This window comes from Mobula birostris, chromosome 11, assembly GCF_030028105.1.
Source record: "Mobula birostris isolate sMobBir1 chromosome 11, sMobBir1.hap1, whole genome shotgun sequence".
Taxonomy (NCBI): domain Eukaryota; kingdom Metazoa; phylum Chordata; class Chondrichthyes; order Myliobatiformes; family Myliobatidae; genus Mobula; species Mobula birostris.
In genome coordinates, this window is record NC_092380.1 from 31,664,458 (window position 1) to 31,730,429 (window position 65,972).

General features: G+C 45.2%; 1 protein-coding gene across 1 annotated transcript; it reads left to right on the top strand.

The window, feature by feature from the left end:
- The first annotated feature begins 14,967 nt into the window (after window positions 1-14,967).
- LOC140204988 (cytochrome P450 2J2-like) lies at window positions 14,968-56,144 on the top strand. The gene is made up of 9 exons (XM_072272032.1): window positions 14,968-15,358; window positions 27,365-27,527; window positions 29,275-29,430; window positions 36,443-36,603; window positions 37,328-37,501; window positions 37,680-37,818; window positions 41,540-41,727; window positions 47,752-47,893; window positions 53,648-56,144. Exons 1-9 carry the CDS (start codon window positions 15,155-15,157, stop codon window positions 53,830-53,832), a joined length of 1,512 nt encoding a protein of 503 aa, XP_072128133.1. The 5' UTR covers window positions 14,968-15,154; the 3' UTR covers window positions 53,833-56,144.
- Window positions 56,145-65,972: the final 9,828 nt, after the last annotated feature.

The following is a 65,972-nucleotide window of genomic DNA, read 5'->3' on the forward strand; positions in this document are numbered from 1 at the left end:
ATGGACCAAATGAGACCAAATGGGACTAGTTTAGAAGGGGATCTTGTTCAGCATGGACCAGATGGGCTGAAGGGCCTGTTTTCTTGCTGTGTGCCATTATGACTCTATGATTCTGTGTCTCAGCATCTCGTGAGCCAAATGTTAAACTGATAGTAATGAGTAGAATTTTACTCTGACAGAGTTTCAGTGAGCACTAAGCCGGGGAAAGGGAAAGGGGAGAACAAGGGTCAGTAAGGGAAATACTCTGACGGAATAATTACAAAAACAAGGATGTCATGCCCAGGTGCTGGTCAGACCATGCTTGGAGGATTGGCAGCTGCCCTAGGTCCGTTATCTAACAAATTATGTGCTGGCAATTATGAGGATCCAGAGAAAGTTCACTAGAATCATCCCAGGAAAGAAAGGGTTAACGTATGAGGAGCATTTAATAGTCCTAAGCCTGTACCCACTGGACTCTGGACTTTAGAAGCATGAGAAAGGATCTCATTGAAACCTATTGATTATTCATTATTGAAAGGCCTAGATAGAGTGGACATGGAGAGGACATTTACCATATTGGGGAGTCCAGGACCAGAGGGCACAGCCTCTGAGTACCAAGACATCCCTTTACATTAGAGTTGAGGAAGAACTTCTTTAGCCAGAGGGTGGTGAATCTGTGGAATTCACTGCCACAGATGGTTGTGGAGGCTAAACTGTTGGGTATGTTTAAACGGAGATTGATACGATCTTGATTAGTTAGGGTGTCAAAGGCTACAGGGAGAAGGCAGAGGAATGGGGTTGAGAGAGATAATAAGCCACCCATAATGGTGGAGCAGATTTGATGGCCTAATTCTGCTCCTATCATATGTCTTATAGTCTTATGGTCTAAATAGGCTATGTGGTCCATCTATTCTGTTCCGCCCTTTAATGATGGATGATTTTTCTTTCACCATTCTTCCACCTTCTCCACGTAACGCTTAACTCCCCCCTTACCAGTCAAGAATCTATCAATCTATGCCTTAAATGCATCCAATGACTTGGCCTTCACAGCCCTCTGCGGAAACAAATTCCACCGATTCACCACCCTCTGACTGAAGAAATTCCTGCTCATCTCAGATTGGTAGGGACGTCCCTTTATTCTGAGGCTGTGCTCTCAGATCCCTGACTCTCAGATCCTCCTAAAGGAAACATCCTCTCCATGTCCACTCCATCCAAGTCTTTCAGTATCTGGTTGATTTCAATGAGATCCCCCCTCCCAGAGGTTCAGGCCTAGAGAAATTAACACTAGATACTTGGCTCTTTAGCCAGAGGGTGGTGAATTTGTGGAATTTTTGGGTGGTGGGGTGGAGGTATGTCTCTACCAAAGGAGGTGTAAGACATTTCTTCCCTCCGCTAGCCTGCAGGCCACCGTGCTTCCCCTCCACCAACCCCCACCCCGCCATCCCTGATCATGGTCATGTGAAGCCATGGGAGCAGGTGGTGGTTGGTCACGTGTGCTGGAGTATATCACCAGTCCTGGTTATGCAACCACTGACACCAGGCAGACAGTCTCTGAAGAGTATTGATAATGGCTGGGGAAAAGACATTGCTTAGAAGAAGGCAATGGCAAACCACTTCCATTGAAAAATTTGCCAAGAACAATCATGGTCCTGGAAAGGCCACAATCACCCATGCCATACAACACAGCACGTAATGATGGTGATGACATTACTCTAGAACAGCAGATAAATAGAGCACGAGACTTGAACCCACTGCTGCCTAATGTCAAGGCTGGAATATGCCCCACAGACCCGCAGCTAGAGGGCATTATAGTTAATGCCAGCCGCAATCACCCTGGCTTCATCTTCCCTTCCATGGAATGAAAGGCACATTGTGTTCTAATGCATGAGACAACAAGCTGAAGGGAAATTTGAAAATGTCATTAAGATGGACTGAATACAAAGAAAACTTTCAAAACTAAGGCTTTGACCGGTGGTCAATTGGGACATTGGAAGTTTGGAGAGGAGGAGACTTCAGTCATGTCCACTGCCTGAGGATAAGGGGCAGGAGCAGGTCACCGCAACGTAATAGACCTTTGACCAGTGACCAATCGGCATTTGGGATTGATTAGTAAGAGCAAATTAAAGAAAGGCAGGGGCAAGCACAACGGCCATCATCTGAGTGGGCATAGAGTGATGATCTTAAGGCTTTAGCTCTTTGAGGCTTTACACAGAGAAAGCAAAGGAAAGAAAAGCTCAAGTTTTCTCCTTCCCTTCTTTATACCTGCTCAGCTTGGACAGTAGAGATGCCAGGCAGGATAGTACAAAGCTCCTCTTGTGGGTTGTGGGGATGCAGGGAGACCTCCAGTGTCCCTGATGACTACAACTGCGAGAAGTTAGTCCAGCTGCTGATTCTAACAAACCGTGTAAAAGAGTTTGCGTGCATAACACTAAGGGGCAGAAAACGCTGGTGGGAGTTGTGTACAGGCCACCTAACAGTAGTAGTGAGGTCCGGGATGGTATTAAACAGGAAATTAGAAATGTGTGCAATAAAGGAACAGCAGTTATAATAGGTGACTTCAATCTACATGTAGATTGGGTAAACCAAATTGGTAAAGGTGCTGAGGAAGAGGATTTCTTGGAATGTATGCGGGATGGTTTTTTGAACCAACATGTCGAGGAACCAACTAGAGAGCAGGCTATTCTGGACTGGGTTTTGAGCAATGAGGAAGGGTTAATTAGCAATCTTGTTGTGAGAGGCCCCTTGGGTAAGAGTGACCATAATATGGTGGAATTCTTCATTAAGATGGAGAGTGACATAGTTAATTCAGAAACAAAGGTTCTGAACTTAAAGAGGGGTAACTTTGAAGGTATGAGACATGAATTAGCTAAGATAGACTGGCAAATGACACTTAAAGGATTGACAGTGGATATGCAATGGCAAGCATTTAAAGGTTGCATGGATGAACTACAACAATTGTTCATCCCAGTTTGGCAAAAGAATAAATCAAGGAAGGTAGTGCACCCGTGGCTGACAAGAGAAATTAGGGATAGTATCAATTCCAAAGAAGAAGCATACAAATTAGCCAGAAAAAGTGGCTCACCTGAGGACTGGGAGAAATTCAGAGTTCAGCAGAGGAGGACAAAGGGCTTAATTAGGAAGGGGAAAAAAGATTATGAGAGAAAACTGGCAGGGAACATAAAAACTGACTGTAAAAGCTTTTATAGATATGTAAAAAGGAAAAGACTGGTAAAGACAAATGTAGGTCCCCTACAGACAGAAACAGGTGAATTGATTATGGGGAGCAAGGACATGGCAGACTAATTGAATAATTACTTTGGTTCTGTCTTCACTAAGGAGGACATAAATAATCTTCCGGAAATAGTAGGGGACAGAGGGTCCAGTGAGATGGAGGAACTGAGCGAAATACATGTTAGTAGGGAAGTGGTGTTAGGTAAATTGAAGGGATTAAAGGCAGATAAATCCCCAGGGCCAGATGGTCTGCATCCCAGAGTGCTTAAGGAAGTAGCCCAAGAAATAGTGGATGCATTAGTGATAATTTTTCAAAACTTGTTAGATCCTGGACTAGTTCCTGAGGATTGGAGGGTGGCTAATGTAACCCCACTTTTTAAAAAAGGAGGGAGAGAGAAACCAGGGAATTATAGACCAGTTAGCCTAACGTCGGTGGTGGGGAAACTGCTGGAGTCAATTATCAAAGATGTGATAACAGCACATTGGGAAAGCGGTGAAATCATCGGACAAAGTCAGCATGGATTTGTGAAAGGAAGATCATGTCTGACGAATCTCATAGAATTTTTTGAGGATGTAACTAGTAGAGTGGATAGGGGAGAACCAGTGGATGTGGTATATTTGGATTTTCAAAAGGCTTTTGACAAGGTCCCACACAGGAAATTAGTGTGCAAACTTAAAGCACACGGTATTGGGGGTATGGTATTGGTGTGGGTGGAGAGTTGGTTGGCAGACAGGAAGCAAAGAGTGGGAATAAACGGGACCTTTTCAGAATGGCAGGCAGTGACTAGTGGGGTACCGCAAGGCTCAGTGCTGGGACCCCAGTTGTTTACAATATATATTAATGACTTGGATGAGGAAATTAAATGCAGCATCTCCAAGTTTGCGGATGACACGAAGCTGGGTGGCAGTGTTAGCTGTGAGGAGGATGCTAAGAGGATGCAGGGTGACTTGGATAGGTTGGGTGAGTGGGCAAATTCATGGCAGATGCAATTTAATGTGGATAAATGTGAAGTTATCCACTTTGGTGGCAAAAACAGGAAAACAGATTATTATCTGAATGGTGGCCGATTGGGAAAAGGGGAGGTGCAATGGGACCTGGGTGTCATTATACACCAGTCATTGAAAGTGGGCATGCAGGTACAGCAGGCGGTGAAAAAGGCGAATGGTATGCTGGCATTTATAGCAAGAGGATTCGAGTACAGGAGCAGGGAGGTACTACTGCAGTTGTACAAGGCCTTGGTGAGACCACACCTGGAGTATTGTGTGCAGTTTTGGTCCCCTAGTCTGAGGAAAGACATTCTTGCCATAGAGGGAGTACAAAGAATGTTCACCAGATTGATTCCTGGGATGGCAGGACTTTCATATGAAGAAAGACTGGATGAACTGGGCTTGTACTAGTTGGAATTTAGAAGATTGAGGGGGGATCTGATTGAAACGTATAAAATCCTAAAGGGATTGGACAGGCTAGATGCAGGAAGATTGTTCCCGATGTTGGGGAAGTCCAGAACAAGGGGTCACAGTTTGAGGATAAAGGCGAAGCCTTTTAGGACTGAGATTAGGAAAAACTTCTTCACACAATGAGTGGTGAATCTGTGGAATTCTCTGCCACAGGAAACAGTTGAGGCCAGTTCATTGGCTATATTTAAGAGGGAGTTAGATATGGCCCTTGTGGCTAGGGGGATCAGAGGGTATGGAGGGAAGGCTGGTGCAGAGTTCTGAGTTGGATGATCAGCCATGATCATAATAAATGGGGGTGCAGGATCAAAGGGCCGAATGGCCTACTCCTGCACCTATTTTCCTATTTTCTATTAACTGGATGAACTCCAAATCACTTGAGAGGCTGAAGGAGTGATAGTTACACCCAAGCTGCAGGACACAGGAAACTAGGTGACAGTCAGGAAGGGGAAAGGGGTTAAGGAGCCAGTGCAGAGTACTCCTGTGGCCATCCCCCTCAACAACAGGTATATCACTTTGGATACTATCAGGAAGGATGACCTAACAGAGGAACATCTCAGTGGTTGGGTCTCTGGCACTGTCAGCCTTTGTGGCTCTGAAGGTAAGTGGGGAGAAGGGGCACACTGTGGTGACAGGGGATTTGTTAGCTAGGGGAACAGACAGGGGATTCTGTGGGTGAGAACAAGATTCCCGATAGTAGGTTGCCTCCCAGGTGCCAGGGTCTGGAATATCTTGGATCGAGTCCTCAGCATTCTTAAGTGGGGGGGGGGGGGTGAACAGCCAGAACTTGTGGTCGATGTAGGTATGGGTAGGACGAGTGACAAGGCTCTGCATAGGGAGTTAGGTGCTAAGTTAAAGGGCAGGACCTCCAGGGTTGTGATCTCAGGATTGCTACCTTTGCCACGTGCTAGTAAGGCCAGACTAGGAGGATTATACAGTTTAATACGTGGCTAAGGAGCTGGTGTAGGAGGAAGGGCATTAGTTTTTTGGATCACTGGGTTCTCTTCCAGGGAAGGTGGGACCTGTACAGACGGGATGGTTTGCACCTGAACTGGAGGGGGACTAATATCCTAGCGGGAAGGTTTGTTAATGATGCACAGTGGAGTTTAAACTAGAGTTGCAGGGGGTTGGGAACAGAGTGCTAGAACTGCTAGTGGAGAGATTGTGGAGATAGATGTTGGTAAGACCTCAGACGAAGTTAGGAATCAAAAGGTTGAGCATGGTGCCACTAGTGTCCTGAGTTGTGTTTATTTCAAAGCAAGAAGTATTGTAGGAAAGGCGGATAATAGTGCTGAAGATGAGGTAGCTGGTTAACAAACAGAGGCAATGTGCAGTGAGGAGAGGTGGCTGATAAGGCAAGATTGCAGTTAACAGGATCAGTTGCAATGTAAAAGATGGAGAAAGCTGAAAAGGGTGAATGCAGGACTGAAGGTGTTATATTCAAATGTGTGCAGTGTACAGAATAAGGCTGATGAACCTGCAGATTGGCAGGTATGACATTGTACGCATCACTGAATCATGGCTGAAAGATTACAGCTGGGAGCTTAATGTCCAAGGATACACATTGTATTGAAAGGATAGACAGGAAGGCAGGCAGGGTGGTGTTGCTCTGTTGGTAAAAAATGAAATCAAATCATTAGAATGAAGTGACAAAGGGTCAGAAGGTGTTGAATCATTGTGGATGAAGCTAAGGAACTGCAAAGGTAAAAAGAGTTATATGCAGACCCCCGGCAGTAAGGATGTGGTCTACAAATTACAACAGGATATAGAAAATGCATGCCAAAAGGGCATGTTACAATAGTCATAGAGGATTTCAATATGTAGGCAGATTGGGAAAATCAGCTTGGTGCCAGATTACAGGACAGGGAGTTTCTAGAGTGCCTACGAGACTTTTTAGAGCAGCTCTTGGTTGGGCCCACTAGGGGATCAGCTGTTCTGGATGGGATGTTACACTATGAACCGGAATTGATTAGGGAGCTTAAGGTAAAAGAGCCCTTAGGGGCAAGTGATTATAATATGACTGAATTCACCCAGCAGTTTCAGAAGAAGAAGCTAAAGTCATATGTATCAGTATTACAGTGGAATAAGGGGAATTACAGAGGCATGAGAGAGGAGCTGGCCAGAATTGATTGGAAAAGCACTCTGGCAGGCATGGTGGCAGAGCAGCAATGGCTGAAACTTCTGGAAGCAATTCGGAAGGCACAGGATATACACATCCTAAACAGGAAGAAAGTATTCTAAAGGAAAGATGACACAGCCATGGCTGACAAGAGAAATCAAAGCAAACATAAAAGCCAAAGAAAGGGCATATAATAGAGCAAAAATTAATGGGAAGTTAAAGGATTTGGAAACTTTTAAAAACCAACAGGAGGAAACTAAAAAGTCATTAAGAAAGTAAAGGTGGAATATGAAAGTATGCTAGCCAATAACATTAAAGAGGAAACCAAAAGGTTTCTTCAGATACATAAAATGTAAAGGAAAGGCGAGAGTGGATATTGGACCACTGGAAAATGATGCTGGAGAGGTAGTAATGGGGGGCAACAAAATAGTGGACGAACTGATTAAGTACTTTGCATCAGTCTTCACTGTGGAAGACACTAACAGTATTGTAGAAGTTCTAGGTGTCGGGGGCATGAAGTATGTGAAGTTACTATATCTAGAGAGAAGGGTCTTGGGAAATTGAAATGTCTGAAGGTAGATAAGTCACTTGGACCAGATGGTGTAGACCCCAGAGTTCTGTAAAAGGTGACTGAAGAGAATGTGGAGGCATTAGTAATGATCCTTCAAAAATCACTAGATTCTGGAATGGTTCCGGAAGTCTCGAAAATTGCAAATGTCACTCCACTCTTCAAGAGGAGAGAGAGGCAGAAGAAAGGAAATCATAGGCCAGTTAGTCTGACCTCAGTGGTTGGGAAAATGTTGGAATTTATTATTAAGGATGAAGTTTCAGGGTACTTGGAGGGACATGATAAAATAGGCCACAGTCAGCATGGTTTCCTCAGGGGAAAACCTTGCCTGACAAATCTGGTGGAATTCTTTGAAGAAATAACAAGTAGGATAGACAAAGGAGAATTGGTTGATGTTATGCACTTGGATTTTCAGAAGGCCTCTGACAAGATGCCACACATGAGGTTGCTTAACAAGTCAAGAGCCTATGGTATTACAGGAAAGATTCTAGCATGGAGAAAGCAGTGGCTGATTGGCAGGAGGCAAAGAGTGGAAATAAAGGGAGCCTTTTCTGATTGGCTGCCAGTGACTAGTGATGTTCCACAAGAGTCTGTGTTGGGAACAATTCTTTTTACATTATTTGTCAATAATTTGGATAATGGAAGGTTTGCAGATGATATGAGGATAGGTGGAGGGGTAGGTAGTTTTGAGGAAGTAGAGAGGCTACAGGAGGACTTAGACAGATTAGAAGAATGGGCAAAGAAATGGCAGATGGAATACTGTCCTGGGAAACATATGGTCATGCACTTTGATAGAAGAAATAAAAGGGTTGACTATTTTCTAAATGGAGAGAAAATACAAAAAAAAAGAGGTCCAAAGAGACTTGGGAGTCCTTGTGCAGGATTCCTGAAGGTTAATTTGCAGGTTGAGTCTGTGGTGAGGAAGGCAAATGCAATGTTAGCATTCAGTTCAAGAGGACCAGAATATAAAAGCACAGATGTAATGCTGAAATTTTATAAAGTACTGGTGTAGTTGGTGCACTTGGAGTATTGTGAGCAGGTTTGAGCCCCTGATCTCAGAAAGGATGTACTGAAACTGGAGAGGGTTCAGAGGACGTTGACGAAAATGATTCCAGGATTGAATGGTTTGATGGCTCTGGGCCTGTATTCACTAGAAGTCAGAAGAAGGAGGGGTGATCTCATTGAAACCTGTCAAATGGTGAAAGGCCATGATAGAGTGGATATAGAGACGATGCTTCCTATGGTGGGAGAGTCTAAGACCAGAGGACACAGCCTCAGAAAGAAGGTACTTTTAGAATGGAGATGAAGAGCAATTTCTTTAGCCAGATAATGGTAAATCTGTGGAATTCGTTGCCACAGGCAGCTGTGGAGGCCAAGTCTTTATGTATATTTAAGGCAGAGGTTGATAGATTCTTGATGGTCAGACCATGAAGGGATACAGGGAGACGGCAAGAGACTGAGGCTGAGAGGAAAATTGGATCAGCCATGATGAATTGGCAGAGCAGACTCGATGGGCCAAATGGCCTAATTCTGCTCTTATATCTTTTGGACTATGGTACCCAAACCACCCTCTCTGGCACCAACAATCATTCCATGGTCAAAGTCACTTCGATCACATTTCTTCCCCATTCTGCTGTCTGACCTGAACAACAAGTGAACCTCTTGACCATGTCTACATGCTTTTATGCATTGAGTTGCTGCCACATGATTGGCTGATTAGAGTTTGCATTAACGAGCAGGTGTACAGGTGTACCTAATGAAGTAGCCACGGAGTGCAAATGATTTGAATGCACAGAGTCCTTTGTCCTGGATAAAGGCAGTTAAAACTGAGGATCATAGGTTTAGGGTGAGGAAGGAAAGATTTAAAAAGGACCGGAGGAGCAATGTCTTCACACAGGGGTGGTGTGTGTGTATGGAATAAGCTGCTAGAGAAAATGGTTGAGGTGGGGATAATAACAAAATTTAAAAGATATTTGCACAAGTATGTGGAGAAGAAAGGAAAGGTAATATGCATAAATGGGACTGGCTTAGGTGGGGGCCTCGGTCAGCATAGACAAGTTGGGCTGAAGGGCCTGTATTAGTCCCCAACATCTCTCAGCTGTGTTCAAGAAGTGACACAGCTTGCACTGAAAGAAAGATGAATGAGCGAAGACTCCATCTGCTAATCATCCAATGTGCTTTCATTTTTAATATAAATCATTTGAGTAATTAGTCCATAATTAAAACATTAGAATATTAATGGTCTTAAACCCTGTGTAAAATGTCATCTGAAACTTTGACGAACTCCTATAGATGCACAGTAGAGAGTATCCTGACTGGTTGCATCTCGGTGTGGAATGGGAACGCCAGTGGACAAGAATGGAAAAAGCCGACAGAAGGAGGTGAATACAGCCCAGTCCGTTACAGGAAAAGTCCTCCCCACCATTGAGCACATCTACAATCACAGCAGCATCCATCATCAAGGACTCTCTCCATCCAGAACATGCTCTCTTTTCGCATGTTCAGGAGAAATTCTTGATTACCTTAGTTGCTTCACCAAGGAAGTAGGATGAGACTAAGCCAAGTCCACCTTCATCACGTGAGAGTTCAATGCAAGAGTCTGGTAGCAGTGTGATAGAAGCTGTCCTTGAACCTTGATGTGTGTTAGAGACAGAGAGTTATCGAGTTTTAACAGTGCGATAGGAGTTGTCGTTGAGCCTGGTGGTGCGTGTTCAAGTCATAGAGTTGTTGAGTTTTACAACATGGAAAAAGGCCTTACTGGCCTATCCAATCCATGTCATCCAGGATTCCCATCTCAACTCGTCCCATTTGGCCCACATCCCTTTTCTATCCAGGCACCTGTCCAAGTACGTTTTTTAATATTTCAAGCTTATTATTGTGATTACAAGACCCTGTCAGACATTGGTAATATCCAGTTCACTGGTTTACTAGCAAGACCGATGGGGAGGGAGCTGCATTGCCTGGATTGTGGAGTGGACTAGCCCAAAGCCACAGGCTTGCCTGTTACAGCCACCCAGGAGAGGAGACACTGAGGCAGTGTGGGAGAGTCTCTGTGGGATGCACTGGAATCCATAGTAGGTTGGGGGCTAGCCCCCTCCCCCCCCCCGCGTCAGTGCTGCACTCCATTTTCAGCTCAGTGCTGCCCTCCAGTGCTCATTCTGTGCTACTCTCCAGAGTTCACTAGGTGCTACCCTCCGATATTCACACGATGCTGCTCTCCAATGTTCACTCGGTGCTGCCCTCTGGTGTTCGCTCAGTGCAGCTTTCCAGTGTTTGCTCAGTGCTGCCCTCCGGTGTTCTCTTGCTGCTGCCTCCAGTATTTGCTCTGCGAAAGAACAAGCTGGAACAGGACTACACGATGTCACTCAGGACTTAGGACAATATTATTTTTATAACTTTTTTTCTTTGTGACTATGTTTTTCTGAAATTGTAACCATATTATGCTATTTGCGCTATGTGCTATGCCCTATTGGTAATGTGTGTTGCTGATGGGAAATGACTGATAGTCTGCACTCAGCCAGGCAGAGGTGCCTTCCTCAGTAAGTCAGGAGAGCAAAGCCTCCAACATAAGGAGCCCTGCACCTGTGAAATAGACAAAGCCAGGCCTGTGCTTTTATAACGCTCATTTTCGAACGAATGCTAAGAAGTGTTGACTGCCTTGCAACTTTACAGTACCAGTGCATCGGGACATCAGAGGTCTGTGAACACCATTGGTTCCAGCTGCCAGGGTCATCTGCTGTTCATTACGGACACCCTTTCAAGGCAAGGCTTCCTGAGTGACGTGAGTGTGCTGCCAGCATCGCCTATTGATGAGAACGCAAAGAGCGATGAAACCTCGCTGGAGGCCACCAGCAGCAACAAGATTCAGACCCACTGTACATGTACAGGTGTACACTGTACATGACACTCTGCTTCAGTGGGTGATATTACACATGAGACTTCATCCTGGCTAAAATCACCAGATCTGCTCAGTGCAGATGTCCTGTGTGCCCAAGGGCTGTTAGTCGATCTTAAGAACTGCCGGCTTGTGGACGTCAAGGACTTTGGGTCATTACCCTGATCCCCCAGTAAGTTCCCCACAACGACTCTGTCAGGCACATGTACCACCGCATGGGAGTTTACTCGCCTGTCGGGCAAATTCCCAAACCTCACCCAGCCCACATTCTCCACTACAGTCACAAAACATGGGGTCATTTCTACAACTGACCTGTCAGTCCATGCTCGCACGCATAGACTGGACCTAGAAAAGCTGGTAACTGCAAAGGCTGAGCTTGCCAAATTGCAAAGACTTGGCATTGTACACCAGTCAAATAGCCCCTGGGCTTCACCCCTCCATATCGTCCTTTCGGCTGATGGTGGTTGCCACCCACGTGGTGATTGCTAATGCCTTACCAAGGCCACCATCCCCAGTAGTTACCTGATCCCACACATCCAAGACTTTTCAACATGCTTAGCTGGAAAGTTGTATTTTTTCAAAGGTCAGTCTGGTTAGAGGCTACCATCAGGCACCTGTGTGCTCGGAAGAGATTCCCAAAATGGCTGTGATAACCCAGTTTGGCCTCTTTGAGTCTTTGTACATGCCATTTGGGCTGAAAAATGCAGCGCAGACTTTCCAACAGTTGATGGACTCTGTATTAAAAGACAGATTTTCTTTTTGTTTACCTGAATGGTAATTCTTGTCGCCAGTGTGTCCAAATCTGAACATGTATCACATCTCCACACACTTTGAGCGCATAAGCCAACACAGGTGATTATTAACCCTGCTAAATGCCAGTTTGGGTAGTTAACCATTGACTTTCTCGGCCATCGCATCTCCACGGAAGGTGGGAAACCCGTCCCATCAAAAGCAGCCACTATTATGGATTTCCCACTGTCCCACACTACTAAAAAACTACAAGAGTTTTTAGTTTTGGTGAATTTCTATCAGCACTTCATTCCGCAAGCTTCTGAACTTATGCTCCCCCTGTATTGTGCGCTTAAAGGCAATACCCCGGTCACATGCTTGACCGGTCAGCGGACATGACCAGATGCCAAACAAGCTGTGCCCAACAGAACTCTTCTGATGTACCCGCTCCTCAATACTCCCGCAGCCACTTATCATTTTCTCCTCGAGGGTCGCCATTTCACAGCATTCGTTGACCACAAACCCCTGGTGCTTGCGATGGCCAAAGTTTCAGACCCTTCGTCTGCAGGGCAGCAATGCCAACTGGTCTACAACTGTTATAGAACACATCAAGGGGAGAAATAATGTGGTTGAGGGCATACACATAGGAGTTGACTTTGTTGGCACGGCAGCCGACCAACCTACTGACCCAGAGACCCAGGCTTACTGAACAGCAGTCACGGGCCTGTGGTTGGCTGACATTTGGTTTGGGGAAGCTGGGGTTTCTCTCCTGTGTGATGTCTCAACCGGTCACCCTCGGCCCAAAGTGCTCGCAAGCTGGAGGTGGACTCGATACATGGCCTTTCACATCCGGCCGGAAGGCTTCGCGGAAACTGGTTGCATTAAAGTTTATACACTCTTAGAAAGGATCTGTGTAATTAGACTGCAGCTCGTGTGGAGTGCCAGTGGGCAAAAATTAACCAGTCATTCTTGGAAATTTCTAGAGTGTTGCATCCCGTGTCCCCCCCCATATTAGATTTAGCCCGTGGGTCCTGCTGGGTCTTAGAACAGCTCCAAAAGAGGACCTGTAGTCGTCTGCTGCTGAGTCGGTATACAGGCAGTAATTACACAAAGGACTTATAGCGCATTTTGTTTTCAGGTTTTGGTGCTGAATGAATGAGTTACTACAGCTTTTCTGAAACATAAAGCGCCTCCGTCACTTTATTTGCGAAAACCTACACAATGACTCCAGAAAGCCCTTAAGGCACAGAGACACGCCAGCTGGACTAAATGTGTGGGATTGTCAAAAGGCCACTCTCATCCAAACTCCCTCGATAACCAGCCCAAATTCTCAACTTCGCTTCCCATTCCCCTGCCCCAATGGTCTCACGCTCTGTGCCTCCTTAATCTCCCTTATCCCTTTAAAACACGGATATAAAATCATAATACTATTTGACACAGGACCGGAATTAGGCCATTTGGGCCATCAAGTCTGCTCCAACATTCTGTCATGTCTGATTTATTATTCCTCTCAATACCCCCGTGACCTTTGACACCCTGGCTAATCAACAACCCATCAACCTCTACTTTAAATACACCCAATGACTAGGACTCTGCAGTCGTCATTGACAATGAATTCCACAGTCTCACCACCTCTTACTTTAGAAATTCCTCCTCATTTCTGTTCTGCGGGGATGTTGCTCTATTCTGAGGCTGTGCCCTCTGGTCGTAGACTCCCCCACTAAAGGAAACATCCTCTCCACATCCACTCTATCTAGGCCTTTCAATATTCAATATGCTTCAATGAGGTCACCGCTCATTCTTCTAAACTCCAGCGAGTACAGGCCCAGGCGCATCAAACACTCCTCAAATGTTAACCCTTTCATTCCTGGAATCATTCTCATGAACCTCCTCTGTACACTCTCCAACGCCAGCACATTTTTTCTTAGAAATGAGCCCTACAACTGCTCAAAATACTCCAAATATGCTCTGACCAGTGCCTTATAAAGCCTCAGTATTACATCCTTGCCTTTATATCCTAGTCCTCTCGAAATGAGCGCAAACATCACATTTGCCTCCCTCACCACTGACTCAACCTGCAAATTAACCTTTAGGGGATCCTGAATGAGGACTCCCAAGTCCCTCTGAACCTCTAATTTCTGAATTCGTTCTCAGTTTGAAAAGCAGTCTACACTTTTATTCTTTCTACCGAAGTGCATGACCAAGCATACCACAGCAGCATAGAAGCAGGAGCAACACTATTACAGCTCAGGGCATCGAGGTTTGGAGTCCACTCCTAGCATCCTCTGCACATCTTCCCCGTGGAATTTGTGGGTTTCCTCTGGGTGCTCTGGTTTCCTCCCACAGTCCAAAGTCATACTGGTTAGTAGGTTAATGGGTCATTGTAAATTGTGCTCTGATTCATCATCGTGGCTCCGTCTGTTTAAGTAGACAATGGATGCGCCTGTCCGGGGTGCAGATCTGGGAGATGAATATGGAGATCCTGGGCTGCCCAGACATCAAGATCCCCCTCTCGGCCTCGCGGATGCGAAGCAGTTCATTTGGCATCAGCTTGGCTGCAGGGGCTGCCGGGAAGTGACGTGATGCGTCATCCAACCGCCTTAGGGGCTCTACTCCGGATTTGTGTAGGGTTTACTCCTCAGCTCTCTCTTCTCCCGAAGATACCCACGAGGCAGTGGGGTCCGTAACTCTGGATAGGGGCCCATACTGGGTACTGTCAGCGGCAGCCAGTTGAGCCTGGGACTCGTGTAAGGCAGGGTCGTCACGCCCTGTAGTAGTGACACATGGAGCCATTACCCACTACCCACTGTGCTCTGATTAGGCTGGGGTTAAATATGTGGGTTGCTAAGTGCTGCAGTCGGGCTGGAAAAGGTCTGTTCCAGCTGTGTCTGTAAATAAAGACACAGAAGCTCACTTCCCTGTGCTGCTTTCAGTCGCACGATTTGCAGTGGGGTCAATGCCAGAGGCTGCCGACAATCCTTGCCAGAACACGGCACAAGTAAACACGGTCTCCCATCAGCCTCTCTGTGCAGGTTGTCAGTCAAACAGTGCTTCCTAAATCACTCTGATTACAGGAAGTGTATCAGAAACAACTGAAGAACAGGCCAGCCTCATAAACACTTCACCCTCCCCTGGCCACCGAGAAACAGAAGCTTTGACGAGATTTTAAAAGTTGAGAATGGAAACAACCGATCTTGTCTTGGGGGTGGCTGTATTCGAATGGCTCAATCTTAAAATGCTCCTGATATTGCTGTTAGGTTTCTTACTGGTGTACTATCTCATCCAAGCAAGGACACCAAGCCAGCTTCCCCCAGGACCTTCCTTCTGGTCTCCGTGTGGATATTTCTTTACTCGTGACAAGAATCTTCTCCACTTCAGGATGGTACGTGTAATCCAATAGGTGAATGGGGAACGCACTTTCTCTCAGGAAACTGCGTCAAGCAAACATCGCGATTTTCTATCGGTAAATTGTTGAACAGGTCTGTTATTGTCGTGTGTACTGAGATACAGAGAAACTGTTTTATGTGCTAACCATACAGGGCATTTCATCATATCAGTACAGTGAGGGAGACACAGGAACAGAAAATGATAAACTCAAGAGATGCTGGAAATCTGGAGCAGCACACACAAAATGCTGGAGGAGCTCAACGGGTCAGGCAGCTTCCATGGAAATGAATAAACAGTCGAGGTTTTGGGCCGAGACCCTTCAATTCTGTATCTTGAGGACCTGAGTTACGGGGAAAAGTTGAATAGGTTAAGAATCAAGATTTGTCTTGATTTATCCCCTGGAGCGCAGGAAAATGAGGGGAGATTTGATAGCAGTATACAATGTGAGGGGTATAGATATAGGGTCAATACAAGCAGGCTCTTTCCTCTGAGGTTGGGTGAGACTACAACTAGAGGTTTTGTGTTAAGGGTGAAAGGTAAAATGTTTACTGGGAACACAAAGGGAAAACCTTTTTGCTCAGAGAGTGGTGAGAGTGCGGAACGAGCTGTCAGCAGAAGTGGTGATTTCAACATCTAACGGAAGTTTGGATAAGGACATGGATGGGAGGCTGTGATCCAGGTGCAGGTTGATGGGACCAGACTGAAAAATATCTTGGCACAGACTAGATGGGAAGAAGGGCTGGTTTCTATGCTGTAGTTTTCTATGACTCTATAATATAGTGTTACAGTTGCAGAGAAAGTGCAGTGCAGACAGACAGTAAAGTGAAAGGCCATTATCGGGTAGATTTTGAGGTCAAGAATCCATCTTATCATACAAAGTTCAAAGTAAAATGTATTATCAGAGCACATACATGTCAGCACATACAACATTGAGAATCTTTTTCCTGTGGGCATACTCAACAGTAACTGTTAATCAAGATCACTGAACAACAAACTGTGCAAATGCAAACATAAATAAATAGCAATAAATAAGGAGAGCATGAAATAACAAGATAAAAGAATCCTTAAATGAGTGAAGGTATCCTCCTTTGTTCAAGAGCCCGATGGTTCCGGGGCGGTAATTGTTCTTGAACCTGTGATGTGAGTCCTGAGGGTCTGGAACCTTCCAACCAGATGCAGCAGTGAGAAGGGAGCATGGTCTGGGTGGTGAGGATGTTTGACGATGCTTTTCCACGGCAACATTTCAAGTGGATGTGCTCAATTGTGGGGAGGGTTTTACCCGTGATGTACGGGGCTGAATCCATTACCTTTTGTAGGATTTTCTGCTCAAAGGCATTGGTGTTCCCAAACGAGGCCATAATGCAGCCAGACAGCACACTTTCCACCACACACCTACAGAAGTTTACCAAGGTTTCAATGACACGCCAAACCTCCGCAGACTCCTGAGGAAGTAAAGGCGCTGTTGTGCTTTCTTCACAATTATATTTATATGTTGGGTCCAGAGCAGGTCCTCTAAGATAGTGACACCCAGGAATGTAGAGTTACTGACCCTCTCCCCTCTGGTGATTACTGGCTCATGGTCCTCTGGTTTCCCTCTCCTGAAGACTACAATCAGTTCCTTAGTCTTATTGACATCGAGTGAGAGGTTGTTGTTATTACACCACTCGGCCAAGTTTTCAATCTCCCGCCTGTCTGCGGATTCACACCACCTTTGATACAGTCCACAGCAGTGATATCATCAGCAAACTCGTATATGGTGTTGGAGCTGTGCTTAGCCACACAGTCATGGGTGTAAAGTGAGTAGAGCAGGGGGTTAAGCACACATCCATGTGGTGTTCCTGTGCTGATGGAGATTGTGGAGGAGATGTTTTTGCCAATCCGAACTGACTGGGGTCTGCAAGTGAGGAAATCCAGAAAACAAGGGGGTTTAGAGGCCCAGGTCTCGGAGTTTACTGATTAATTTTGAGGGGACAATGGTGTTAAATGCTGAGCTGTAATCGATAAAGAGCATCCTGATGAATGCACCTTTACTGTCCAAATGTTCCAGGGTTGTGTGAAGAGCCAATGGGATGGCATCTGCTACGGACATGTTGGTCTGGTAGGCAATTGGAACGGATCCAAGTTACCATTCAGACAGGAGCTGTTATGCTTCAACAGCAGCCTCTCAAAACACTTCATCACAGTGGATGTAAGTGCCACCGGCTGATAGTCACTGAGGCAGGTCACCACACTCTCTTGGGCACAAGTACGACTGAAGCCTGCATGAAGCAGGAGGGTAACCACACACTGCCTGAGTGAGAGGTTGAAGATATCTGTGAACACACCAGCCAGTTGGTCATCACAGATCTTCAGTTCTCAGCCAGGTACTCCATCCGAACCAGATGCTTTCCTTGGATTCAGTCTCTTGAAGGCAGCCCACACGTCATCGTCAGATACTGAGACCAAAGGACCATCAGAAGACGTGGTGGGGGGAGGGGTGCATCACGGTTCCTCCCTGTTCTGATGGTGTAAGCCAGCATAGAAGGTATTGAGCTCATCTGGAAGCAAAGCTTTGCTGTCCCCCAATGTCGTTCGATGTAGTAGGTTATGGCATTCAAACCCTGCCCCAAGGGGGTTATTCAATAATCTTATAACAGAGGGCTAGAAGCTGCTCTTGAGCACAGTTGTACATGTTTTCAGGCTTTTGTTATTTCTCCTCACTGGGGAGAGGCGAGGGGATGTCCGTGGTGGGACCGATCTCTGATTACGCTGAGGCAGCGAGAAGTGTAGCCAGAGCCCATGGATGGCTTTCACGATATCTACAGCTCTCTGCAGTTTCTTGCAGTCACAGTTGCCAGACCAAGATGTGATGCCTCCAGCTATCAGTCTTGACTTTCATTTCTGAAAGTTAACAAACTTCAAATGGAGAATATTTCAAATAAATGACGATGATGATGACAGCTGGTTCTTCACTGCGAAGATCAGGAAGGAACTCCATCTCTGTCGGACTTTTCTTCCCACCTGCACTGCGTAGGTTTACAGTGAGGATCGGTGCGCTTGGACCGATTCCGCTCTTTAGGCCGGGGGACGTTCCACGATGGCACAGTGAGCGACAACTGCAGTAACCGCAAGGCTGTAGGTTGAGTATCGGAGTTTTCCCTCTCATACAAACTGCCTGGCAAGACTGAGAGCCATCTACTCAGAGCTGTCCTCCTGGGCTTGCTGCCAGCTGAGGGTGATGAGCCCAGCCTGCCCACCTAGTTCAAATAAATTGCTAAACCTGTTTCTCTTTCCACAGGCAGGGCTTCTTTCTCCTCACATGCTACCTGACATACTAAACATTTCCTGCGTTTCCTAGTTTTTATAATTAGTATCAAATTAAAATCTCAATTCAAGCTCACCATTCTTCTGTTACGTAGTTTTTGTATATATTGTTTCTGAATGTTGAGTCTCTAACATTATGTGCCTATAATGGCTGCCAGAACATTTTTCATGGCACTTGTACATATAGTACATATTCTTGTGCATATAGCAATAATCTCAATTGTACCTTGACACCTTCATACCAATTTAATAGTTCCAAAGAACGTCACTTTCTTTTTCCAGTAACTGTACCTACCTCTTATTCAATTTGTCAGTCTCTTCACGTATTCTAAGATTATGTCAAAGGAAATAAATTGTCTGATGTTTTTTTGGAATCCCATCTCCTATCCTTTCCCCATAACCTTTAACAAATCAAGAACCTATCAACCTCTGCCTTAAGTACAGTCAATTTCAAGGCCTCCACAGTCCGCCATGGCAACAGATTACACAGATTTGTCACCTCTGGCTGAAGGAATTCCTTAATTCTAAACCGGAGTTCCTGCATTCTGAGACTGTTCCTTGTACCTTAGACATTCCCAGTATTGGAAGCATCCTCTCCACATTCACTCTATGCAGCCTGTCCCCTTATTTCCAGGCTGTGGCCCTCAGTTCTGGACCACCTGACCAAAGGAAAAATCCTCCCCACAACTCCCTGTAAGAATTTTGTGCAGTCCAATAACATAGAACATAGAATAGTACAACACAGTACAGGCCCCTCGGCGCACATTGTTGTGCCAATTTCAAACATTACCTCCCGTATAACCCCCCACCTTAAATTCCTCCATATACCTGTCTAGTAGTTTCTTAAATTTCAGTAGTGTATCTGCCTCCACCACTGACTCAGGCAGTGCATTCCACGCACCAACCACTCTCTGAGTAAAAAACCTTCCTCTAATATCCCCCTTGAACTTCCCACCCCTTACCTTAAAGCCATGTCCTCTTGTATTGAGCAGCAGTGTCCTGGGGAAGAGGCACTGGCTGTCCACTCTATCTATTCCTCTTAATATCTGTGTACCTCTATCATGTCTCCTCTCATCCTCCTTCTCTCCAAAGAGTAAAGCCCAAGCTCCCTTAATCTCTGATCGTAATCCATACTCTCAAAACCAGGCAGCATCCTGGTAAATCTCCTCTGTAACCTTTCCAATGCTCCCACATCGTTCCTATAGTGAGGTGACCAGAACTGGACACAGTACTTCCAAGTGTGGCCTAACCAGAGTTTTATAGAGCTGCATCATTACCTCATGACTCTTAAACTCTATCCCTCGGCTTATGCATGCTAACACCCCATAAGCTTTCTGAGCTACCCTATCTACCTGTGAGGCAACTTTCAGGTATCTGTGGACGTGTACCCCCAGATCCCTCTGCTCCTCCACACTACCAAGTATCCTACCATTTACTTTGTATTCTGCCTTGGAGTTTGTCCCTCCAAAGTGTACCACCTCACACTTCTCCGGGTTGAACTCCATCTGCCAATTCTCAGCCCACTTCTGCAACCTATCAATGTCTCTTTGCAATCTTCGACAATCCTCTACACTATCTACAACACCACCAACCTTTGTGTTGTCTGCAAACTTGCCAACCCACCCTTCTACCCCCACATCCAGGTCTTAAGTAAAAGTCACGAAAAGTAGCGGCCCCAGAACCGATCCTTGTGGGACACCACCAGTCACAACCCTCCAATCCGAATGTACTCCCTCCACCACAACCCTCTGCTTTCTGCAGGCAAGCCAATTCTGAATCCACCTGGCCAAACTTCCCTGGATCCCATGCCTTCTGACTTTCATGCCTACCATGTGGAACCTTGTCAAATACCTTACTATAATCCATATAGATCACATCCACTACACTACCCTCATCTATATGCCTGGTCACCTCCTCAAAGAATTCTATCAGTCTTGTTAGACACGATCTTCCCTTCACAAAGCCATGCTGACTGTCCCTGATCAGACCATGATTCTCTAAATGCCCATTGATCCTGTCTCTAAGAATCTTTTCCAACAGCTTTCCCACCACAGACGTAAGGTTCACTGCTCTATAATTACCCAGACTATCCCAACTACCTTTTTTGAACAAGGGGACAACATTCGCCTCCCTCCAATCCTCCGGTACCATTCCCGTAGACAAGAAGGACATAAAGATCATAGCTAGGGGCTCAGCAATCTCTTCCCTCGCCTCGTGGAGCAGCCTGGGGAATATTTCGTCAGGCCCCAGGAACTTATCCATCCTAATGTATTTTAATAACTCCAACACCTCCTCTCCCTTAATATCAACGTGCTCCAGAACATCAACCTCACTCATATTGTCCTCATCGTCATCAAGTTCTCTCTCATTGGTGAATACCGAAGAGAAGTATTCATTGAGGTCCTCGCTCACTTCCACAGCCTCCAGGCACATCTTCCCACCTTTATCTCTAATCGGTCCTACCTTCACTCCTGTCATCCTTTTGTTCTTCACATCATTGAAAAATGCCTTGGGGTTTTCCTTTACCCTACTCGCCAAGACCTTCTCATACCCGCTTCTTGCTCCTATCAGTTCCTTCTTAAGCTCCTTTCTTGCTTCCCTATATTCCTCAATAGACCCATCTGATCCTTGCTTCCTAAACCTCATGTATGCTGCCTTCTTCCACATGACTAGATTTTCCACCTCACTTGTCACCCTGGTTCCTTCACCCTACCATTCTTTATCTTCCTCACTGGGACAAATTTATCCCTAACATCCTGCAAGAGATCTCTAAACATCGACCACATGTCCATAGTACATTTCCCTGCAAAAACATCATCCCAATTCACACCCACAAGTTCTAGCCTTATAGCCTCATAATTTGCTCTTCCCCAAATAAAAATTTTCCTGTCCTCTCTGATTCTATCCTCTTCCATGATTATGCTAAAGGCCAGGGAGTGGTGGTCACTTTCCCCCAGATGCTCACTCACTGAGAGATCTGTGACCTGACCCGGTTCATTACCTAGTACTAGATCTAGTATGGCATTCCCCCTCGTCGGCCTGTCAACATACAGTGACAGGAATCCGTCCTGGGCACACTTAACAAACTCTGCCCCATCCAAACCCTTGGAACTAATCAGGTGCCAATCAATTTTAGGGAAGTTAAAGTCACACATGATAACAACCCTGTTATTTTTGCACCTTTCCAAAATCTGCCTCCCAATCTGCTCCTCAGTATCTCTGCTGCTACCAGGGGGCCTATAGAATACTCCCAATAGAGTAACTGCTCTCTTCCTGTTCCTGACTTCCACCCATACTGACTCAAAAGAAGATCCTGCTACCTTACCCACCCTTTCTGTAGCTGTAATAGTATCCCTGACCAGTAATGCCACGTGTGGGCACGTGGCCAAGTGGTTAAGGCATTCGACTAGCAATCTGATGGTCATGAGTTTGAGCCCCAACCGAGACAGTATGTTGTGTCCTTGAGCAAGGCACTTCACCACACATTGCTCTGCGGCGACACTGGTGCCAAGCTGTATGGGTCCTAATGCCCTTCCTTTGGACAACATCAGTGTCATGGAGAGGGGAGACTTGCAGCATGGGCAACTGCTGGTCTTCCATACAACCTTGCCCAGGCCTGCGCCCTGGAGAGTGAAGACTTTCCAGGCGCAGATCCATAGTCTCGCAAGACTAACGGATGCCTGAAGACCAGTAATGCCACCCCTCCTCCCCTTTTCCCCCCTCTCTATCCCTTTTAAAGCACTGAAATCCAGGAATATTGAGAATCCATTCCTGCCCTGGTGCCAGTCAAGTCTCTGTAATGGCCACTATATCATAATTCCATGTATGTATCCAAGCTTGCAGCTCATCACCTTTGTTCCTGATACTTCTTGCATTGAAGCACACGCACTTTAGCCTTTCTACTTTACTACCTTTACACTCTTTATTCTGCTTCTCTTTCCTCAAAGCCTCTCTATATGTTAGATCTGGCTTTACTCCATGCACTTCTTTCACTGCTCTGTCACTCCGGGTCCCATCCCCCTTGCAAATTAGTTTAAACCCTCCTGAACCATGCTAGCAAACCTACCTGCAAGGATATTGATCCCCCTCGAGTTCAGGTGCAACCCATCCAATCTGTACAGGTCCCACCTTCCCCAAAAGAGATCCCAATGATCCAAAAATCTAAAACCCTACCCCCTGCACTAACTCCTCAGCCATGCATTCAACTGCCATCTCCTCCAATTCTTACCATCACTGTCACGTAGCACTGGCAGCAATCCTGAGAACGCCACCCTTGAGGCCCTGTTCTTCAGCCTTCTGCCTAGTTCCCAAAATTCACACTCCAGGACCTCATCCCTCTTCCTGCCTGTGTCGTTGGTGCCAACATGTATCATGACTTCTGAGAATATTATAAGAATAATATCTTCTCATTTTTTTAAAAGCCAAGACGTTGTTTGCTTCAGCTGTCTTCATCACGCACAAGTACCCCAGAAATCATTCCTGGTTTGGGGGCTTGACACAAGATCCCCTGAAATAGCACCAGTTTCCTTAAAAATGGTGGCGCGGATAGATAGGATTGTAAAGAGAACTTCTGGCACATTGGCCTTCATAGGTCAATGTACTGAGTACAGAAGTTGGGATGGTATGTTCAAGTTCTATAAAACATTGGTAAAGTCTAATTTGGAGCATGGTGTCCAGTTCTGGTCAACCACCAACAGGAAAGATGCAAATAGATTGAAAGAGTGCAGAAAAAACTTTCAAGGGTGTTGCTGGGACTAGAGGACCATAGTTATAAGGAAAGTTTGGAATTTTATTCCCTGGAGCGCAGGATATGAGCAGAGATCTTATAGAGGTATACAAAATGATGAGAGGTTTAGATAGGGTGAATGCAAGCAGGCTTTTTCCACTGAGGTTGGGTGACTACAGCTAGAGGTCATAGATTGAGGGTGACGGGTGAAATATTTAAGGGAACTTGAGGTGGAGCTTTTTCATTCAGAGGGTGGGCAGCGCGAGCGTGGAACAGGTTGTCAGCACAAGAGCTGGCGTAAGTTCAATTGCATTATTTAAAAGGAGTTTAGATAGATATATGGATGCTATTATTCCATGGAGTGCAGGAAAATGAGAGATTTGATAGAGGTATACAAAATTATGAAGGGTATAGATAGGGTAAATGCAAACATGCTTTTCCCACTGAGGTCGGGTGGGAGTACAACTAGAGATTAAGAGAGCAAGGTGAAATGTTTAAGGGAACCTGAGCGGGTACTTTCTCCACTCAGAGGGTGCTGAGAGTGTGGAAAGAGCTGCCTGTGGAAGTGGTGAATGCAGGTAGATTCAATGTCAACATTTAAGAGAAGGTTGGATAAGTGCATGGATGGGAGGGGTATGGAGAGCTGTGATCCATGTAGATCGATTGGACTAGGCAGAATAATAGTTTGGCACAGAATATATGGGCTGAAGGGCCAGTTTCTGTGTTGTACCTCTCTGACTCTATGACTCTCTCCCAAGTGAAGGCTCATTGGGGCCTTGTATATTGAGGCAAGACATCTTTAAACTTGTACTAAAATCCCCTTGTAATAAAGGCCAACATACCAATTACCTTCCTCTGTGATTACCTCAGAATGGAGTCCTGGAATGGACTAGTCCTTGATATTCTGCCTTGGGCACCTCCTTGGATTAGAATTCTGGCAGGGTTCAGTAGGTGGGCAGGTATCTTTCACTACTTATCTCAATGTGTGTCACCAGGTGTGGCCCTAGGAAGCAAAGGCATCAGCTACCTGGTATGAAAACCAACGCATCTTTTCTAAATTTTGTTTCAGCTTTTGGAAGATGGAAGGTGTTGGATTCTGGTGTTTTTGCTCAATAGGTTGTTTCAGAAGTCAGGAAAAAGGCACAAAACCCTTTGCTTCACAATTATTTTATTAAGCATTGATAGAACAAGGGCAAGTTAAATAGACAGTGATAGAGGTCTCCTAAGCAAAGGGAAAGCTAAGATTAACATGGCACTGTTTTGTGTAGAGCTATTTTATACTCATAGAGATGAAGAAAATTCCATTTAAATTTATAGGTAAAAATTAACCAGTTAGAAAGCTAATACTCAAATACAGCAGTACCAAGTTAACCAATGAGAAAGCACTTAATCAAAAAATCCAGAACAAAGAAACTTCCAGAGTTTTCCTGAATTATAATTTGTATAGCCACTAGAGGCATACTATACTGTTATATACATATAAGAACCACATAAAGGGCAGACGGATTGTTAAACTGCAAAGAAAATTGCAGTTAATCAATCTAATCTAAGAGTTAAACAGTTGGATCCAACAATGGCTGTGGGGACCTGGCACAGAAGAGGTGAGGCCTGGATCAGATCTGCCACGATGATATTTCATGCTGTGACAGGTTTAAGGATCTTAAAGATCATATAGATTATGAAGATTCGCTTTATGTGTGTGTTTAAGCCAATGTTTAAACTAGCATTTGTGAAAAGTGAGGTGTGTTGTAATTAAGGTACTTTATTATGGATGCTGCAGGGTTTAAGGTTTGGTGTGATTCGAAGAGAATATCCACAGGTAATGTTTGTGTTCTGAGTGGGGTGGATATTCAAATTCCGGACGAACTGCTATTTAGAGTTCTGAATTCTGTAAAAGTATTGGGGAAAGTTATGCTGATTGAATGGCGTTTTGACCAATCAGCTGGTAAGGATGCCATGTTGAGCTGCCCAATAGGATAGGGGCACCTGCAGCAGAGGGACCATGGGCAGTCCATATTTTTAAAGAAGGGAGGAATGTAGCTGAGGGTGAAGACTTTAAAGACAAACTGTTCTCGTTTCTGTGAAGTGAGGGAAAAGAGTTATCTAATGTGAGAATTCTAAAAAGTCCTTCAGATTTAAGTTCTGAGCTAGTTTTGGCTATTACATCACTGGTTGATAAAAGTCAAAGTGTACCTGCAGAAAGCCAAAGTAATCATAGGCCAAGAATGTTCTCTGGGGTCAAGCCCACACCCGATGGGGAAGAAAAACATGAGGCTTGGGCTAAGCAGACATCTCGGTTAATGGATGAATGGCAGTGCTCTGATAATATGGAAAAACAGAGATTGATAAAGAGTTTAAAGGGCCTGGTGGTTGATATGGTGAGATTCCTTAAGGCAGAAAACCCATTAGCCGCATCAGCTAATTACCTGCAAGCTCTGGAAGATGCTTTTGGCTCTACTCAAAGTTCAGCTGATCTTAGGATGAAGTTAGGCGCACATTCCAGGAGGAAGGAGAGAAGTTATCTGCCGACCTTTTCATGTTGGAGATGCTGCTGCTCTGTTTGTGCCACAAAGGAGGCATTCAACGGTCTGAAAGAAATTGCTTGAGGGTGGAACAAGCTGTCACATGACATGATTGCTTTACGTATCCGAATGACCCACAAGATGCACCCTCCTCCATCTTTTACCGATTTACTCAGAGAAGTCAGAGAGGAGGAAAACATGATTGAAAACTGAAACGCTTCCAAAAGCTGAGTAATGTCTTCAGTGGTAGTCCCTGCTACTGAAGTGACTCCTGACGCCACAGATATAGAGCTTTTGAGGAATGAGATGAAAACCCTCCGAGCCGAGCTGACTCGATGGATGTTGCGGCAAAAGGTGAGATGTCCGTTGGGAATCCCAACCCACCTGTAGGACTTACTAAGCCGAGGAACGCTGCTGAAAAGGGTCCTTTGACGAGAGAGACGTCCGGAATTTTCTCCACAACTGTGGAGGAGATGAACATTTCAAGCGAGACTGTGAGGGGCAGGAAAATTTTCAAAAAGTAAGTCAGTGTTTAATCAAACAGATAAAGAAAGAAGCAAAATGTCAGAGGGACCCAGTAAGGGAACAGCCTGGCGTCTCAGAGAGAACACATTCCAATCAGCGTATCAAGGAAAATACTGAAGTGCAAAACCCTATTCCAGACAATTTAGTGGGACCAAGCTCGGATGTATCCATATGGATTGAAGGCATTTATGGTAGAGCCATACTTGACACAGGTTCTCAAGTTATTTTAAAATATTTAGTTTGTAGGCCATTGAGATAGATCATGCCTGACATAATCACACCAAGGGGGTAAAAAGAAACCAGAGTACCCAACGTAGTGCAGCAGCTGCAGAGAAAGCGCAGTGTAGGCAGACAAATAAAGAACTAGGGGCATGTCAAGATAGATTGGGAGATCAGGAATTAATCTTTAGCGTACGATTAGTCGATTCAAGAGATGATAACAGCAGGGTGGAGTCTGTTCTTCAGTCTCGTGTTGCATGCCTCAGGTTTTGGTATCTGGATGGGAGACTGGGAGAAAAGAGAATCTTCAGGATAGGGGAGGGGAAGGAGGGCAAGATGGAAGTTGATGTGTAAAGCCAAGTGAGTGGGAAAGATGAAAGGCTGGGGACCCCTCCCCTCACCTTTTTATTCTGGTGTCTTCCCCTTCCTTTCCAGTGCTGATGAAGGGTTTTGACACAAAACATCCACTGTTTATTCATTTCCTGACCTGCTGAGTTCCTCCAGCATTGTGTGTGTGTTCCCCTGGAGTTCCAGGATCTGTAGGACCTTCTGTGTTTCTGAACTTGATAAACATGATACTGCACAGGAGAGTTGGCCTGGAGCAGGGATTGAACCCATGGCCTCAGACAACAGGGATGTAAATACAAAACTACCTGGCTGGTGATGTGATGCATCTTTTTGTTTTTTTTTTCTCACCCTGAACCAGGTTGTCAAGACATACGGGAACATTTGCAGAGTGAATATGCTTTGGGTCAAAGTCATTATCCTGAGTGGGTTTCAGACAATTCAGGAAGCTCTGATTCAGCACAGTAAGGAGTTTGCCGGGAGGCCAAATATGCGTATTAATGATTTGCTGACAAAAGGCCAAGGTAATGGGAATTTAATTTATTTCTTTGTAATAACTACACTCAGTGGTCACTTTATTAGGTACCTCCTACCCCTCATAAAGTGGTCACCAAGTATATGTTTGTGGTCATTTGCTGCCGTAGCCCATCCTTTTCAAGGTTCAAATGTTGTGCAGTCAGAGGTGCTCTTCTGCACACCACTATTGTAGCGTGCGGTTGTGCAAGTTACTGCCACTTTCCTGTCAGCTGGAACTAGTCCTGCCATTCTCCTCTGACCTCTCTCATTAGCAAGATCTGCCTCTCATTGAATGATAGTCTTTTGTTTCTTATACCATTCTCGTAAACTCTAGAGACTGTCTTACATTAAAATCCCAGGAATTCAGCAATTTCTGAGATACTGAGACCTCCCCATCTGGCACCAACAATCACTCCACAGTCAATGTCACTGAGATCACATTTCTTCCCCATTCTGTTTTGCTCTGAGTAACAAATAAACCTCTTGACCATGTCTGCATGCATTGAGTTGCTGCCACATGATTGGCTGCTTAGATATTTGCATTAATGTGCAGGTGTACAGGTGTACCTAATAAAGTGGCCACTGAGTGTACGTTTGGATTTGTAAAAACTTGCAGATATGAAGTGCCTTCCCAATGCATTTATGGGCACTTTTCAACCTAGCGACTGGTTGTACCCAGCAAGATCCCCATGTGCCCAGGGATATTTGTAATAATTTTGGTTTGGCACAGTTGCATGGCACTCCTCCCAGTGCCACTCCACCCAAGCATGCAGGAGGGACCAGGATTTATCACTAGGACGATGCTGCTTCAAGATTCAAAAATTTTTAATGTGATTTCCTGTAAAGGAATGAAATAATTGTTTACTCCAGATCCACTGCAGAACAAAAAAAACACAAAAGGTAAAGAAGACAATAAAAACGCCCAGTAAATATAATTTCATAAGATATCTTATATACGTAGGTTGATTGTATGGTGATACAATCTGGGCTGTACATAAGGTGACTGACAGAAGAAAATAAAGAAATGGTGGAGTTAGTGGGTGGAGGTGCTTGGGGAAAGTATCTGTTTTAGAGTGGGGGTCCTGGTGCAAATGCTACATGGCCTCCACCATGATGGGATGATGGGAGTCGGACAAACAGTCCATGAGCAAGGTGTGTGGGAGCCTTCGAGATGTTATTGGCTCTTTTCCCGCATCCTTCTGTATACAGTATATATACCTGATGGCAATTTGGCTGGTGCCAGTGATGTGTTGGGCAGTCTTGATGCCTCATTGTAGAGCCTTCCGGTCTGCTGCAGTGTACTTTTCATGCCAAACAGTGACACAGCTTGTTAGGATGCTCTCCACTGCACATCAGCAGAATGGCATAAGCATGGATGTGCAAAGTTCAGCTCCACAGTTCTCAGTCCATGGGACTGGAGGGTCACAACTAGGGATTGTGCTCCAGTCCCTGAAGTTTGATCGAGCTTTCAACTCCTGACGGTGCCAACATCTGACCCAGGATCCACACATCACAGCCAGACAAGGAAGGACTCAAAATTCAAATCCAGTTAGTAAGTTAATTGGACATTGTAAATTGCCCTGTGATTAAACTAAGGTTAAATTGGAAGTTGCTTTGCAGCGCAGCTTGAAGGGCCAGAAGAGCCTATTCCGTACTGTTTCTCTGAATAAAATACAAATAAAAATAGATGATTTCTGTGTCGCTTTTGTCTGCATTGGTGCAAATCCGCTGTAATTATTTACCCCTTTCTGCTAGGCATCATTTCAGCCCCCTATGGCAAGTCCTGGAAACAGCAACGCCGATTCACTCTCACCAACTTCAGGAACTTTGGCTTGGGGAAAATTGCCTTTGAGGTGAAAATTCAGGAAGAGGCTCGGTATTTGACGGAAACCCTCAAATCAAAGTTTGAAGGTAAGAGTCCGCACAGTCTAATCTGCTGGTTTTTCATTCTCTTGTTTGTTTGACCTCACCTGTAGTGATCAACCTGGCATTGGTAAGGACTTGTTGAATATGATTATTTGTCAAGTATTGCAACAGGTCCAAGGAAATCTCCATATTGCACACAAGGTATTACGGTCAGGTGTATGGTCAGGGTTAATGTTAAGGTTAGAGGTTAGGATTAGTGATAAAAGTTGGGCGTTTCAGTTCTGATTACTATTAAGACGTCAGAGTTAAAGATTAATTTGACTTGTCATGTGCATATCAAAGAATGCAGTGAAATACGTCATTTGCGTGCAGTCAAATAGGTGATGAGTGTGCAAGTGTCGCCATGCTTCATAGCTTCATTACTAACCCTAATCTGTAGGTCTTTGGAACATGGGAGGAAACCAAAGCACCTGGAGGAAACCAATTTGGTCACAGTGAGAATGAAAAAACTCCTTACAGACAGAGGCAGGAATTGAAACCTAATCTTACAGCTGGCATGCTTTAGCATTATGCTGACCACTATGCTACCATGCCACCAGATAAGGGCTACATTAGGGGTTAATATTAAAGTGTTAGGGTTAGTGTTTTGCTTTGTAACTTCAAAACATTAAACTAATTCAAAGGAAGACATAGAAATCCAAAATGTGGGTAGAACTCAAGTTTACTTTAAGCAAGGTGTAAGCGTATCATGGGGTAGCGTCATGATGTATGCAATTCATGTATTTTTACCTATAAGCTGTAATGACTTACTTAAATGAAGAATGCTTAATCAACCAATATATATATATGAAACTAGGGCATTACACAAACACACACACACACATATATATAATTACTCAAATATTACTTAAATGTTAAATACCCTAAAGTACCCTATACTCTTCCCAGCTTAGCTATAAACTCCAACTCAATGCAGAATGCATCTCAACTAAATACACAGTATACTATATAACTCAGAGATCCATGGCATAGTAAATTTTAAGTTTTCTAATTTAGGCCTAAAGATTTAATTGTTCTGGGGGATTTTTTACCCCTGTGGGATAATGTCTTTGCTGACCCAGGGGCTCACTCTGCTTGCCAGGTGAGACTTGTGGCTGTGAAACAGTCTCAGGTTCTGGGGCCTCTTCCTTGGTGGAGCTGACTCTGAGACTGCAGGAAGTGGTTCTGACAGCGAAGGCCACCTTTCTTCTTCTTCTTCTTTCTTCTAGTTTGTGTATCTTGATCTTGAGAAGGCGCATTTAGTCCACTGGAGTATCCTCTACTAGTCCTTCTATTGCTCCCTGTACAATCCCATCTTTCCTCTTGGTTTCCTCAACTACAACATCGTCTGATGAATTGTCTGTTTTCGTATCTCTATTGACTCCTTCTTTTTGGCCTTTCGTTCATCCAGCTGGTCTTTGGTCTTTACATCTACTTTTACAAACAACTTTTTGACTCCCACTTGAAATTCATACAATAACCTTAATACACACAGAGTAGGTTCTGGTTCTTTATACTCACAAAGGCTGAATGCTTACAGCTCTCCTGAAAGTTCTTGAACTCTCTTCCAGCTTAAAACCAAGCCATGTTTGGCAACTAACTACTGGATTACAGTATCAACTGTAGTCAGATCATTGTTTTCATCACTTCCAAACTTCCTCTGAGCAGAATGGTCCTTCCTTGGTCCAATATACTTTCCAACCAGAGGCACAGAGGATGGCACCAACAACTATTTGTCCTCTGTTGGGCAACGGTTTATGGTGTTCGGCATGGAGACAGTTGTGGCATCATCCAGTACCTTTCTTAATTCACTTTCAGTTGACTTCATTGTAGGGATGTGACATGCAAATTGTCAAGTTGGTAGTTGTCTCAGCCAATCACACCCACAATGCTGGTTCTTCTGTTTTTGCCACATGCAAGCTCAATGTGGCATGTTGGTTATTGTATTTCACAGTTACAAAAGTCATTCCCACAGGAGATATCTTTTCTCCAGTATAAGTTCTTAGTTGGATCTCCACAGGCTTCAGTTTGGTATCTTTGAAATGCCATTCAAGCTCATTTTGTGGAACGACTGAAACAGCTGAGCCAGTGTTCAATTCCATTTTAATTAATTTGCCGTTCACTTCTGGCAAAAGCCATGTTGCTTGTCTATTGTTAATTTTCATACTGTAAATTTCAAGGCTACACAACCTGTGTCACTCTCATCATTGTGAGATTTTTCATCAACAGCATGTAGATTAGTGTTCTTTTTGAACCTGCAACTTGACTTTATGTCTTTTCCTCTTCTCTGCCTGACATGTTCTTTGTATGTGTCCTACTTTGTTGCATTTCCTGCAAGTTTTGCCTTTAAATTCACACCCATTTCATGTATGTGAGCCTCTGCCACAACTGTAACACAATTTGTTAGGCCAGTTTGGTTCAGATGCTGCAATTTTATTCATGCTCACTTTCATTCCTGACTGCAACTTAATTGCATCTCTGTCTGCTGTTTCCATTGAAACAGCAATTTCAACTGCTCTTTTGAATATAAGCTGTGGTTCAGTTAGGAGCCATTTTGAATGCTTTCTTTTAAGAATCCACAAACTGAACGATACCTTCATGTATCATTAAGCCCATTACCGAACCGACAATGCTCAGACAATCTCTTCAATTCAGCCAGATACGTTGAAATGTATTCCTCTTCTTTATGATTCCACTTATGAAACCTAAAGCATTCTACAATCAGCAATGGCTTTGGCACTAAATGTTCCTGCATTACTTTAACAATATCAGTAAGCTCATTTCTGGTTTGGCTGGAGCAGTTATACATCGAAGCAAACTGTATGCCTTTAAATCCAATGCAATCAGCAAAATTAGTACGTGGTTCTCACTGGATATTTCATTTGGTTCAAAATATTGCTGAATTAGCACAGTATACCTGAGCCACTTTCCAGTTGTATAATCAAATGGATCAATCTTTCCAATATAGCCAGACATTTTTGCTTTTTTATGATTAATACCACCCTATACTCCCTGTTTATGCACCCATGAATTCTTCTGTTTTCTGACTTTTTTAAAATCTCAATCATGTCTTTCTTTCTGAAGAACATGTGTTGCACTGCTTTTATGCTTAAACCTGACCAACTTTTTTATTCACCGTTCATCGCTGCATTTTTCTTAGCTCGAATATTTCACTGCACTTCAACAGGTTGATAGCTGTCTTGGGTTCCTTTTAAAAGTATCCTGTCAGCAATATTATATTTCTTTACAGGATATATGTAACTATACGTATATATATAGGTAATGCCATAGTTAAGATTTCTACTGCTCTGCTGTGAGGTATTTATTTTAGCAGTTTTCTGTAAAAGCAGTGTGTCCTTAGTTATGGAGCCACGTTGTCCAATATTGGAATGTTGTGTCTGTCAGTCAGTCAGGATTGTGGGATGTGAGAAAAGGTCTAGAGAGCTGGGTGGGAAGAGGCTTTTGAGGGACAATAGTTTGGTCCGGGGTCTTTTTGGTACGAGAACTGCGGAGCAGGGCACAAGGGAAGATGCAAGGGAATGCTGCTGAAGGGAGAGACCCCGTTGTAAGAAGTGCTTTGAACAGATGAATGGCCCCAAGGAGGAAGTGACTAGGGTCCTGAAAGAGCCAGCTCGTTCGAATTGGTCTTCGAGGGGAGGTCAGCCTGTAGCTGGTGTTCTTCACACAGAATGTGGGTGCAGTGCATAAGTGAAGCGATATCCCCAAATACTCCAGAAATGAGCTACGTTTATTGGCACAATGGACTGGTTTAACTTTTACTTTTTCCCCTGTAACTGTAAATTCAATAAATAAATGTCTTTATAATTTTATGCTGGTGTAATTTTCGGGTGAAAGATAACTTCACATGGAGCAGCAGTTACAGAGGATTCACTACAATCAATGTTCCTTAATCAGAATAGCCCAACTTTCCTGTTGGGTTGAACCCCAAATCACACCAACCCTAGACGTATATTAAAGGTTTAGTTTTAGTAGTTAGGAGTTAGGGCGAGGGGATCAGTTTGCAAGAAGTTGGTTTCTGGGCTTGCTCTCCCCAAAAAGGCCAGGCAAACCACATCCCTGCTGGGGCCACATGCCCCTCACACACTTCCACCGGGGTCACAGTCAGACCACCTCAGGCGGCACCCACTGCCATCCAGCAAACAACACTACACATTCATATCAAAGTTGCTGGTGAACGCAGCAGGCCAGGCAGCATCTCTAGGAAGAGGTACAGTCGACGTTTCAGGCCATTGAAATGTCGACTGTACCTCTTCCTAGAGATGCTGCCTGGCCTGCTGCGTTCACCAGCAACTTTGATGTGTGTTGCTTGAATTTCCAGCATCTGCAGAATTCCTCTTGTCTTACTATACACTCATGCTAGGCTTCTGGGCATCCCTTCCCCAAGCAATCAGACAACACATAAATCCCCTGACTGCTCATCAACACCCACACATCGCCAATCTGTCCCAGACAGATCTGCCAAGCAGGACCAACTCAGAGAGCACTGACACATAACTATACTGTAATATGGTCTTCCTAGACACCTACCCCTGTGCAGACCAGGAGACACATAAGCACCGCTTTGTAGGGTTGGAGTTAAGATTGGGATTAAGGTTAGGCTACCAAATTGCAGGCAGAATTTTCCCTCGTGTTTACTCCGAATGTCAGCCTCAGTGCTCCTTGCACATCCCCAAGTCATCTTTCATTTGCCCAATTCCACCTGCCTTCATCTTCCCCCTCTGGGGTTCTACTCATCTAGCTGAGCTATCGGTTGGATCAAAAGAAGATTCAAGATCGTTTAATGTCATTTCCTGTGCACAAGGAGAATGAAATAATTGTTACTCCGGATCTGATGCAGCACAAAAATCATAAAAGGTAAAGATCATAATAATAATAATACACAATAAATATGAACCCCCTCCCCCGCCACTCCTGAATCCCTTGGCTGCTTAAATCTAGGGAAGACACACTCTGGACCCGCCAACTCCATAAGATTGAGACAGCTCTCCCACCGCAAGTCCCGGTCTGTGTGGATGCTGTGTAATCTGCAACTCAGTGCCGAGAAACAACAGACAGTGCACTGCATACGATTAAAGGAATCTTAACTTAACTGAAGGGTTAGTAAAGAATAGAGAAAAACAAAACGGGCCCATTATAATTAACAATTATAATTAATAATTCAAATGTGCACAAGTTGGAGCTCAACACTTCCCAAAAGACAAAATTCACCGATCCTCAGTCGACTGCGGCACTTTGCTGCACCGAGTCACAGTCACCCACCAGGTCGAATCCTATGACCAGTTCTCTCCAGCGTCTTCCCTCTTCATCTCCCACTGAACAAAGGACCCAGGTCACACCAGTGTCAGGAACACAAAAACCCATTCCCCTGACTGGATGGCCCACATTCCAAATCACCCGTTATCTCTAACCATAACCCAAACACTGCTTCCACAGAAAGACTATTATGTTGGCAGTGAAACCTTTCCCAGGGTGTTGCAAACATAAATACATAAGATACCTTATATATATATATATATATATATATATATATAGATAGATAGATTGATTGATTTTATGTCCATAAAGTGACACTAGGCTTACACAGGTGACTGACCAGAAGTAACACAGTAGCAGTGAAGTTAGTGGGTGGAGGTGTTGATCAGTCTTACAATTTGGGGAAAGTAACTGATTTTGAGTCTGGATGCTACGTAGCCTCCTCCCTGATGCTAGTGGGACAAACAGTCCATGAGCAGGGCGGGTGGGGCCCTTCATGATGTTACTGGCACCTTTCTGTATGTACGTACTGTATGTTCTTGATGGTGGAGGACTGGTGCCAGCGACATGTTTGGCAGTCTTGACTAACTGTCCACGGCAGTGGAGTTTCTGTACATGCAGTGATGCAGCTTGCTCTTTACTGCACATCTCTGGAACGTAGAAGCTGTGGGATCCAATTAATCCATATTTATTGAGTTAGGCCTCGCCACTGGTGGGACCTGGCTTGGGAGGTTGGGAACAGTTACCATCAGTTCAGGGTCTGGGTCTAATACATTTCTCAATTTAACTTCCTCCCATTGACCCTCCAAATTAACAAAAGGATGAAGCAGTATTAACAAAAATTCCTAAAATATTGCTGGAAATTTAATCACCAAATGATTTCCCGTTGAATGCCTTGTGACAGGAAGATTACTTATTTGGAAGAAAAGTCAGTGACAAAAGTTTCTGGATCATTCCATGTATTTGGCCGGATACTCCCAAAGCCCATTCCCTGTGGCACGGAGTGGTGTCATCCTCTGCAGATCATCTGCTTGCATTGCTGAGAGAGCTCAGCAGGTCAGGCAGCATCAATGGAGAGGCAAAAACAGTTGACATTGCAGACCAAGACCCTTCATCAGGACGAGAAAGAAAGGAAGAAGCAGCCAGAAGAAGGTTATTTGAGTTAAAGTCGCCTTCTTATCAGATTGAAGTAGTCCTGGCCTTCATTTTCCAATTACCTCTCTTATACACCAGACTGTTTCACCGCAGAATGGCCACTCATAGGTTGTTTCTTTTTGTTACTCTCACCACTCTCTGTAAACTCCAGAGACTGTTGTGTGTGAAAATCCCAGGAGATCAGCAGTTTCTGAGATACTCAAACCACTCCGTCTGGCACCAAAAATCGTTCCATGGTCAAAGACACTTAGATCACCTTTCTTCCCCATTCCAATATTTGGTCTGCACAACAACATTTCCACATGCTTTTATGCATTGGGGTGCTGCCACATGATTGGCTGATTAGATATTTGCATTAACGAGCAGATGTACAGGTGTACCTAATAAAAATGGCCACTGAGTGTATATTCTCTGTTCTACCTGAAATGCTGCATCTCAGGCAACATCCTAGAAAATCTCCCCTGTACCGTCTCCAGCACGGTCACAGCTTTGTTACTGTTCAAAGAAAGTTGAAGGTATTGCTTTGTGTTTTTCATGGCAGAACCATCTTCTCTTGGGCTACAATGTACCAGCTTCTATTCCTCTGCAGGTCAACTTGTTGATCCCAAGCCCCTTATCACAGCTGCGGTTTCCAATGTGATTTGCTCAATCGTTCTCGGCCAGCGCTTCCACCATGATGACAAGACCTTCACACGATTGATCAAATTGTTTGATGAAGCACTAGAGCTGTCGTCAGGATTCTGGGTAAAGGTAAATAGAATTTCAGTAGGTATAGGCCAAAGTGACCCCCTGTACCCCCATTGAAGGCTATCCTCATGCCTGATAACTAATTGGAATTAGAGACAGAAACTGGTTTATTGTTGTCACATGTACCAAGGTTCAGAGAAAAACTTGTCTTGCACACTGTTCATACAGATCAATTCATTACAAGGTGCATTGAGGTAGAAGAAGGCAGTACAACACCAGTTCACAGTAGTGTAGAGCTTAATATAACACCATTACAGGATCAGTGACCCAGGTTCAATTCCTCCCACTGTCTGCAAGGAGATTTATACGTCCTCCCTGTGATCGCGCTGGTTTCCTCTGGGTGGTCCAGTTTCCTCCCACATTACAAAGATGTACGGTTAGGGTTAGAAAGTAATGGACATCCAATATTGGCACCAGAAGCGTAGTGATGCTTGCAGGCTGCCTCCAGCACATCCTCGGACTGTGTTGGTCATTGACGCAAAAGAAACCATTCAGTCTGTGCCTTCAATGTTCCGATGCAGATGTAACAAACAAAGTTAATTTTAAATCTTTTTTCTTGACGTATGTGAGAAACAGCAAGAGCAAAAGTCCCCTTGATACACAACTGGACCTCTGATCAAACAACAGCTATCCAACATCACCGTCCTTCTCCAATCACCAAGCTTCAATTTTAGATACACACTTGTGGTTAAAACAGGAATAAGGTCAAAGTTGTGATTTCTCTTAGGCCTGTGTTGTGCTTCCTGCTATCTGCTATCTCCCTGGGCCACACCAGAGGATATTTGAAAATAAGGCTGCCATTGAAGCCATACTTCAGGATTTCATCAGGCAGCACCGAGAGACGCGGAATGGAGAAAACATTCGGGATTTTATTGATGCCTATTTACTGGAGATGGAAAAGGTGAGTGGGGGCTTTCAGACATTTGCATGAATTACTCCGCGTTTGGTTGCCTTTGTTCAAAGTTCAAAGTAAAATTTATTACATACATACATGTCACGGTAATGTGCTAAAGACAGCTTGACTCCCTATTTGACTGCATTGGCAGTGACTTGAAAAGCAGGGCAATTTTTTTTTTCAGAAGCAAGAAGCTGACTCATTTATGCTGGATGGAAACCTGCTGTGTAATATTTATGACCTTTTCCTGGCGGGAACTGAAACCACAACCACCACCCTTCGATGGGGGCTGCTGTACATGATGGCTTACCCCAACATACAAGGTAAAGCCCAAGCCTCCAGATGGGCCACTGGAAATCTGTTACGCCATTCCTGGAGGTTGTGAGGGTATAATCACAGAGTCATCGTTGCACAACATGGCAACAGGCCGCTTGGGCCTTAAACATATCCCCTTTCACCCTTAACCTATGACCTCTAGTTATACTCACACCCAACCTCAGTGGAAGAAGCCTGCGTGCATTTACCCTATCTATATCCCTCATAATTTTGTATACCTCTATCACATCTCTTCTCATTCTCCTACATAGGCTCGCACCTATCAAGAAAGTACATTACCGCCACCTACTGTGATGGGGATCATGTCCTGCCTCCCAAGCCTGTATTGATTAGAAAGTTCACCAGGGCCCTACATGACTTAACCATCCCTGCTTCAGGTGTCAGAATATACTGCAGTCTAAGCACCACAGATCTACCCAATAATTGCCAAAACAGCTTCCTATGTTCTAACGAACATGTCTCTGGGACCTTACAAAAATCACACCACCCATTCCCATGCTTAGCAACAGTGGAGCACAAACTTGTATGACTAAACTTCAGTCGTGCCAACCACACATCTTCCCTCCCATTCCTTCCTAAAAGGAGCCTTTCCTGGACTGATGGAAACAAATGTAATACCACCACTCTATCCCACTCCAATCCCACAATTTCTGCCATTTCCCAATCCCAGTCAACCTAATACAAGATTTGGCTTCATACTTTCCCATAGTGACTATAATATCTACCTCAGACTTAGTAAGTGCCTGTTTTGCTATATCATCTGCCTTTCATTACCTGATACACCCACATGTACAGGTATCCAGCAAAACTGAACTACTATTCCCACTCTCCAGAACATATAAATTATAATACACATCCATAACAGGTCAGGTCAGGTCTCCTTGAACACTTTGATAGCAACCTCTGAAGTACCGAGGCAGAATCTGAGCAGGTCATGACTCTGTTTGGCTTAACTTGTTCAACCCATTGCAAATGAATGATAATGGTCATAAATTCTGCTGTATAGACAGCTCCCCGTCAGCCTTTTCCCCATCTCAACATTAAACCAAGGGATAAATATCCCCAAGCCCTCCCAGTTGCTAGCTGGGTCTTTAGAACCATCTGTAAAGATAGGAAAAATACTGCTGCCCTAAATGACCAGACACCCTCTCACCACCCACAAGACCTTGTTTATCCCCCAGTAAGGTCAAATCTATTCCCACATCTGGAAATTTCCATGGAGGAACTCCTGGCTAGGCCACTGTTGGGCTAATCCACACATCCCCAAGACACACACCTGCACATATCCCTTAATTATCTGCCCAAAATATTTACCAATTCTGTTAGTATATTCCCAGCAATGCATTAAAACTGAATATAGCAAGTGGGACATTCCCCACCCTACTAAGGAAGTCCAGTATGCAAGGCTCAATTTTTGATCCTGCAGATCAAGAGGCATCTCACCTAGTTCAACCCTTAACGCATCTACAGGTGTGGTCCAGAGTTCTCCACTACAGATTCTAAGTGCCCTGGCCTGTAGAACATCCAACCTATATAAAACTGAATGAGCTGCTTTCCCATAAATCATACAACCATACTCTAGACGAGAGAGTATTAAAGTGCAATAGAACACCCCTAGAAGCTCCCCAGTCATACCCAGCCACACAGTGCATAAAGTTAATGACCTGCTTACATTTATCCTCCAAAACCTTTATATGTGTTCTCCAAGTCAGTCTCACATCCAGCCACAACCCCAAATATTTAAACACATGAACCCTACAGAGTAAGATGATTTTTCAGACTAAAACCATATATTTTGGCCTAGAAACTTAAAATTTAAAACCGCAGTCCAAAGACCAGTCTTCTATTGCTGATAACACTGTTTACACAGATCTGACCACATAGGCAGTATTACGGCCTCTTTAGCATATAAAGCCAATCCAAACCCAGGCCCAACACCATCAAAAATATCATTAATCATCAGATTAAACAATATTGGACTAATGATACTATCCTGGGGTGTCCCATTATCCACCAAAAACTCTGATGACGATGCTTCTTCACTCACCCTCACTCTAAATGACCAGCCAAACAAGAAAAAACAATACCCAGTTGTGAAACCTCCAACCAATGCCAACCTTACTGAATTTAATCAAAAGCCATTCCCTCCATAGCATATCATAAGCTTTTCCTACGTCCAGCAGCTAATAGTTCTTTTACTGTAAAAGCTTTCTGAATATCATTTCCCAGTAGTACAAAGTATCATATGTAGATCTCCCTATACAAAACCCACACTGGTAGTGACGAATTCTCTCTTCTAAACAAACATCAGCCTAATTACTATCATTTTATTCATTATTTTACATAATGGAGAGGTGAGAGCTAAACTATCTAGTCTATGTATCTTTGCAAACATTCCCAGACGTTTTGCCTTTTCTTTGTCTATTGCAGCCAAATGTCCATTCTCTACTAACACTGGAATCTGGTGATAACCTCTGTCACAATTCATTTTCTTTTGCATTCTCCACACCACTGTCACGCCAGTTTCCTTCCCAAGTGATGAGTAGAATTCACTCCAAGCCACATTTTCAGCATTCTTAATACCTCTCCTTTTCTTCTGAAAGTTCAGCAAGGCTTCTTACGTTAATCTACGTTTGAAACAGGAAATGCCCATCTCGGGTCTCTACTAGCCTCTGTCCATTCCTGTGTCCACCAAGGAACACATTTCTTACCAGCTCTCCTAGATACCAAAGGAATGGCTTGATACACAAACCAGAAATTACACTCTGATAGTCTTCTTCTATGGTATCACCTGCAGACAATTTGTCAAATGATTTATCACACTTAACGGAAAATTTTCCCCAGTTTGCCCTCTTGAAACAACATTGAGTACCAAAACCCAAATTCTGTCTGTGAACTTTGATCCCTGTAATACGCAGGACTGAGAAGAGATCACTTCCCATACACTCAATCATTACATCCCAACTACTAAGTCCAGCAAGTGGAGCAGAGGTAAGAGACAAGTCCAGACAAGAACACTTACCTTTGGCAATATCCACCCTTGTCCTTCAGCATTTAAAGAAATTTAATCATATTCTTTCTGAAACACCGCTACTGCTGCCCCATTAGCACCTGTGGTCTTACAGCCCCACAAACCACTATGTGCATTAAAGTCACCCAACAAAATAATTTTACCAGAATTAGGTCCCACCATTCTTCCCAATCCTTCCACAGACAGTTCCCGACCTGGACTCTAAAATTTTACAATTTTGATCCCACCCTTGGACCTCATAGTTCAATAATTACACATTTGGTATTCACTGGGGAAGACAAAATTCTCTACAATAAACCCTCATTCACAAAGGTGACATAACCTCCCCTCACCGTTGAACATCTATTATATCTTACAGCTTCATAACCTGCAATTAACTGAACCTTTTGACCATGTCTGAATGCTCTTAAGAATTGAGTTGCCATCACGTGATTGGCTGATTAGATATTTGCATTAATGAGCAGGTGTGCAGGCCACTGATATCTTATGGTGTTAATTGCCCATTGTAAATTGAGTCAATTGTGTAGATGAGTGGTGTAATCTGGGGGCGGGGGTGTAGCTGAGAACTAGTGCAGGGTCGGTGTAAATAGGTGTTTAGTGCATAACATGTACTTTGTAGGCCGAAGAGCCTCCTGTGCTGTTGACTCTGAGTGATTTCCTCCTCTCCTGATCCCCAGAGAGATGTCAGAAGGAGATAGATGAAGTGATTGGTCGGTCCCGTGCCCCATGCCTGGAGGACAGAGCCAGGATGCCATTTGTCAATGCTGTCATCCATGAGATCCAGCGATATGGAAACGTACTGCCGCTTTCCGTTATACACACAACCACACAAGACACTAGATTTATGGGATACACGATCAAAAAGGTAACTCCTCTCCTCATTTTGTGCTTCTGTTCTTCCTGGTTCCCACTAACCTTAAGACCATAAAACATAGGAGCAAAAATCAGGCCATTTGGCTCATCAAATCTGTTCTACTGTTCCATCATGACTAATATATTATCTCTCTCAGCCCCATTCTTCTGTCTTCTCCCTGTAACCGTTGACACCCTGACTAATTAAGAATCCATCAATCTCCACTTTAAATATACCTGATGACTTGGCCTCCACAGCTATCTATGGCAATGAATTCCACAGATTCACCACCCTCTGCCTGAAGAAATTCTTCCTCAGCTCCATTCTAAAAGGATGCCCTGAGGCTCCCTCACCATAGGGAGCATCCCCTCCATGTCGACTCCCAGGACACAGAAGCTATTTGGTTCAGTTACTCAGTACTGTACGTGGAACATTGTCCACTGCTGCTGGGACTAAACATTCAATCTCCCAGCTATTGTGCCTCACACTCCATTTCCTAAATCCAGTCCCATTGAACTAGATGAATTGGAATTTCAAAACCTGCACTTCTAATACTAGTGATTTTTCTCCCCCAGTCCTATTCAAGCTTGTCTCCACCCTGCTCCCACCCCACATCCAGCCGCAGTGGCAGCAACTTCCACTTTTTCAGCTTCCTAAGTACATCGAAGTGCAAGCCAAAGTGGCGATTAGTGTCATCTGAACAATGAAAAACCTACTTACACCAACATCACAGGTACATAACATCACAATCAGATTTAACGTCACCAGCATATGCCGTGATAAATGTTGTTTTGCGACAGCTGTACATTTTCATACATAATAATAAAAAGCTATAAATTACAATCAGTATATATATAAAACAATTAAGTTAAATAAATTGTGCAAAAGGGGTGGGGGGGAACAACAGTGAGGGAGTGTTCATGGGTTCATTGTCCATTCAGAAATCTGATGACGGAAGGGAAGGAGCTGTTCCTGAAACATTGAGTGTGTGTCTTCAGGCTCCTAGTCTTCCTTGTGAACAACACTCACAAAAAAACCATAGACACAAGTTATGCACAATATTTTACAAAAAAGGAACACAATTAGAACAAATAGAGTCCATTGTAGTGCAAGGTGTTCAAAGTGATCACGGTGTTGCCGAACTAAGGGAATGTCTGGGGTTGTGTAGATTGGAGTGTCCTCACGTCAGCCATTACTGCCTGGTTTGGTGCAGCATCCCCTCACAATATACGAAACCTACAGTGAACTGTTAGGTCAGCAGAAAAGGTGACGGGCTGCAGTCTACCATCACTGCAGGACTCGTATGTGTCCAGGACAAGGAAGTGGCCAGGAAAAAATTTTTGTGGACACAACCCACCCTGCAAACTGCCTTTTCCAAAAGCTCCCTTCCAGAAAGCACTCTAAGGCTACTAAAACAAAAACTTCACACTGTCTTCAAAGTTTCTTCCCCCAGGCAGTTAATCTGATCAACCATTCTAGTTAGCACCCCCCACCATGCCACCTCTATCTATTACGTCAGTCACTTTAACCCACTGTTTATAAAGCTGTTTACATTGTAAATACATGCTGGTATTTACGTATTTGTGTCCGTATTTTGAATTTTATTTTTATATAATACTTTATTCTTATAATTGTTGAATGTTTTTTTCTTGCATGTCATGCCAACACACCACAGCAAATTCCTGATATGTGTAAATGTATTTGATGAGTAAAGTTGGTACTTGATCCTTTAAGAACTGGACTTCGAATTGGTTTATTATTGTCATCGCAGGTACCAAGATACAGTGAAAATCATGTCTTACACCCTGTTCATGCAGATCAAATCATTACACAGTGTATTGAGATAGAACAATAACAATCAGGTGTAACAGTCACAGAGAAAGTGCAGCATAGGTGAGCAGTAAGGTGCAAGATCATAACAAGGTAGATTGTGAGGTCAACAGTCCATTTTATGGTACAAGGGGACCAGTTAATAGTCTTGAATGGCAGGGTAGGAGCTGCTCTTGAGCCTCGTGGTACAGTACATACTTTCAGTCCTTTGTATCTTCTGCTTGGTTGAAGAGTAAGCAGTATCCACAGAAGGGAGGCTGGTTTCCATGATATGCTGAACTATGTCCACAACTCTCTGCATTTTCCAGTGGTCACAGGCGAAGCAGTTGCCATACCCAAGCTGTTAATGCATCCAGACGGAATGCTTTCTATGGTGCATTGATAAAAATTGGTAAAGGTCGACAGGGACATGACGAATTTCCTTAGCCTTCTTGGTAAGCTTGCTTGGTCATGGTGTTTACACACTTGGACCAGGACAGGGTGTTGGTGATGCTCACACCCAGCATCTTGAAACACTTAGCCCTCTCAAACTCAACACTGTTGCTGATGGGAGAATGTACACCATTCCCCTTCCTGAAGTCAATGTCCATCTCTTTTGCTTTGTAGACATTGGGGGAAGGTTAAGAACACCATCGCTTACACAAGGTAAATCTTTGTATGTAGAGATAGATTCCTGTTCCCGAGGACATGGGTGATTCTTCACTGGATTTCTTGACTGCTTACCGCTTTGGTGTTAATCATTGATCCAAGTAAATTGAAACTGTCAACTGGTTCAATTTCCTCTCCATCGAGATTGAAATCGGTTGTGCTGCGAAACTTAGCCTTCTGCAGATTAAGGTGCAGACCCAGCTTGAGCCTTTGTTACTCGATGTTGGTTAGCAGTTGCTTCAGGTCTTCTTCGCTTTCAGCCAGTAGTGTTGTGTCACCAGCACAACGAAGGTTATTGATGATTCTGCCACCAAATCTCACCCCTCGAGTCTCCTCATATACTCCTGCTTCTCTGAAGATTTGTTCGGTGTACAAATTAAACGGGCAGGGAGACAGAATATAGCCTTACTGTACCCCTGTACGGATGCTGAACCACTGTTTCTCCTTGTTCCGTTCGAACTGCTGCTTCTTGATTGATATAAAGATTGCACATGAGGACAATTAAATGTTCCGGTACAGCCATGTGTCCTAATGTGATCCACAGTTAGACATGACCGACGCAGTCGAAGGCCTTGTTGTTGTCAATAAAGCACATGTAGATGTCCTTCTGGTGTTCTTTTGTCCACCTGAGAATCCATCTCACATCTGCAATGATGTCTCTTGTTCACCTTCCTTTCCTGAAACCCGCTTGCACTACAGGAGGCTCCCGCTCTAAATAGGTTTCAGGTCTTTTCTGAATGATCTTTAGTAAAATGGTGCTGGTGTACAGAATGAGGGCGGTTGTATGATCATTTCCACACTCTGTTGGATCACCTTTCTTCAATATCAGTAAAAACACTGATCTCCTCCATTCACTTGACCATGACATTGTCTTCCAAATCAGCTGGCAAAGTGTCGTCAGTATTGCAACAGGCTGTGTCTGATTGCTGTGGTATTCCAACTGGAATTCCATCAATGCCCAGTACTTTGTTCTTTGGTGGAGCTTTTAATGCTGCTTTAATTTCATCCTCATCACTGTCGGCTCCTGATTGTAAGATATAGGATGATACTCCTGATCCAGTTGATCTTTCTGGTATAATGGCTCACAGTAATCCTTCCATCGCTTCTCCGATTCATTGACCATGGCACCTTGTACATCTTTCAGCATTCCCATACGAGGCTGGGATTTTCTCTTCAGATCTCGTAGCTTTAAGGTGACTGACCTTGTCCTTCCTTTCATATTTTCCGTTTATCCTTCTTCACACATGTTATTGTCGTAGTTTCTTTGTCTCAACTAGCGGAATGTTGAAAAGCTCGATTGAGAATTGCGATTGCCACCCTTTTTCCCTTAGCTTCGGCTTCTATTCTTTCCTGTGCGATTTACAGAGTTTTCTCGCAGAAGTCAACTAAACATCGTCCAGCATGATTTCTGGTACCTGATCTATATTTCTCAACTTTGTGACTATCAGTACATCTTGTTTGCATGTTCCACCAAGTTCGGCCTGCACCTACTCATGGAACTGATCTACTTCATCTTCCTCTGAATCTGTTGTTGGTGCATATATTTGTCCGATGGGTCTTCCTCATGGATGAATTGAGATTAGGTGATCATTAATTGCTTTGTATTTCAATACAGCTCCAGCAAATTTCTTCTTCACTGTGAATGTGACACCGTTCCTCCTGTACTTGTCATTTCCAGCATAGTTTATCCAGTGTTGATCCACCTCAGCTTGCTGATTCCAAGTAGGTCAATTTGCAAGCATATAAATTCATCATTCACCATCTCCAGCTCTCCTTGATTCATACTGCATGCATTCCATGTATCTAAAATCAACGTATCTTTGCAGCCTCTCACTCTCATTTCATTCCCAATCGAAGGTCCTGAAGGCTTTACTCCAACCGCATCATACTTCTCAGCCTTCCTCTGAAGGGGCAGCAGCTCTTCACCAGTAGCTTGTTGAGTGTCATCCACCCCGGGATTTCATCTTCCAGCACGACATCATACTTTCTTTTTGCTCTGCTGTGGTTATCCATGGTGTTTTTGCGGCAAGGTGCGGGAGTAGATTGCTAGGCCTTCCTCCTGCCCAGATACTGCCAGGTGGGTGGTTTGTCTTAGTTTGATGCCTCAGCTGAGACCCGTCCATCGTGGGAGAGCCAGCCAGCAGGTGGCTTAGCTGTCAGTATATTGAAGCACCCAAGCCCTTGCAGCACAACAAGCCAACAAACCATGCACATACCTATCCAAATTTCTCTTAAAAGTTGAAATCAAATCCACATCCACCATTTCTGCTGGCAGCTCATTCCACCCCACTCTACTCTCTGCTTGCCAAGAAGTTTCCCCTCATGTTCCCCCTCAAACATTTCACCTTTCACCCTTAACCCATGAGCTCTAGTTCTAGTCTCATTAACCTCAGTGCATTTACCCTATCTGTACCCCTCATAATTTTGTATACCTCTATCGTATTTCCCCAGTCTCCTACCACTCCAAGGGATAAAGTCCTACTTACATATGAAATAGGATTAAAACATTCTGAGCATGAATTATGGAAGTTTATACTTATGTTCTCTGTAATCTAGTACATACTCGATGGACCAAATGTCCTTTTAGTATGAAAATATGATAACCCTCCAACATCAGTGAATTCATTTTCCTACTCAATCTTTCAAAAATAGGAACTATATTCTGCTTTGCATCATAGAGTGGGGCTGTTACAAAAGGATTTATTTATTCTGACAACAGAAGATGAAATTCTGCTCGCATGAGCATTATGTACACCATGGAACTTGTCAGCACAGCATCCTGGTGCAACAACAGGGAACGTGGGAAATACTGAGCAGTCTGCATCTGTGAAAATGTTTCTGGTTATAAGAAAGACGCTTTGTCAGAGCTGCAAAGGAGGGAAAAGAAGCTCGTGGAGCTGCAGGGAGGTGGAAGTATGCGTGTGCATGGATAGAGAGAGACAGACAGAAAAACAGACAAGAGGCAGAGAGACAGACAGACACAGAAAGAAGAAGAGAGTGAGAGGGAGGGAGAGAGACAGACAGAGCGAGAGACAAAGGAGGTAAAGGAGAGAAATAGAGGGGGAGAGAGAGACAGATGGGTGAGGGAATGAGAGAGAGAGACAGACAGAGATGGAGAGAGGAGAGAGGTAGAGGAAGAGAAGGAGACAGACAGACAGAGAGAAAGTGGGGGAGAGAGAGAGAGGGACAGAGAAGGGAGGAGAGGAGAGAGTAGGAGAGATGGAGAGGGGCAGAGGAAAGATGGGGCAAGAGAGAGAAAGTGAGAGAGGAAAAGGGGGAAGTGGGAAGAGGGAGAGGAGAGAGAGCATTAGAGAGAGAGACAGAGAGAAAAGAGAAGAGAGCCAGAGAAGTGGGAGCAGAGAGGGAGAGGGAGAAGGGGGCAGTCAGACAGATAGACAGTGAGAGAGGGGAGACAGAGCGACCTAACAGAGCGAAACTGAGCTGACCACTGAGATAAGCTCTACTCAAGATCTCTGGGAGTGGAGGACTTGCCCAGTCCGATCCATTGAGTTCCTTCAGCCTTCTGCTTATTTCTACATTAATGTTCTGTTTCTGCAGGACACCCTTGTGTTATTCAACCTGTGGTCTGTTTTGACTGAAGAGCGTCAATGGAAACATCCACACCAGTTCAATCCAGAGAATTTTTTAAACGACAGCGGGGAATTTTTCAAGCCAGATGCATTCATACCTTTCTCAATGGGTGAGTAGTTTGCTGTTGAGGCTCTAGGTTATTGTGATAGATCCTTGTGCATCCATTCACCCTTCTATGATGCGGCGTGGTTAGCGTAATGCTTACAGGCCAGTAACCTCTGTTCAATTCCCACCACCGTCTGTTTGTACATTCTCCCCTTGACCACATGGGCTTCCGTCCAGATACATTGGATTCCTTCCATATTCCAAAGACATACACTTTAGTAGGTTATTTGTTCACATAGATTAATTGGGGTTCCTTAAGGTTTTTACAGCCGGGACTGCTCCCACACCCTATTAAATGCTCCCAATGGCGTGCATCTCAAATAGCCTCTGACAACCAGTCCAGCTCCCGGCCTTCACAAGCAGCTTAACTACTAAACCCAGCAGAGCCATTTTTATGACAGGAGAAGGGGTGAAGATGGTTTACTGGCACCTTAAAACCAGTCACTTTGGGCAGATGGAGCTTATCAGCCATGGTTGGCAGCTTATCTTGGAGCAGAAAAACTCTGATCTCAAACCTCCGCTGCCTTGCGACTATACCCACTCATGGAGAAGGCTTTGGGAATAATCCCCAAAGGAAAAATCCGGAGATGGAGTCCCTAAGGCAGTCCTACACAGAGTTCATCTCTGACTGGCAGCTCCTGGTGCCAAACTGTATCGGTCTCTGCCATTCCTTTGTATTTCTCATCTGCGTGGACAGCAGTGCCCGTTGTATGGGCAACAGCTTACTCTCCATATCGTACATTGTACCAATGTTTAAGGAGTGCCTCCTTCCCAGTACACAGCTGTCCAGTGTGATATCTTAAGTATTGTTAGATAAGACTAACTTTATTCATCACACGTACGTTAAAACATACAATGACATGCTTCGTTTTGCATCAACAACCAACATGGTCCAAGGACGTGCTGGGGGCAGCCCATCTGTGTTGCCATCCTGTGGACCAACGTAGCTTGCCTCCTAATTTACTAACTCCAACCCATGTGTCTTTCGAATGTGGGAGGAAACCAGAGCACCCAGAAGAAACCCACACAGTCACGGTGAGAACGTACAAACTCCTCTCAGACAGCGGTGGGAATTGAACTCCGATCTCACAGTCGGCACTGTAAAGCGTTGTGCTACTGCACTACCCAACTCATAGTGCTGTGGAGTTGTAGTTCATTGTAGACTCACCAGAAACTTACAGGTCACTAAAGGTGGTGGAGAGCAGGTAAGGCATTCAAAAAGGAATTTCAATTCACCCCTTGATAAAATGAGACAGAATTTAAACCATGGGCATGCTAAGACTGAAAAACAAAATTCAGTGACCGCTTGATTTGGTACCTCCTGGACCTAATAAAGTGGCCTCTGACTGTATACTCATGGTCTTCTGCTGCTGTAGCCCATCTACTTCAAGCTTCAAGGTGTTGTGCATTCAGAGATTCTTTTCTGCACACCACTGTTGCAATGTGAGGTTATTTGAGTTACTGTTGCCTTCCTCTCAGCTTGAACCAGTTTGGTAACTCTCCTCTGACCTCTCTCATTAACAAGGTGTTTTCATCCACAGAACTAATGCTCAATGATTTTTTTTTGTTTTTTGCACCATTCTCTGTAAACTCCAGAGACTGTGTGTGAAAATCCCAGGAGATCAGCAATTTTTGAGATACTCAAACCTTCCTGTCTGGCACCAACAATCATTCTATGGTCAAAGTCTTTTAGGACCGAGATGAGGAAAAACTTCTTCACACAGAGAGTGGTGAATCTGTGGAATTCTCTGCCACAGGTAACAGTTGAGGCCAGTTCATTGGCTATATTTAAGAGGGAGTTAGATATGGCCCTTGTGGCTAAAGGGATCAGGGGGTATGGAGAGAAGGCAGGTACAGGGTTCTGATTTGGATGATCAGCCATGATCATACTGAATGACGGTGCAGGCTCGAAGGGCTGAATGGCCTACTCCTGCACCTATTTTCTATGCTTCTATGTTTCTAAGTCACTTAGATCACATTTCTTCCCCGTTCTGCTGTTCGCCCTGAACAACAGCTGAACCTCTTTACCATGTCTGAATGCCTTTATGCATTGAGTTGCTGCCACATGATTGGCTGATCAGATATTTACATTAATAAGCAGGTGTATAGGTGTAATTGATAAAGTGGCCACTGAGTGTGAATGAATGTATTCCTTAATTTCAACTAGAGCACTGTATAACATTCTGGCCTTTCCTCTATTTCTGTGGGCTACAGTTTGCTGGTTGTAGAACGCAGGATAGTACAACCCTTCAGGCAGCGATGTCGCGCGAACCTGCAGTATATAAAACTACTCTATATTCACTCTAGTCCTTCCCTCCTACCCAGCATTAACCAAGGCAACACATACAAGCACTGGAGGAACTCAGCTAGTCAGGCAGCACTTGTGGAAGGGCTCAGCCTGAAATGTTGCCTGTTTATTCCTCTCCATTGATACTGCCTGACCTGCTGAGTTTTAAGTGTGCTGCTCTTGATTTTTGGCATCTGCAAAATATCTTGTGTTCATGAGTTTCAGCCCATAACCATCCATTTTTCTGTTGCCCACCTAAATGTGCCTAATGTATTTGCCTCCACCACCAGCCCTGGCAATACATTCTAGGCACCCACAAATCTCCGTGTAAGAATCCTACCTCGGTCATCTCCACTGATCTTTCCTCCCGTCACCATAAATAGGTGTCCTCTGTTATTGCCCATTGCCACCCTTGCGGGGGGGGGGGGGGGGATGAACTAGCTGTACACTCGATCTATGCCTCTCATAATCTTACATACCTCAGTCGTCACCTCCAGTCTTCTAGTGAAGTGAAGGGATTGTCCTGACCAAGACTTGATTTAAATGAAGTGTGCCCAATGAAGTGTGGGCACGTGGCCAAGTGGTTAAGGCGTTGGACTAATGACCTGAAGGTCATGAGTTTGAGCCCCAGCTGAGGCAATGTGTTGTGTCCTTGAGCAAGCAAGGCACTTAATCACACATTGCTCTGCAACGACACTGGTGCCAAGCTGTATGGGTCCTAATGCTCTTCCCTTGGACAACATTGGAACATTGGTGTCGTGGAGAGGGGAGACTTGCAGCATGGGCAACTGCTGGTCTTCCATACAACTGGAGAGTGAAGACTTTCCAGGTGCAGATCCATGGTCTCACAAGACTAACGGATGCCCAGTGATGAGGGATAATAACAGGAAGGGATGACATCACTTGCCAAAGAGGTTGGTAACTCACGATGCACAAATTCCATAAGACATAAGAATAGAATTAGGTCATTCAGACCATTGAATCTGCTCCTCAATTTCATTATGGCTGATTTATTATCCCTCTCAACCCCGTTCTCCTAACTTTTCCCGATAACCTTTGACGCCCTGACTAATCAAGAACTTAGCAACCTCCGGTTTAAGTACTGTATACCCAATGAGGTTCAGTTTCATGGTAGAAAGATTAGAAGAAAATTTGGGAAAGTTATTTTTTTCTAAGGAGTGTTGGGGATCCGGAATTTCCTGTTAGCCAAAAAAAAGAGATCAGAAGCCTGAGAGGGTGGAGTCTCACTCAGGTTCGCTGATTGAGTAGAAAAGACAGCGACTCGCGGCAGTTTTGGAGCTTTGAGCAACAGTCAATCAGTATTCAGGATTGATTGACAAGGACAAATGAAACTAAGGCATAGGCAAGTGGAGTGGCCATTGTCAGATTGAACAGAGTTAGAGTGGAGTGTTTGAGGCTTCAGCTTTTCAAGGCTTCAGTCAGAAAAGGCAAAAAAAAAAGCTGTGGGTAGAGGTTTTTTTCTCTTCTTTACATTTGCCCAGTTAGGAGAGTAGGGATGCCAGGCAGGAGAGTGGAATGCTTCTCCTGTGGGATGTGGGAAGGCAGGGAAGCCTCCAGTGTCCCTAATGCCTTCACCGGCAAGAAGTGCATCTGCGTTAAGGAAGTGGATGAACTCTAGATCATTCAGGTAGCTGAGGGTGTGATAGATAGGACATATGGAAATATAGTTTCATTAAAAGTGCAGGACACTGGAAATTGGGTGGCAGTCAGGAAAGGGAAAGGGGTTAAACAGACAATGGAGACTACCCCAGTGGCCATCCTCCTCACCAACAGGTATACCACTTTGGATACTTTTAGGGGGTGACCTATCAGAGGAAAGTCACAGCAGTCAGGTCTAAACACAGAGTCTGCCTCTGTGACTCAGAATGGGAGTGAGGAGAAGAGGTGAGCTGTGGTGATAGGAGATTTGTTAGTTAGGGGTACAGAAAGGAGGTTCTGTGGATGAGAATGAGATTCCTGGATGGTATGTTGCCTCCTGGGTGCCAGGGTCTGGGACAACTCAGAATGAGTCTTCATCCTTCTTAAATAAGAGGGTGAACAGCCAGAGGTCATAGCCTATGTAGGTGCCAATGACATGGGTAGGTAGAGTAATGAGATTCTGCAAAGGGAGTTCAGGGAGTTAGGTGCTAAGTTAAAGGTTAGGAACCTCCAGGGTTATGATCTCCAATAGTTGTCTATGCCATGGTCTAGTGAGGCCAGAAATAAGAAGATTATACAGTTTAACACAAAGCTACAGAGTTGGAGGGAGATTGTAAGACTCTTGGATCATCAGGCTCTCTCCCAGAGAAGGTGGGATCTGTACAGAAGATACCGTTGCACCTGAACTGGAAGGAGACTAATATCCTAGCAGGAAGGTTTGCTAGTGCTTCACGGTGGGAATTAAACTAGAGTTGCTGGGGGATGGGAACCAGAGTGCCAGAACAGTTAATGGAGAGGTTGTGGAGGCAGATATTGGCAAGAACACAGACAAAGACAGGAATCAAAAGCAATATGCATGAAATGCTGGAGGAACTCAACAGGCCAGGCAGCATCTATGGAAAGGAGTAAACAGTCAACATTTCAGGCCAAGACCTTCATCATGACTGGAAAGAAAGAGAAGAACTCAGAGTAAGAAGGTGGGGGAAGGGAGGAAAAAGTACGAGATGATAGGTGAAACTGGGAGAAGGGAAGGGAGTTGAAATAAAAAGCTGGGAAGTTGATTGGTGAAAATGAGTAAGGGCTGGCGAAGGGGTAATCTGATAGGAGAGGACAGAAGGCTATGGAAGAAAGGGAAGGTGGAGGAGCACCAGAGGGAGGTGAGAGAGATAAATGGAAATGGGAAATAGTGAAGAAGAGGGCGGTCAATTACCAAAAGCTCGAAAAATCTACGTTCGTGCCGTCAGGTTGGAGGCTACCCAGGCGGAATATAAGGTGTTGCTCCTCCAGCCTGAGTGTGACCTCATCACAGGAGTAAAGGAGGCCGTGGACTGACATGTCGGAATAGGAATGGGAAGTAAAATTGAAATGGGTGGCTACCGGGAGATCCTGTTTTCTCTGGCAGTGCTCAGCAAAGTGGTCTCCCAATCTACATCGGGTTTCTCCTATATGCAGGAGGCCACACCCAGAGCCCCAGATACAGTAAGTGACCCCAACAGACTCACAGATGAAATGTCACCTCACCTAAAAACCTGTTTGGGTCCCTGAGTGGTAGTGTGAGAGGAGGTGTAGGGACAGCTGTGGCACTTGTTCCGCTTGCAAGGGTAAGTGCCAAATGGGTGAACTTTGAAGAGCTGGAACCAATGGACCAAGTGCTGAGAAGCACGAAGAATTAAATATGTTTGGTTAGTCAGCTGGATGCATGGTCATCCACTGCTCTGTGAATCTGCACAGTTTTATAAAAACACAGTGTGTACACAATTTGTTTCTGAGCTCTGTTAAAGCTGATCCTCTTTCACCTTGCTTCTCCAACAGGACCCCGTGCTTGCCTTGGAGAAAAACTGGCCAAAATGGAGCTCTTCCTCTTCTTCACCTCGCTCCTTCAACAATTGGAGTTCGGCTGGCCTGACAAAACATCCCCTCCAAACCTGGAAGGAGTGTATCAAATTGTGTGGGCCCCACACCCGTATAAGGTGGAAGTCAAATGCAGGGAGCACTGAGTGGTCGTCTGAAACTATAAGACCATCAGTTATAGGAGCAGAATTAGGTCATTTGGCCCATCGAGTCTGTTCTGCCATTCCATCATGGCTGATTTATTATCCTTCTCAGCCTCCTACTCCCTATGACCTTTGACATCCTGACTAATCAAGGACGTATCAGCCTCTGCTTTAATTATTCAATTCAAGTTTAATTGTCATTTAACCATACGTGAATACAGCCAAATGAGACAGTGTTACTACGGGGTCAAGTGCAAAGACACAATACCAACAGTCACACACAGTAAGCACACACAAGGTCATAATCTCGTAATGAGATCCACCCCACCTCCAAACCCCGTGGCCCTGTAGCTTGATGCCCAGGCCTTGCACATACAAGTCAACAATCCCATCTAGAATATCGGTAAAATACAACGACGCAGAATATGCACGTATATAATTCAGGGCCCCATCCCCCCAGCTCACCGATATCATCTGTCGACCGGCCCACTAGGCAACTCCGCAGCATTGAAGCCCAGTCCTTGCATAGACAGACGCATATAGAATATTAGTGAAAGCACAATCTCACAATTCTCTATGTACATAGTCCAGCTCAGATCTTCAGTTGTCACAACGGTGCTACACCACCCCTGGAAGAGCATGCTGACTTGGACACCTCTTCCCCCGGTGGCTGAAAAGCAAGTGTCCCCACAGCTTGAGTCCCCAATTTCACTGAGCACCACCACAAAAAAATCTGCAGTCGGCCGCAATAGAGCTTGTCTTCTGCCGAGCGAGACACTGGGTGGGCTGAGACGTCGCATCCGTACTGCCCCCGGAGGAGCGCCAACAGTTTTGACCCCGCGCAGTGGGCGGCTGCGCGGCCACAAACGAGTGGCTTCAGGCCTAGTCCTTGCTACGACACAGACCGGGAGCTCCCCCTCCGTCCACCCCTATGACTACCCAATGACTTGGCCTCCACAGCAACCTGTGGAAATGAATCTACAGATTCACTACCATCTCGCTAAAGAAATTCCTCCTCCTCTCCATTCCAAAGGGATGTCCTTCTATTTTGTGCTGTGCCCTCTGGTCCTCGGCTTGCCCCACTATGGGGAACATCCTCTCCACTTGCACTCTGTTTGGACTTTTCTATGTTCGATAGGTTAAATGAGATCCTCTCTCATTCTTCTAAACTCCAGTGAGTACAGGCCCAGGGCCTTCAAAAGCTCCTTATATGTTAACCCTTTCATTCCTGAGATCATTCTCATGAGCCTCCTGTGGACCCTTTCCAACAATGGCACATCCTTTCTTAGATAAAGGGCACAAATCTGCTCACAATACTCCAAGTGCAGTCTTGTAAAGCCTGAGCTATTTTGGTTCATAGGAACATAAGAAATAGGAGCAGGAGTAGGCATCTGGCCCCTCAAGACTGCCCCGCCATTCAATAAGATCATGGCTGATCTGACCATGGACTCATCTCCATGCGCTGGGGATGAGGCAAAGATGAGTGTTTCAGAAATGACACGGGGGGTGGAGCAATCAGCTGTTTATCTCACCATGACTTCACTCAATTGAAGTCAGCCATGCGACCCCTCCAGCCTGTCCTACCTTTCGTACACCAGCATCTTCCTTCCAAGCGATTCACGTTCTATTTAGAGTCACAGAAAAGTACTGCACAGGAACATGCCCTTCAGCCATCTAGTCTGTGACAAACCATTTGTAGTTTGACGTGCACCCAGACAATAGACCTCCATAACCCTGTTGCCCAAGCTTCTCTTAAACATTAAAATCCAGCTCTCATTCACCACTTGCTCTGGCAGCTCATTCCTCACTGTCATGACCCTCTGAGTGAAGAAGTTTCCCCTCATGTTCCCCTTAAGGTTTTCACCTTTCACCCTTAACCCATGACCTCCAGCTGTTCTCCCATCCAACCTCAGTGGAAAAAGCTTGCTTGCATTTACCCCATCCATACCCTCATAACTTTGTATATCCTTATCAAATCCCTCCTCGGTCTTCTGCATTCCAAGGAACAACGTCCTAACCTATTCAATCTTTCCTTACAACCAAGGTCCTCAAGTCACAGAAACATCCTTGTAAATTTTCTCTGTACACTTTCAACCTTACTTACATCTTTCCTGTAGGTGAAGTGCTCTGGGTTGCATTAACTCTCTGTATAATATTCCCCCCTGCTGTTTGAAAATGGAAAAGAAACTTCCATTGAAGAATGAATGTAACTCTACAGCCTTTATAATTAAAATCCACTAATATCTTACCTACGTAATTAATGTTCAATATCTTATAGCAGAATTTACAAAGCAAAACATGAAAAATAAACAGTGCCAGAATCATAAACACAAGAGATTCTGAAATTCTGGAAATGCAGAGCAACACACACAAAATGCTGGAGAAACTCAGCAGGTCAGGCAGCTTCCGTAGAAATGAATAAACAGTCAACATTTCGGGCCAAGGCCCTTCTTCAGGACTGGAAAGGAGGGGAAGAAGGACAAGCGAGAAAGTGTTTGTTGAAGCCAGGTGGGTGAGAGAGGTAAAGGGCTGGAGAGGAAGGAATCGGAAAGGAGAGGAGAGTGGACCATGGGAGAAAGGGAAGGAGGAGGGGACACAGTGGGAGGTAATAGGCAGGTGAGAAGAGGTAAGTGGACGGGGGGGGGAATAGAAAAGAGGAGGGGGAGGGAATTTTTCAAAGGTTTCAAAGGTACATTTAATGTCAGAGAGGTGTATACAACGTACATGCTGAAATACTTTTTCTTTGCAACCATCCACGAAAACAGAGGAGTGCCCCAAAGAATGAATGACAGTTAAATGTTAGAACCCCAAAGTCCCCCCACCAGCTTCCCTCCCTCCCATGCGTAAGCGGCAGTAAGCAATGATACCCGTCCCCCCACTGGCAAAAAAAAGCATCAGCACCCACCACCGAGCACTCAAGCATAAGCGTAAGCATAGACTTGCAGTTACCCCAAAGACTATGTGTTCACTCAGTATTCGACATACCACAGGTTTTCTCTCTCCCTAATAAGGGAGAAAGAGATGTCTCCATTTCTCAGTGAGAGGGGAGACATTACAAACAACTCGCTGGTTTATGGTGTTAAAAGTCCTTTGCATCGCTTTCTCCGAGCTCTGTGCCCAAAGATCTCAGGTCTCTGGCCAAAGATCTTCCGACTCCCACGATACACCAGTCTGTCGAGACACCGACCTTCGATCCACCCGTCTGCAGAGCCCCAAGATCCTAGGCCTCCAAAGGTGAACCAAGCTCTTAGGCCATGCCCTTGGCATGTCGGATAACAGCCAGTCATAACACCCTGTGAGTGGGTCCCATTCCTGCACAGAACCAAAGTCAGCATGTAACTCTAGGTCAGGGTCTTCAAAAGATATTAAAGATGGAAATAGAGTTGTTTCCGAAGATGCAAGCAAAGGAATTGCTGTTTAGTGCCACCTCATTTTTTACTGGAATGAGAAATTGATGTTCATGCCATCCGATTGGAGGCTACCCAGATGGAATATAAGGTGTTGCTCCTCCAACCTGAGGGTGGCTTCATCTTGGCCCAAGAGGAGACCATGGACCTACATGTCAGAATGGGATTGGGAGTTAGAATTAAATTGTTTGGCTATCAGGAATGTTCTAGTGAGCGCTGCCAATGACTGAACCCAGCTGCGATGGACTGACAAACTCCCATACAGATACAGAAATAAGAATTTATACAAAGGAATTCACAGAACATTGGTGGCTCAACCAAGCGACACCGCAAGACAAATCTGTCTGAGAAGAAGGACCCCGCGATAAGCGCGAATCAGGGGCCCCCTTTAAATTATCACAGTAGGCGGAAAACCCATGCCAGTCAAAATAAACTTGGCAAGATTAAACAGAATGCACAAGTGCTTAATGACTTTCATTAAGATAACAATTAACAATTACTCTAGAAACCTTGGAACCAACACTCTACTGCTTGCTGCAAAAACCCGCAGGGCTTACGGAGAAATTCCGTTTTAGGAGCAGAGCTGCTTGACAAAACAGTCCCGCAACTTATGAGTCTCCCCACTGAATGTAATAGACAGTCCCAACAGGTTTGCAGGTGAAGTGTTGCCTCACCTAGAAGGACTGTTTGAGGCCCTGAATGGAGATGAGGGAGGCGGTGAATGGACAGGGATAGCACTTTGCCCACTTGCAGGGATAAGAGTCGGGAGGGACAAATGGACAAGGGAATCATGTGGGAGCAATCCCTACAGAAAGCAGAAAGTGGGGGGGGGGAAGTAAACATATGTTTGGTCATAGGATTCCTTTGGAGATGGTGGAAGTTATGAAGATGATGTGTCGGACATTGAGGCTAATGGAGTGTTAGGTGAGGATCTCTGTTAAAGCGGTGGAAAATGGGCTGAGCATGGATGTTCAGAAAATGGAGGAGATGTAGGTGAGGGCAACGTCAATGGCGAAGGAAAGGAAATCCCTCTCTCTGAAGGAAAAGGATATCTGTGATGTCCTGGAAAGGAAAACCTGCATCCTGGGAACAAAGACAGTGGAGATAAAAGTGCAGTGGAGAGAAAACAGAATGGCATCTTTACAGGAGACAGGGTGGGAAGAGGAATAGTCAAGATAACCATGGGAATCAGTAGGTTTATGAAAGATGTCAGTCAACAGTTTGTCTCCTGAGGTGGAGACAGAGAGATCAAGAAAGGGGAGAAAGGTGTCAGAATCCATGTTTTGGAATATAATTAACAGTTCACAATTCAAGATTATAACATAAGTTATACATAATTTGCACGATTGCATAACTTTCCTGGTAACATTCTGGAGTGTTACTGCTTGTGTAAGATCTTAAGAGCATAAGACCATACACTTCCTTACGCTGTATTTCATCCACCACTTCTTCCCCTTCCTCCTAAGCTGTTGGAGTCCTTCTGCAGACTCCCTGCTTTCTCAACACCACCTGCCCCTCCACGTACCTATGCATCGGCCACAAAGCCATCAATTCTGGGTTGCAAATAGGGTGGGGGGGGGGTGTCACCCTAAGCCAGCTTGTCGGAAAGCTTGTGGCTCTCGCAGGGAGCTCTCGTTCTCTCAGATCAAGGCTGCTCGCTCTCTCCCAGTACTTTCTCCATATCCTGGGATACAGCTCCCTCTGCTGATAGTGGCTGAAGGCCAGTGTGTGAAACTTCACTCCTGCGGGCCAGTCTTCTAAGTAAATTGATTATTAAGATACATATATGTGTCCATATACTGTTCTGAGATTCAGTTTCTTTCAGGCATTCACAGTAGAATAGAGAAATACAATAGAATTAACAAAAAAACTACACACAAAGACTGACAAACACCTAATTTGAAAAAGAAGACAATAAATACTAAAATAAATACATAAATAATACTGAGAATATGAGTTGTAGAATCCTTGAAAGTGAGTCCAGAGGTTGTGGAACTAGTTTAGTGTTGTGGGGAGTGATGTTATCCACACTGGTTCAGCAGCCTGATGGTTGAGGAACAATAACTGTTTCTGAACCTGGTGGGGTGGGTCCTGAGGCTCCTGGGCCTTCTTCTTGATGGTCACAGCCAGAGGAGAGCATGGCCTGGTTGGTGAGAGTCCCTCTCACAATAACTCCTTGCCTGCTCTCCACCTTTCTCTGGTGCTCCCCTCCCCCTTTCTTTCTCCCTAGGCCTCCCATCCCCTGATCCTCTCCCTTCTCCAGCCTTGTATCCCTTTTGCCAATCAACTTTCCAGCTCTTAGCTTCATCCCTCCCCCTCCTGTCTTCTCCTATCACTTCGGATCTCCCCCTCCCCCTCACACTTTCAAATCTCTTACTATCTCTTCTTTCAGTTAGTCCTGACGAAGGGTCTCTGCCCGAAACCCCTACTGTACCTCTTCCTATAGATGCTGCCTGGCCTGCTGTGTTCACCAGCAATTTTGTATCTTTATTAGTATCTACTTATAATATCTGTGGTAAACCATGTATTCTGGTGGTAACTGGGTTACCTGTCTGGACATGCCCCTCTACTGACTGCTCCTGTGGTTCCTCCCACAAAACCCTGAATAAAGGCGATTGTGTCACTGCTCCTCCCTCAGTCCAGGACAGACATACAGCATGGACGAGGATCCATTTTACTGTTAATAAAAGCCTTTCAGTATTTACACTACTTCCAGTCTTTTGGAGCAATTGATGGTGCATCAATTTTATTAGCAGTAATTTTAAAGCATGGAACACGTCCTGAGACCCGATAAGCTAAACATTCGACCCGCAAACACCTGAAGCCGGAAACACTTTTGAACTCTGGCTGACCTGCTTCGAATCATACCTGGAGGAGATTGAAGTGACAAGTCCACCACGAAGCGCAGAGTTCTCCTCTCCAAGGTCACTCCACGGGTCTGCTCAATGATTGGAGACCAACCGAGCTACGACGGCGCGATGAGCGCCCTCAAAAGACAATACCCGCGGCCGGTAAACACCGTCTATGCGCAACATTGCTTAGCGACGCGGCGACATCGCTTAGTGACCGGGCAGCAGCGGCCCAGAGAGTCGAGTGCTGAGTTCGTCCGGGCGCTACAGACACTCGTGCAGGCCTGCAATTGCCGGGACTGATGGCCGAAGAGCATGCGGGGCTCTTAGTAAGAGACCCCTTCGTCATGGGGACCAGGTCAGTGTCTGTGCGCCAGCAGCTGCTGGAACACGCCGATCTACCTTACGTTCGGCGATTGAGCTGGCCGACACGCTGGAGGCTGCTCTGCACAACTCTGATGCTCTCCAGGAACGCGATCTCCCAACGGCCTCGTGGACGCCACAGACCTCGCAACCCGTCAGCGAATCAACCATGGCAAAGTGCTACTTCTGTGGACTGGAGAAGCACCCCCGGAAACGCTGCCCGGCCCGAGAAGCTACCTGCTCCAGCTGCGGAAAGAAGGGCCACTTCGCCAAGGCCTGCAAGTCCAAACCGTGAGTGAGATCCAGCAGCGCCGTGTGCCAGGCATGGGGGGTCACCAACTTGGTCGGCGCCACCTCGCACCGCCTACGGTGCACGGGTGCTCACGGGGCACCCCACCGCGCCGGACCAAGACAGCGACACAACCCTGGCCTCCGTGACCCTCGACCAAAGCGCTCCCCACCAGCTCGCAAGGTCAATGATGGACACCCTGGTGGAGGGGCGCAGGACAAGCTGCCTGTTCGATATGGGCAGCACAGAGAGTTTTATCCACCCGGACACGGTGCAGCATTGCGGACTCATGATACAGCCGGTAACTCGGAGGGTCACCATGACTTCCAGGTCGCATACAACAGACATCGGGGGGGTTGTGTAGCGATGCTAGTGGTGCAGGGCATGGAATATTGAGACTTTACGTTACTGGTCATGCCTCAACTGTGTGCCCCTGTGCTATTGGGGCTCGATTCCCAGAGCCACCTGAAAAGCGTGACAATGGAGTATGACGGGCCCCTCCCACCAATTACTGTCGTAAATCCTCAGTTTTGTAGGAATACGTCACATACCCCGCTACTGACCACACACACACACACTGACCCACACATCTCACCCAACACCATGCCAACTGTCGCACTACCAACGCCACTTGCGGCCTCTCCACCCTCAAGGTCCCTCCCCCACCGCTGTTCACCAACCGGACCCCCGACTGTAAACCTGTGGCAACTAAAAGCAGGAGGTACAGCGCGGGGGACAGAGCTTTCATTAAGTCGGAGGTGCAGCGGCTGCTCAGGGAGGGGGTCATTGAGGCAAGCACAAGTCCTTGGAGGGCCCAGGTAGTCATTGTTCAGAACGGGGAGAAAAATAGGATGGCCGTGAACTATAGCCAGACCATCAGTAGGTTCAAGCAGCTCAACGCATACCTTCTACCCCGCATTGCGCATATGGTCAATCAGATAGCACAGTACAAGGTGTACTCAACCATAGACCTAAAATCCGCTTACCATCAGCTCCCCATCCGCCGGAAGGACCGCCCTTACACCGTCTTCGAGGTGGACGGCAGGCTTTATCACTTCCTGCGCGTCCCCTTCGGTGTCACGAATGGTGAATCTGTCTTCTAGATGGCAATGGACCGGATGGTGGACCAGTGCCAACTGAAGGCCACGTTCCCATATCTGGGTAACATCACCATCTGCGATCACGACCGGCAGGATCATGACAACAACCTCCAAAAATTTCTCCAAGCGGCCAAAGCTTTCAATTTCACCTATAACAAGGACAAGTGTGTATTTGGAACCACCCGACTTGCTATACTTGGGTGTGTCGTGGAGAAAGGAGTCATTGGCCCTGACCCCGACCGTATGCGCCCCCTGTTGGAACTCCCTCTTCCCAACACACTCAGAGCCCTCAAAAGGTGCCTGGGCTTCTTTTCATATTACACCCAATGGGTCTCTAACTATGCAGACAAGGCCCGCCCCCTGGTCAAGTCCACCACATTCCCCCTCTCAGCCATGGCCCGAGCGGCCTTCAGCTGCGTTAAAGGGGACATTGCCAAAGCAGCAATGCATGCGGTGGATGAGGCCATTCCCTTCCAAGTAGAGAGTGACGCCTCCGACTTTGCGCTGGCTGCAACCCTCAACCAGGCGGGAAGACCAGTGGCGTTCTTCTCCCGTACTCTTCAAGGCCCTGAAATTCGGCACTCCGCGGTGGAGAAAGAGGCCCAGGCCATAGTGGAAGCTATTAGGCACTGGAGGCACTATCACGCCAGGAAAAAGTTCACCCTGTTGACTGACCAGCGCTCAGTCGCATTCATGTTTAGTAACCAACAGCAGGATTGATAAAATTCTGAGGTGGAGAATCGAACTCTCCACCTACAACTATGACATCATGTACAGGCCTGGTAAGCTCAATGAGCCTTCCGATGCCCTATCCCAGGGAACGTGCGCCAGCGCGCAGATCGACCGGCTATATGCCCTACCTGTAGATCTTTGCCACCCGAGGGTCACCCGGCTTTTCCACTTCGTGAAAGCCCAGAACCTGCCTTACTCCCTTGAGGAGATCAGGATGATGGCCAGGGACTGCCAAGTCTGCGCAGAGTGCAAACCGCACTTCTACCGACCCGAAAAGGCACAACTAATCAAGGCCACCTGCCCCTTTGAGCGACTGAGTGTTGACTTTGAGGGCCCCCTTCCATCCTCCGACCAAAATGTGTACTTTCTTAATTTTATCAACGAGTACTCGCGGTTCCCCTTCACCATCCCCTGCCCCAACACCACTACCACATCAGTTATAAAAGCCCTGCGCAAGCTCTTCACTCTGTTCAGATACCCATGCTATATCCACAGTGACAGAGGGTCCTTGTTTATGAGTGACGAGCTGCGCCAATACCTGCTGGCTAGGGGTATTACAACTAGTAGGACCACGAGCTATAATCCCGGGGGGAATGGACAGGTGGAGAAGGAGAATGCCACGGTGTGGAAAGCCACACGCTTAGCCCTTAGGTCAAAGGGACTGCCGGTCTCCCGCTGGCAGGAGGTCCTTCCCGAGGCACTCCACTCCATCTGCTCCCTGTTATGCACAGCCACCAATGCCACCCCTCATGAGCGGCTCTTTTCTTTTCCCAGAAAGTCGACCACTGGGACCACCCTACCAACTTGGCTGACGTCCCCGGGGCCAGTGCTGCTCTGGAAACATGCGAGGAGCAATAAGTACTCCCCGATGGTCGAGGGGGTTCACTTACTTCATGCGAACCCCCCGTATGCCTACGTGGTTTTATCTGATGGGTGGGAGGACACGGTCTCCATCCGCGACCTGGCGCCCACAGGAGCACTGGGGCCCTACCCTGAACACTCCATGGTGACTATTAACCCCGTACCCACCGACATATATACTGACGAGACACCGCGTACGCCAAGCCCTACACAGACACCACACGACACTCCCATACTGGGCACAATGCACACGCACGAGGGATTACCGCCTAATGTGCTGACACCTCAAGTCAGGCCAGAGCCAGCACAACCGCCGTCGCCAGTGCAATCACCACCGGTGCTATGTAGATCACAGCAACGAACTCAACCGCCTGATAGACTTGACCTCTAAATATACTTGCTTTAAATATTGTCAGTCACTTCACCCCGCGGGACTCTCTTTTTTAAAAAGGAGGGGTGAATGTGGTAAACCATCTATATAGGTTGTAACCGGGTTACCTGTCTGGACACACCCCTCTGCTAACTGCTCCTGTGGCTCCTTCCACAGACCCCTGAATAAAGGTGATTGTGTCACTGCTCCTCCCTCAGTTCAGGGGCAGACATACAGCATGGACGTGGACCCATTCTACTGTTAATAAAAGCCTTTCAGTATTTACTCTACTTCCAGTCTTTTGGAGTAATTGATTGTGCATCAATATTATAACTTAACCAAGATAAACAAATGTTAATAGTGTCATGTGTATATATGTGTGTAAATATAGCTCCCAAACTTAAGTTAAGCTTGGGGAAATAAAGCTTAAAGTCTTGAGATGGTAAAGTAGGAAAGTTCAGTTCATCCACTGAATGTATGATAGGAGAGAAATATTTGTAATCCGGGGTGAAATGTAGAGAAGAGGTAATTACGAAGTATTCCACAGATTCCACAATGGTAAAATGAGATAACAATTGCTATCGATCTTGTCCGTCGTGTCGTTCCAAATCCACACACGAATTATCACCAAAAGTGATCTGTCACAGGGATATCGACTTCAAGGGATTATGACACAACATATCCAGGCAAGGGTTAACACATAAGGGGTCTCCACAGGATATCCCAAACTAAATCCACTCCTTTGGATTATATGAAGTGACAGTCCCACATTCGTTGTGCACCGTGTGCTGATATTTAACCCAATCTTTTGGGCTTAAAAGAGTTTCAAATCATTGCAGTGACCAGCTGAATTTTCAGCAGCTGGTCGTCTTCTCTCTCTCTCTCTCTCTCTCTCTCTCTCAACAATGATTGCACATCCCCTTTCTTAATATCTACATTCACAAGCTTTTCAGTCCACTGCAAGTCATCCCTACAATCGCCAAGATCCTTATCCATAGTGAATACTGAAGCAAAGTATTCATTAAGTATCTCTGCCATCTCCTCAGATTCCATACACACTTTTTGACATTTGATTGGTCCTATTCTCTCATGCCTTATCCTCTTGCTCCTCACATACTTGTAAAATGTCTTGGGGTTTTCCTTAATCCTGTCTGCCAAGGCCTTCTCATGGCCCCTTCTGGCTCTCCTAATGTAATTCTTAAGGTCCTTCCTGCTAGCCTTATAATCTTCTAGATCTCTATCATTACCTAGTTTCTTTGAACCTTTTGTAAGCTCTTCTTTCCTTCTTGACTAGATTTACAACAGCCTTTGTACACCACCGTTCCTGTACCCTACCATCCTTTCCCTGTCTCATTGGAACATACCTACAAAGAACCCCAGGCAAATATCCCCTGAACATTTTCCACATTTCTGCTGTACGTTTCCCTGAGAACATCTGTTTCCAAATTATGCTCCCAAGTTCCTACCTGATAGCCTCATATTTCCCCTTACTCCAATTAAACATTTCCCTAACTTGTCTGTCCCTATCCCTCTCCAATGCTATGGTAAAGGAGACAGAATTATGATCACTGTCTCCAAAATGGTCTCCCTTTTTCTTTGTAAATTTTCCAGATTGAATTCGGACCAAGATATTATGCCAAAAGAATGGGTTAATATGGGTAGAGTGAAAGTGTTTATTGCCATTGTTATATTTTTACTATTGAGCTCGAAAACCTCTACAGATGTACCATGGAGAGCATCACTGTCTTGTAGGGGGGGTGGGGGGGAGGCTACTGCATGGGACTGAAAGGAGCTTACAGAAAATTGTAAAATTAATCATCTCCATCTTGGGCACTAGCCTCCACAGTATCCAGGACATCTTCAAGGAGCAGTGCCTCAAGAAGGCAGCGTCCATTATTAAGGACCCCCATCACCCAGCCAGGGAATGCCCTTTTCTCATTGTTACCATCAGGAAGGAGGTACAGAAGCCTAAAGGCGCACACAGCGATTCAGGAACAGCTTCTTCCCCTCTGCCATCCGATTCCTAAATGGACATTGAACCCGTAAACACTACCTCACTTTTATTATTTCTGTGTTTACACTATTTTTAATATAACTATTTAATATACATATATATTCTTACTTTAATTGATTTTTTTCAATATTTTTTCATGTATTTCATTGTACTGCCAC

What these genes read in the sequence shown, in the direction of transcription:
- LOC140204988 (XM_072272032.1), top strand. Translation starts at nt 15,155, where the DNA reads ATGGAAACAACCGATCTTGTCTTGGGGGTGGCTGTATTCGAATGGCTC. An exon ending in CGTCAGGATTCTGGGTAAAG is followed by an intron (nt 36,604 to 37,327) that starts GTAAATAGAATT and finishes GATTTCTCTTAG; the next exon opens with GCCTGTGTTGTGCTTCCTGC. An exon ending in ATTCATACCTTTCTCAATGG is followed by an intron (nt 47,894 to 53,647) that starts GTGAGTAGTTTG and finishes CTTCTCCAACAG; the next exon opens with GACCCCGTGCTTGCCTTGGA.